Here is a 72,089-nt window from a genome sequence, read left to right on the forward strand (position 1 = left end):
CACAAAAGAAGAGACCCCATAAATCCTGCCTTTATGAACCACTCCTCCACCAGAGTCTCCCTGCAAGACAGAAATACAGTTTCCCAGGTTTATAAAATCTTTCTGTATTTTGAATGTTTAATAAATGCAGCTGTGAGCTGAGGGATCATGCAAACTCACTCGACATATATCTTTCCCAGGACTTTGTCCACAGAACCAGTGCTGATAGCTCCTGACTCGGTGGACCTCGGGGAATTTTTTCTGTAAAATATCATTGAGCTCTGTACAGCTGACAACCTCAGTCTCTGCACAGTGAAGAGAGGGTGATTCACCAGGTTCTAGAAAAAAGGGACAATTAGTTCAGCTTAAAGCACTTTTTTAGAAAATGATGCAGATTTGTATTTTATGCAGAAATGCAGCAGAAAGAAATAAAATGGTCTGAGCTCACAGGAAAAGCTTGTTTTTACTTTGAACACATTAGAAATGAAGCAAAATACAATTTCAGTACAAATATCTGCAACATCTCTTTACTAATAAAGTAACAGTTTGGATGGTTTGTTTTCTTTTTTCTTAATACAACAAATTTGTTAAAAATCATCTTCCTTCTTTTCTCATTAGCTAGTCCAGTGGTGGCACCATAACCTGCGACCTCAACTCTGGAATGACACAAGAAGTGTTTGGACACTTTTCTCTCCTTTTTTTTTGTCAGTTACATACAAATACATATATTGATTGTTTTGCACGTTAACTTTGAAATGTTGCCCTGAGGCCTGTACTATGAAGCAGGATCTCATCTCTCCAGGTAACTTCAGAGTTCTATATGAAGGATTTTGACTTCTTACCAGAGAAAATTGTAAGAGTAACCCTGACCTGCTGTTATATTAGTTATGTCCTTTATAGAGTTTTAGTCACCACTTTATCATCACGCACCACACCTGGCTAGCATGCTTGCACTGTGCTTGCTCAACGCATTGGGAAACCATTCAAGCTCACTGCAGCACATGCTACTTCCTGTTTTAAAGGGCCTTGTAGCAGCCCTTGTTACATGCGTGCGCACGGAGCGTGAAGCAGAAAGCACAGCTTAAAAGAGAAGTTGATATACCCGGCGGCGTGACACTGACTGGTGTTTTACGTTTTCTCAAGCCAGCTAACACAAAGTAAGCCAAGCCTTGTTGAATTTTCTTTGTACTATATCCCTCTGGTTAAGTTCAAGTTTAGAGATCATTTGTCCAGAAAAGCAGCATCACCATTCCTGGAAGATCCCTTGAAACTTTCAACTTTAGACCCTCCTACTGTACTACATGGTCAGTGGGAGGGGCTAAAATTCTTCAATAGCATTTTTTCATAGACATTTTTCAGTTTGCAGCCTATGTTTAAATTCTGTTGTTATATTAAGTTTTATTTTCTCTTAAACTAATAAACAGCAGAAAGTTTGTAGCTGACAGAATAAAAGCTGAAACTCTCTTTCAAACATTAATTAAATGAAATACTTGATTAATGATCCATCAGATTCTCCTGTGTAATGATAGGCCGTGATGTCAGTCAGGATTTTTGCTGTCTTTCTTGCTTGTCTCCAAATGGGCTAGACTTTATTGATATAGATTTCATCCAGTCTTATTGAACAAAGCATCTGAAGTGCTTGCACATTCATATAGTGCTTTTACTACTAAGCTACCCTACAGCAATTTTACACACACACACACACACACACACACACACACACACACACACACACACACACACACACACACACACACACACACACACACACACAACACTGGTTTTTCTGCAGCAGCTGTTACTTTCAGTCTGTATTATGCATTTAAACCCTTCATATTTTTCTAATATTACAGTTTTATCTTCCTTTTTAAAACCTGCATTGCCAGTATAGTTTATCCACATCCATTAGGATTGAAAGCCCTGGTTAACTTGATAACCAGGGCTTTGAATTGATAAGCAGCTTCCTGTGAGTACTTATCCTGATTCCCACTGTTGGGATAAGATAAAGGAAATATATTCTACATATGCTGAACTCACTTCACAGCACAGAGCTCAGGTCAAGAAGAAACTTTAAGAAAAAAAACTTCAAAGCAAGAAACTTTGAGCCACAGGAACATAAATGTATCATTTGAATCTAAAACCGAAGTTAGCACGACGTATCAGTATCTGTCAGAACACATGAACCTGAAGCAGAAACATCCACAACTCACAGTCAGGTAGTTTTATAGGATGGACATCAGAGCTGCTAGTAGCTGCAGCAGCATGATGTCATGAACTCTGCCTGTGCTGGTGTCTTTGTCTGTATAGATCTCAGCTTCTGCTGTTATCTGCACTTCTTGTTCGGACCCCCTTGATGCACACTTAGATTTGCAAACATGGTCCTGCATGTGCACAGCAAACATAAAACATGATTACTGATGGTCACCATATTCTATTTCTCATCTTGTCTGAATGTATTTTACTTTTTACTGAATAGCAAAAACAAGTTTTAGTTGCTGCTCTGATCTCCTCACCCTCCTGGCTTCAGACGGTGAGCTGCAGTCAGAATCCAGCGGTCGCTGATCAAAGAGCCTCCACACAAGCTGGAAGGTCCATGTGGATAAACTGCTCTGAGCTGTACATGATACTGTCGCTCACATTCATCACCTCCAATGACTCTCTTTTGCAGAGCGACCTCTGTGTTCGCCGTCACACCTGAAAGAGGAATCCCCCGCCCACCAGGTCACTGCCAGTTTTTCTTTGTACCTGTAAAATATCTGCTCTCAGAAGTAAGGCAGAACCACGCAGTGAACACCAGAGCCATTAAATATAGATACTGTAGCTGAACACTCGCTGATACACAGAGAAAAGAGAAGAGGCACCACACATAGTGTTGCTGCCATTCACTCTCTAATGACTGCATTTCAGTTTGAATATTGGACACTGCATAGTCACATAGTGTCATTATGAAGCTTTATCAACTGCAAAGCTGCAAAGCTCCACACATTTATGCAAAGTTACTTATCGTCTCTTTTGGCTTTCATAAAGTGACAGAAGGGAAATGAAGGTAAAATGTTTCTATAGAGAAAGTGCTTCACAATAATAATCAATAAAAATAAATACAAACATTAAAAGACAATAATAATATCCACTACCTAAAATTAAGCGTGTACAAATAAGTAGAGCTGCTCTTTCAAATATTCAGACCGCAGAGATCAAATGTAATATTAGTGCATTCCATAGATTATCAGCCAACAGCCTTGAAGACACACTTAGTCTCTTTTGGTTTTCAGCCTAGAACGAGGAACCACCAGCAGGTTTCTGTCAGAAGACCTCAGTGACCTGCACCTTATAGATGGAAGCAAATGAAGTTTGATCTCAGCTTCATGCTCTTGTTCTGCTCGTGCTCTGATTTGAATTACATGTTCTACACACTTCACTGTATCTCACTGTCAGTTTGTCAATTTGTGACATTAATTCAGAGGAATGTGGTGTAAACCAATGATTTATAAACCTAAAACAGGCCATGATCACTAACCAATGCTAACTTTGAGAAGCAATGCAGAACATATTGTGCCCTCTGTGTGGCTAATGGAGCTCTTAAGAGTAGAGCAAAACAAAAGAAAAAAAAACAACCTCACTCACGAGTCTGCGACTGCGTGCTGACAGAGAGCGAGTGGGTTACCTCTGTGTGACTTCAAGCAGCAGAGGGTAAGGCTCTGACTGTGGTCTGCATATATGTGCCGAGCAGCAATTCAGAATACCCACCGTGCACAGTTTCTGTGAGGTTTGGCATAACTCGATGCATTGAATCATTTTTATATTATACAGACAGAATTATGCAGTAAGAACCAGCAGTTAAATATAGAAACCTTTGTTGAATACTCACTGATACACAGAGGCAAGAGAAGAGGCAGCAGACACAGTGTTCCTGCCATTCACCCTCTAACAACTGCCTTTCTGTCTGAATGGTGACCATTGTATAGTCACCAGTGTCATGATGAAGCCTTATCATGCTGCATGAAAAGCTGCAATACTCCACACATTGATGCAAAGTTACTCATCAGCAGTTTTTGCTTTTGCCTTTCATAAAGTGCTGGGAGGGAAATGAAGCTGAGAAATGAAACTTTGAGTATTGTGTAAACCGTCGATTTTATAGAAGATCTACAGTATGAACTGACCATAAATGTACTTTGGTCAAGACCTGAATTAAATTTCATCCAAAGGCTTGTGGCTCAAATTTGAGCAGGGCCTGACAGCTTCAGTAGAAAGACGCTGAGGGTCCTGTCACTGTTGTTGATGTCTCTGTCCTGAAAGATCACAGACTGCCCTGTGATTTGTGGTGTTTCTTGTGGACTCGTAAAAGGATTTATTTACTTAGGATTTATTTACACTGAGGGTTACACACACTTTGCCAGGTACACCTGTTCACCTGCTCGGTAAACACAAATATCTAGTGAACCAATCAGACGTCAGCAAATTAAAGTATTTAAGCATACAGACATGTTCATGATGACCTGCTGAAGGTCAAAGCAAGTATCAGAATGGGGGAAAGAGATTGCGTGGTTGTTGGTGCCAGATGGGCTGGTCTGAGTATTTCAGAAACTGCTCATCCAATGAGCTCACAAAATTACCTCTACAGTTTACAGACTGTAGTGGCAATCCAACCAGCAAAAGGCCACCTGAGGGAATTTGAGGTATTTCCAACTCATCCTGGTGATGAGGTCAAACACAACCACTACTTTTAACATTTTATCAATTATTTACCAAATTAAAAAACAACATGTGGTAACTTATTTTTCATTTTGCTGCATACAAGTTGAATCCAACAAAGTCACATGACCTTTTATCATCCTTGAACTTATTTCTAGTACAACATTTAATATAAACACTGTACTTTTATTCAAAAAATAATTATTAAAAACACTCCTTTTAATACGTTAAAATCAGCCAAACTTTTATTTTAAAATATAAATAAAGTATATCAGCCAACATACTGGTCACTGTTCTGCTGAACAACACACATATTACCAATATTGTACCCGGTGTTATTTAATAATAGTTAAATATTTTCAAAATTAAAGTTCATATTTTTATTTGTCACACAATCAAAAACTTTATTAACCTTACAATAAAACAAAGTCTCAGATTTAATTATTCTGAAACTAAGTTTAAGCTTCTCATAACTTTGTATTGCAAGTTACATTACTGATATAATAAATATAAAATGGTTTTATTGTTCATCCACAAGTGCAGTCTCTGGCTCAAATAACACAGAAGCTTGGTGTGTTCTAATATCTTTAAGGATGGTTTGTTTGTCAGTCCAGGCAGTGTTTCACTTTTTGTGGAAAAACTTGCGATACATTGAGTATATTCAGTATATCGCACAGCCCTGCTGTGAACCCCTCCAGTGTGAGCTGGAGGCCGCTGAGTGATGGCCAACCAAGCCCGATAGAACTCCGCCTTCAGTTTAATGGCTCCTTTCTGGGAGGTTACCACCACGACAGGCACCAAGCACCTTGCTGCCACAGCTCCTTGCAGCAGGCTCAGCTATGGAGGAGCAGAACATTGTCCATTCTGACTCAGTGTCCAAAGCCTCCCTCAGAATGCTGTCGAACTGGCAGTTAAAGGGGTGTCCAGCATCCTCCCCCACCACCTGACCCAACTCACCATCAGGTGACCATCAGTTCATAGCTCAGCTCTGTTCTTCACCTGAGTGTCCATAAGATACAGTTGAAGAACCCAAGCTGTTTGTTGAGGTCAGTATCTCTCAAGTAAAGTAAAAGCAAGTGTCTTTAAACAAAAGCTAAACTCCAGATATTTTCTATTTTGAGCTTAAGATGATTCGATCGGTTAATTAAGTCCATTTGAGTTCATTTGTGGCACACTTGTGGATGCATGTAAAACCACACCCCCAAACACAGAGCCTCTTTCTTTGACATCATAGGAAAATCAACCAAGACATCAGGAAATGAATTGTAGACTCCACAAGTGTGGCTCATCTTTAGGTGCAATTTTCAGATGCCTGAAGGTCCCACATTCATCCATTCAGACAATAATACGAGAGAATAAAAAGTACAGGAACGTACAACCATCATACCGCTCAGGAAGGAGACCTACAAACCTGACCCAGTTACACCAGTTCTGTCAAGAGCAGTGGGCCAAGATTCCAGCAAATTGTTGCAGAAAGCTGGTGTAAGGACACCTGAAGCGTGTGGCCCAAGTGAAACAGTTTTGGGGCAATTTTACCAAATAATAAGGAAGTGTATGCATACTTCTGACTCTGATGAAAGTTAAAGAAACAAAAAACAAACAAACAAACTTCTCTCTCTTTATTTTGAATGTGTAAACAGAATCCGCAAAAAGATGTAAACACAAAGCGCGGCTCATTCACCCGGACATGCCGTCAGGTGCTGAAAGCAGACGTCCAAAGCGAAATAGTCAATTCACTTTGGGCACGTCATTGTCAAGCAGGACGATTAACCCTAACCCTATGAAATAAGAAGTTATCTATAAGGTTATAATTAAACTGCTACGCAGATAAGCTACACAAAAACACCACTATGTGTTGGAACAGGAAGTGATACTCTACCGCAGAGAGAGCGAACACCAGCTGGATGGCGCTGTAGTCTGCACTATAGCTTTGTATTATTTATTCATTAATGAAAAAGCACACACATTGCAGCTCTTCCTGTTTGCTTACTGGATCTAGAACACCATTTAGATCATAACAGCTCCTGATCAGGATGAATTTCATTTTCAAATCAAATTTCATGTCCCAGTTTCACAATTTTGTAACATAATATTTCAAAGCTTGCTTATGGGCTTGTTTTGGAGCAGACCAACAGTCAGGCTCGTCGTCACCCTTACTGTCAGACTCTGAATTGATGGTTCTGCTATATCTCACCTGGCTGAGTGGGGACACACGTACTAAAGGTTAGAGTTCCCACTGCAGGAGCTTGGGTGTGAGTCTGCCGCACAGGTGTAGGTGCTTGAAAACTGCTTGGAACTGTGTGCTGGAATGACAGACAATAGAAGAACACACACATGCAGGCACACCTTCAGAGTACTCTCTAAGGAGACCCAAACTACTTATGCACCACTCGGCATATCTCACACTGTGAACATGACATTTGCTTCAGCCATGTTCATGAAGCCCATTCTCACTATGCCTTGGGTTGAACTGCATTTTTGCCTTAGTTATTGCTAAGGAGGAAGGTGAAATGCACTGGCTGACGGTCGTAAAGTGACTGCCTCGTTCAGTTAAAAAGTCTGGTCTGAACATGGACTGTTAGTCAATGGCCCCTCCATTTTTACTTACAGCTATTCACAGAGGCAGAAAGACGAGAGAGCAAAGCAAAGTGCCTGCTATGTTCGTATGAATCTCTATTTTTGAACACTTTGTTTGCATTTCTGAATCAGAATTAAATGTCTAAACAAACACAGCATTTTAAAATTGCTTTGTGTAAAATATGTGACACTGTGATTGCACTATCCCTGTACTTTGTTATACAGTACTTCTTACCGCCAATTTGTCTTGAGGACTCAAATTTAAGTGCACAAAAAGTAAAAAATGAACCCATGTTAATGGCACTTGTTTAAAAAGCATAAAGTGATGGTTTTCCAAAGCTGCTGCTATGAGTAATGGCTCCAGAGATTCAGGTGCTTAGCTGTTTGTTCATTTGTGCACTCCCCGCAAAGGTATTAACAACTGATTAGTGTAATGGGAAATTTTAAGACTGTGTGAAGCTGACCTGACTCAGTGAAAGGCTCCATGTTTTGTCATTCTGTCTTCATGCACTCAGAAAATATTTATGCTCAAAATGCTGATTTTAATTTAATTACATGTCAACTTTCTGTGTCTTTGTTTTTTTAAGTCCATGAAAAAAGTTTAATGGAATCTGGCCAAAAGAAATGTACTTGATTGGTATGTATTCAATTTATTATGAGCATATCTTCCTAATAATTTGAATAAATAAACAGATTTTATTTATTTCAGTTGAATTAAAGTATTGTTTTGTGTTATGAGGGCAAAGAATAATCTTTCAGGTATACCACACGCTCATGCATCAGTTATCTTTCGCACACAGCGTTCTGACCGTATTGTGTGATCGTGGCAGTGATGTGTAAATATTGGAGGTGCTTTGTAAAAAAGCACATGGACCTGCTGGTAATTTGAACCAATGCAAAGTCAAATTAAAGTCGCAGAGAAAACCTGATTTATTTCAGATTTCCACAACATTTGCGCTCAGCTACGAGAGAGGATAATACAGGATGTGATTAAGCCGAGCATAACCATTATAATATAATGTATATATAAAACATCTAAAACTGTTTCTAGAACTAGGGTTGTGGTTTCTATTGGTTAAGAGAGTTGCTAATACGTCGTGTCTGCAGGGTCCTCGAAATTCCAACAAAAAACAGAGAGAAAGAAAAAAAAAGAAACACGGGCGCGTGTGTGCGCGCGTGGGTATTGTAGGTGGAGGCTGTTCTTACAAACCCCCTCAGCTCTCAGAGCTCTGAGACAGTCTCCGCTGTTCACGGCTCCGAGTGAGTCTGTTCTCAGCTGAAGTGCAGACCGGTGAAACACAGTGAGCGGATAGTTGTAAGTATTTTTTTCCCTTCGTCATGTCTTTAGTCTCTGTTTAGAGTGTGCAGGACAGCCTTTTTAATCCACACTGCCGCTAACACAAGCCTGTGAAAATGAAGCGTCGTTAAGTTTGTCTTACTTAGTAACATAAACTTGATGGCTCGTCCAAACAACAGCAGCCATTGCCGTCAGCTGGATACATTTTTATTTGCAGAATTCACCTGTGATAGCGGACAGCACACAGCCATAAACTCGTGCTTACATGTAAATACATCAGGTGAAGGTCGCTGGTGTCGTGTTTAGGTTCACTTCAGCAGTCTGTGCTTTGTGTGTTGCTCGTGTCTTTCTGTTTTGTCCTAGTTGTTGCTGTGTATTGGTGGGATTTATTTTAATCTCTAATACTCTTTATTAATGTGAGATATATTTCGCGTCGTGTCTCTGGAGGTGCAGCAAGCCAAAAACATTATCAGTCACGGTGCTCATCTGTCTGCTGCTGATACAGAACTCCTGGAATTACTGTAAAAATGAGGATTTTTGTGTATGTGGCTTTTAAAAACGATACAGGTGGAAGTGGAGGCCTTGATTTGCTCTAAAGGGTCACACATACAAAAAGGGGACTGGAATAGAAATTGAACTCAAACTAAAAACAAAAAATGCAGAATTAAGAGGAATAGGAGTCACGAGAGAAGAGATGAGGAGAAACCAAGTGAGATGAAGAAGGGTGACATGCAGTGTAGGAGATAGAAGAAGAGATGAGGGGAAAACAACAACAGGGTAGAGAGGAAATAAAAGAAAGAGGAAAGAAGAGGAAGGAATATGAAATCTGCTCCACTATCACTGATAAGGTTTAGAACACTGTTATTGAAGCCCTGCTGCTTGAATTAATGGACTGCTGTGAAACAAGTAAAAAAAAAAATTAACCTCTACGTGACCCTTTGTTTTCTCTTTCTTTCACTGTCCGAGGAAACAGAGCTTTTAATTTAATTGGTCACCACTCTTTAGCTTTTAAAGCTTTTCATTCTCGTCTGTTCACCTGTGGTACGTTTTTTTTTTCATAAACTGCATGTGTCCTGCACGCTGTGTAGGAAGAGGATAAAAGTGTTGCTGATATTGGTTTTAGCAGAACTGTGGCAATGCATGTAAGCATTAATGCACCCCCCACAAATTCCTGTATACCTTCCCAAAAATCTACCCTCCACAAGCAGTGTGACACTGTGGGTGCTGCAGTCTCCTGTGTTTTTTAACTTCAGTCACTGCCTTAGGGCCAAATGACTCATGTGTGCACACGAACACCTCCCTGCGTGTTTATCTATCCATAGATAAGTCCATCCATATGTGTCGTTCGGAAAAACTGAAATACAACCAAAACCATTCTGTGACCATGTTTGCATTTGCAGATCTTTGATCCACATGACATGCTTGTAAGATTATTGATCACACTCTGTGCAATCTGTGAGCACTTGTCAGCTTTGTAATAAAAAGTGTGGAGGCGGGCAGCGGTGTGGAGGTGACTGGATCCAGTCCAAATCTGTTTATTAAACCGCAACAGAGGAAGTAGATTCCCTGAGGGAGTAGGACTAATGGATAGCCAATTAGCTGATGGTGTATCTCTGCTCAATCTATGCTCTCCTGCTTCGAGTGAAATTGCTTTAAAAAAAAAAAAAGAACGGTGGACGAGAGGGTTTGTTCCCTGCGCCTTAGGGTCGGGGAACGGGTCCTGACTGTCATCTGCGCTTATGCACCGAGTGGCAGTTCAGAGTACCCAGCCTTCTTAGAGTCCCTGGGGGGGGGGGGTGCTGGAGGGTGCTCCACCTGGAGACTCTGTTGTCCTGCTGGGAGACTTCAATGCTCACGTGGGTAACGACAGCGAGACCTGGAGGGGCGTGATTGGGAGGAACGGCCTCCCTGATCTGAACCCGAGCGGTGCTTTGTTATTGGACTTCTGTGCTAATCACAGTTTGGCCATAACGAACACCCTGTTCGAACATAAGAGTGTCCATAAGTGCACGTGGCACCAGGACGCTCTAGGCCGTAGGTCGATGATCGATTTTGTAATCGTATCAGCAGACCTGCGACCATATGTTCTGGACACTCGGGTAAAGAGAGGGGCTGAGCTGTCAACTGATCACCACCTGGTGGTGAGTTGGATCAGGTGGCGGGGGAGGACGCTGGACAGACCTGGTGCACCTAAACGCGTAGTGAGGGTGTGCTGGGAACGTCTAGCCCCAGTCCGCGAGATCTTCAACGCACACCTCCGGCAGAGCTTCAACAGCATTCCGAGGGAGACTGGGGACATTGAGTCCGAATGGACCATGTTCAGCGTCTCCATTGCCGAAGCTGCTGCATTGAGCTGCGGCCGCAAGGTGGTTGGTGCCTGCCGCGGTGGTAATCCCCGAACCAAATGGTGGACACCAGAGGTGAAGGGAGCCACCAGGCTGAAGAAGGAGTCCTATCGGGCTTGGTTAGCCTGTGGGACTCCGGAGGCAGCGGACAGGTATCGACAGGCCAAGCGGAATGCGGCTCGGGCAGTGGCTGAAGCAAAAACTCGGGTGTGGGAGGAGTTCGGAGAGGCCATGGAAAAAGACTTTCGGACTGCCTCGAAGAGATTCTGGCAAACCGTCAGGCGTCTCAGGAGGGGAAAGCGGTGCTCTACCTGCACTGTGTATAGTGCTGGCGGAGCGCTACTGACGTCGACTGAGAAAATTGTCAGGCGGTGGAAGGAATACTTCGAGGACCTCCTTAATCCTACTGACACGTCTTCCGAGGAGGAAGCAGAGTCTGGGGATGAGGGGAATGACCCGCCAATTTCCGGGGGCGAGGTCACTGAGGCAGTTAAACAACTCCTTGGTGGCAGAGCCCCTGGTGTTGATGAGGTCCGCCCCGAGTTCCTGAAGGCTCTGGACGTTGTAGGGCTGTCCTGGTTGACACGCCTCTGCAATGTTGCGTGGAGATCAGGGGCAGTACCTGTGGACTGGCAGACCGGGGTGGTGGTCCCCATCTTTAAGAAGGGGGACCGGAGGGTGTGTTCCAACTACAGGGGGATCACACTCCTCAGCCTCCCTGGGAAAGTCTATGCCAGGGTGCTGGAAAGGAGAGTTCGTCCGCTAGTCGAACCTCGGATACAGGAGGAACAATGCGGTTTTCGTCCTGGTCGCGGAACACTGGACCAGCTCTTTATCTTCTCCAGGATACTTGAGGGTGCATGGGAGTTTGCCCAACCAGTCTACATGTGTTTTGTGGACTTGGAGAAGGCATTCGACCGTGTCCCTCGGGGTGTCCTGTGGGAGGTGTTGCGGGAGTATGGGGTGTCTGGCCCATTGCTACGGGCCATTCGATCCCTATACAACCGTTGCAAGAGCTTGGTTCGCATTGCCGGCAATAAGTCGGACTCGTTCCCGGTGGGTGATGGGCTCCGCCAGGGCTGCCCTTTGTCTCCGGTTCTGTTCATAATTTTTATGGACAGGATTTCTAGGCGCAGCCAAGTGGCGGAGGGCTTTCGCTTCGGTGGCCTCAGAATCTCATCTCTGATTTTTGCAGATGATGTGGTTCTGTTGGCTTCATCGGGTGAGGGCCTCCAGCTCGCACTGGAACGGTTCGCAGCCGAGTGTGAAGCAGCGGGAATGAGGATCAGCACCTCCAAATCTGAGGCCATGGTTCTCAGCCGGAAAAGGGTGGAGTGCCCACTCCGGGTCGGGGATGAGTTCCTGCCCCAAGTGGAGGAGCTCAAGTATCTCGGGGTCTTGTTCGCGAGTGATGGGAGAAGGGAGCCGGAGATCGACAGACGGATTGGGGCTGCGGCTGCAGTAATGCAGACGCTGCACCGGTCCGTCGTGGTGAAGAGGGAGCTGAGTGTAAAAGCGAAGCTCTCAATTTACCGGTCGATCTACGTCCCTACCCTCACCTATGGCCACGAGCTGTGGGTAGTGACCGAAAGAACGAGATCGCGGATACAAGCGGCGGAAATGAGCTTCCTCCGAAGGGTGGCTGGCCTCTCCCTTAGAGATAGGGTGAGAAGTTCGGCCATCCGGGAGGGGCTCAGAGTAGAGCAGCTGCTGCTCCACATCGAAAGGAGCCAGCTGAGGTGGTTCGGGCATCTGACAAGGATGCCCCCTGGGCGCCTCCTGGGTGAGGTGTTCCAGGCATGTCCCACCGGGAGGAGGCCCCGGGGCAGACCCAGGACACGCTGGAGAGATTATATCTCTCGGCTGGCCTGGGAACGCCTTGGTGTTCCCCCGGATGAGCTGGAGGAGGTGGCTGGGGAGAGGGAGGTCTGGGCCTCTTTGCTTAGGCTGCTGCCCCCGCGACCCGGCTCCGGATAAAGCGGATGAAGATGGATGGATGGATGGATGGAAAAAAAAAGAACATTACTGTGTATTACATGTCATAAACAGTGTACACACATCACAAACCCACTATTTTCCCCAAAGAAATATCACAAATGAATATTTATAGTCCAAATATTTGCCTTGCTGAAAGCATATATGTGTTTTTGTGAAAATACAAGCTTAGGATCTTTGTACTTTGGGCTAAAGTAACTCACAAATGTTTACTGGTCTATCTTGCAAAGATGGGGCTTTAGTAACTGTAGATATTGAATAGGCGAAATTTAGTAAACAAAAAGTACAATATTTCACACTGATAATATTATCACTATTTAAATGTTACCTAAAGTCAAACACTCTACATAAAATTTGGACCCAATCACAACAAGAGCACATACTCTTTTGTGGACTACTGCTTTGAAGCTTCAAGTTTGTCATTTTGGCTGTCACCATTGTTTTTCTTTGGAAGTAAACAATGGCCATATTTGGATGAGAGGCTGTAGTGCTAGCAGCTAGTTAGAAGCTAATGTGGTTTATCTTGATTAGCAACTTGCATACATAGACTGAAGCATATTCATACAGTATTACAATTTAAGTCACAGACCTTTTTGTGACAGAAGACATATAATTTGCCAGATAAACTCGTTAAAATGGTCCAAAATAGCACAAACATGTTCAGTGATTTTTAACTAGCTGAGGTGTTACCTAGCATTTGCTAGCAGCTTTAGCGACCCTAACCCTGGAGACTGCTGCCAACCTAGAATGTACTGACTTTGGTAAGCTTTTTTTAAATGTGTGTGTCATTAGCATTATTGTTGTATTTTATTGGCATATAATGCAAATTCACAGATGCAGGAGTGTGTTTCAAGCTCCAGTCTCTAAATGTTTTGTCTACACGAAGTGTACATATACTTAGGTGTGTTCATGTCCAAGCTCAAAGCGTCGCAGCAAGGAATTCAAGTGATGATTTTGTGCAGCATCATCGTCGTGTGATGATCAGTTGTATCCACAATTATAACTAACATTATAAACCATATGAAATAAATGGACAGATGCACATAAATGTATATAATTTATGCTGCAATTCCTTGGCACCTTCTTAATGACAGCTTGATGAGTAAGGCTTTGAAATCTATTTTGTGCAGTGAGTGATGGTTACTCTTCCCCATTACCCTTTATGAGATACCCTCTGCAGCCTGGTGGCCACACCACCAACAGTCTTTGCTTTTTCCTGTCCTATTTTTTATATGCTAGGAATAAGGGTGGCAAAAAAAGAAAAGACCAGACTGACATTAAAAGAAACAATAGAAATGCCCTAAAATGCACTTAGTGAATGTAACAATAATGAGCGGCCCTTTGGGCAATCAGCAGGCATTCACTTCCCCAACGAAACAGTTGCCAGACAGGCGTCTGTGTTAATGGGTACCTTGTGGCCTCTAGATTGCATCAGGAGGTTGTTTGTTCCAAGCTGTGGATTGAACAATTACGAGGTATTACGCAGGCGTCAACAGAGTTTTCAGTGAGGAGGAAACATGTATTTACCACCAGTATCAACCATGTAATCATCACCAGGCCTCTTATAAAGAGAGTCACCATTAATGTTAGTATAAATGCTTTCCAAAAATTCAACTATTGAAATTTATTCAAGGACATCTCTTTTTCGTCTCTTATGCTCTCTTTTGTCTTTATGAGTGGTTAATCACACCAGAAATATGAGAGGTTAAAGCCAAATTGATGGTTGTACAACACGTAATGGTGATAGGAAAAAAACAAAAACATTAAAAAAAAACATGGAAACTGATGTTAAAAGTGTTTATTAAAGCATCGTGCACCAAACCGCTGTCAGCATGAATGTGGATTTTTTAAAGTTTTCAGCTTGTCCCTTTGAAAGACACAACAGCTGAAGCTCACAGCAGGTGCAAGCTATTTTCATTAGCAGAAACCACAACAATAGTATCCAGGGTTATTATGTGCCAAGCAATTGTCGCTTCACCAGCTAATCTCTAAGTACAATACTGCTAGTGTCGCTTTGCAGTTATGAGCAAGCATCATTATGGAAATAACTCAAATCAAATCAAATCACTTTTATTGTCACATCACATGTGCAGGTACATTGGTACAGTACATGTGAGTGAAATTCTTGTGTGCGAGCTTCACAAGCAACAGAGTTGTGCAAAATACAATAACGTAAACAAGCAAAATACAAGAATGGCTAAATCTGAAACTAATAAATATATGTACAATATATAATCGTATATGCATTTCTGGATGTGTATACTAAATGTTTTTCTACGTGTGTGTGTGTGTGTGTGTGTGTGTGTGTGTGTATACACATATTTTACAATTAAATAGAGTAAACAATAAAATAAAATATATAAAAATATACAGAGTTGAGACATGTGCAAAACAGTGGCATTACTGTACCGTATGGAGTGCATAATGTTGAAGTTCCAGTAGTGAAGCTGAGGTGTCTATGACGTGTTCAGCAGTCTGATGGCCTGGTGGAAGAAGCTGTCTCTCAGTCTGCTGGTTCGGGACCGGATGCTGCAGAACCTCCTTCTGAGGGAAGTAGTCTGAACAGTTTATGGCTGGGGTGACTGGAGTCCTTGATGATCCTCCCCGCTTTCCTCAGGCAGCGCTTCCTGTAGATGTCTTGGAGGGAGGGAAGCTCACCTCCAATTATCCGTTCAGAGCGCCGCACTACTCGCTGGAGAGCTTTGCAGTTGTAGGCGGTGCTGTTGCCATACCAGGTGGTGATGCATCCAGTGAGGATGCTCTCAATGGCACAGTGATAGAAGGTCCTGAGGATGCGGAGGTTCATGCCAAATCTTTTCAGTCTCCTGAGAAAGAAGAGGCGCTGTTGCGCCTTCTTCACTGTTTTGTTTATGTGTACTGACCACGTAAGATCCTCAGCCAGATGTACCCCAAGGAACCGGAAGCTGCTCACTCTCTCCACAGCAGCGCTGTTGATGGTGATGGGGGTGTGTACTTCTCTGCACTTCCGGAAGTCCACTATCAACTCCTTTGTCTTTGCGACGTTGAGTGTGAGATGGTTGTCTTGACACCAGTGGGTCAGGGCGCTGACCTCCTCCCTGTAGGCCGTCTCATCACCGTTGGTGATAAGACCCACCACTGTAGTGTCGTCCGCAAACTTCACAATGATGTTGGAGTTGTTAGTGGCTGTGCAGTCGTAGGTGTAGAGTGAGTACAGGAGAGGGCTCAGTACACACCCCTGTGGAGCACCAGTGTTCAGTGTGATGGGGGATGAGGTGATGCTGCCCAGTCTGACCACTTGGCGTCTGTCAGACAGGAAGCTAAGGATCCAGCTGCAGAGGGAGCTGCTCAGTCCTAGATCCTGCAGTTTCCTGTCCAGCTTCGAGGGAACGATGGTATTGAATGCTGAGCTGTAATCTACAAACAGCATTCTCACATACGTGTCTCTCTTCTCCAGGTGTCACAGGGCAGTATGTAGTGTCAGAGCTATGGCATCATCAGTGGACCTGTTGTGGCGGTATGCGAACTGAATTTGGGATTCAGTGATGTTGTGGATGAACAGCTGGAATGATCGATATGGGAGTAGAGAAGTGTGTTGTCCTGCAGTGTCAGCCGTGGCATCCAGTTATGAGTACACACACCTTCAGTGAATTCCATCGAGGCACAATAACTGCTGAGGTGGTGCATGACTCAGTATAATAGTCTTTCCTCTGGAAAAGGCTCTGAAAATCTCAAGATGACATCTTGGCTTCAGCTAATTCAAAGGCTAACTGTAAAGCCTATGCTGAAATACACTGAGGCTTCAGTGAAAGTGGATTTTATTTTCTACTGATTCATGAGGAACAAAGTGACATGCATTTGTTGGTAATCACAAACTGAGTTTGCAGCATTGAGTTTAGTCAGAGTTGAATTAGAGCAGTGAGAAAGTCTCTGACGTGAAAGCCTAAAGGTGTTCAAGCCAGCACAGGAAAACATGGGACTGATGAGATTAAGAAAAAACACATTGAACTGTAATGTCGTTAAAGTGTGTAGTGAACAAGTGGATAGAAAGGACTGCTGCTTAGACCACCGACAGTTTGAAAGCGTTGCATAATTTCGGTAAGTTATGAACTGCTGCCTCAAATTATACTGTACAAATGGACTGATTCTTACATAGCTTTCACTTTTCTACTCTCCCGGAGTACTCAAAGCGCTCTATACAACATGCCACAATCACCCAATCTCACAAGCACTGTCTCTAAACTGAGTGCTTTCTATTGACATTCACACACATTCATACTCCAATGGATGCATCGGAGAGCAACCTGGGGTTAGTATCTTGCCCAAGGATACATGAGCCAGGGATCGAACCACCAACCTTCCGATCAGTAGGTGATCTGCTCTACCTCCGGAGCTGCAGTCACCCCACCCAGGCCTCTCATTGTACTGCCTCAGCAAATAGGTACAATTTCACCAGTTCATTTGTAAACCCTGTGCTGTCTCACTTAAACAGGGTTTTTTTCTTTAAATATATTTACATTCAATTTATTAATTTTAAAAAATCAGAAATCAAGGTTTTAAATTTAATTTTTTATTCTTTTTCATTGTGTCACTTTGTAAAATTAATATATATTATATTTTTTATTCAGTCTCATATGTGGCATATGGCATTCACTTATTATTAATAGTTAAATTACTGTAAATGACAACCAGTAAGTTACCATTAAAGTTTAATGATCAGGCAAAATACATATTTCAGTTACACATGAGATTTTTTTCTACATTTATTTTTTTCAGCACAGCTTCAACGTCATTTAAGTTTTTTCCTGCTTGCACAGAATGATAAGGTTACGAAACCACAGAAGATTACCGTTTCACGCTCTCGATCCAGTCTTGAGTCTTTTCCAAATGTGTTTGATATTCAAATTTGTATGCTTGGCATTTGCTTTTCCCTGCTGCAGCCACAAAATGAGGTAAAAAGTGGGGAAAGTGAACCAGAACACTGAATTAGTAAGCCATATGACTGGATAACCTTGTTTGCCAGAATGATAGAGTAATCCTTGAGATGTGAAATAATAAAAAAGTAAGTACCTTCCTATTTTTAACAAACTTTCTAGCTTCTGTTTCTCCGGATGTCTGCATTAGGAGAGAACAGACTATGCAAAATTTGCCAAACCAGCAGCTCAATCATATTTTGTGTTGAGCCTATTATTTTAAGATTTGCTTTGAAAACTATACATATTCCATTCTATGCCACAAATGGCAGATAAATATAGATATGTATAGCAAACAAGTGAACATTTAGAATTGTAATCATCACTTCAGCTAGCATCAGACTTTAAATAACAACCAGTTAACATAAATTTACCCTGAGATCTCTAAGACTATATTATCTTCACTCTGCAGATGCACAGAGGGCAGGTTTTGTGTACACACATGCACAAATGCATTTGTCACACACCTGGCCTCTCACACACAATACTCTTTGTATTTGAATGTAAATGCAAGGACTCTTCAATCAGCAGTCATTCAGACTCTCACTTATCTCGTCAATTTGCTCCATGCAGGGACCTTTAAGCCTTGTCTTGACCTTATGTTACCATAGCAACACCTCCTGGGAGGGTTTTCACAGAGCTGCTCGTGCAATGGCAGACAAGAGAAGTGATGCACTTCAGGAAGAAAAATTGTCAGTCTGCTCTTATTGTGTTTATCAGAGATTAGGGTGGGAGGCAATAGCAAAGGCAAAATGAGGAGAGTGTAGGGGAGTGTGTGTGTGATTAGGTTAGCCTTGCTGACTGTTCACATCTCAGTGGGACATTCAGTGACTATCTAATGTATGGTGTGAGTAAAAAACAAAACAAAAGATACCTGCAACCACTCCTGTTTGTGTTATGGAACCATTAAACTTCTTATTTCCCCTTTTATATATTAATTAACAGATATTCTCGTTATGACAGTGATATGTTAGAAAATCATTTGTCTTCACTAACCATGGATGTGAATTGCATTACTATAGTTTTTATATGTTCAATTCCATTTTATTATTATAGTGCCAATTCACAGCCACAGTTGCCTCAAGGCGCTTTCTATCACAAGACAAAGATCCTACAAAATCATAGAGAAAAACCCAGCAATTCACTGTGAGCAACCACATGGCAACAGAGGGGAGGAAGAACTCATTTTAATAAGAGGCAACATGTGGCAGTACCAGGCTCAGGAAGGGGCAGCCTTGTGCTGTGACTGGCTGCTGAATGAGAGGAAAGAGAAGGAGGAAAAGGGAGCATAGAGAGACAAGGACAGAACTTGAAGGTAATTGTGGATTTTTTTAAGCTTAATAAATGATGCACATACTAGCCACAAGGTTGGATTACAAAGAGAATGCACTCCAAATAGTCACAATGTGTAACCACAGAAAGGTTTTGGTTTCCTACTATTTGTTCATTATCTATCCAAAACTGTTTTTTTAATAAATTTTGGAACCATAAAAACCAGAACGATAATTTTTTTTATATTTTTTATTTAAGGAGACAGGATTTAAGAGTGAGCACTGGCTCTTGTGCCTCAGCTGATTTTTAATATTTTGCTGAACCACTTTTACTGCATTACAACATTCTTTTCTTTTGTGTACTCCTGATACGCTTTATTGAAAAGGACTTATTGAGACTTTATACGTCACTCAAGTTCACTGACTGGAAAAAAAAATCAATGACTGAGGCCAGAGAAATAATTGGTGCCTCGATTTAATCTGTTGAACCATTTTAGCTCCGTGTCTTTGTACAGTGTGACACCTGAACGTTGTACAACTCCATATTCACAATCACAGCACTGTTTGTGATACGAAGCCTGTCAAAGGTTAGTCAAGAAGACTGTCTCACGTTTATACCACCCATTCATGTTCCCTCTCACACAGCACCTAGTTTATAAAGGCGACTGACTGATGATGTTCCTCTCTGTGTTTATCATAGTTTCTGTCTCTTATCCAATTTTTTGCACTGTGGTCATTTAAAAAATGTCTAAGCCTCTGCTGCTCTCTGTGGTCATTTCCTTGTCAGATTGATGGAAAACTCTTCCACCCCATTCATCCTCACTTTTAATCAGGACCTCTGTCCTCAGGTCCATCCATTAATCTCACCATTTGTCATGCTCCACATCACATCCATCCAGATCTCCAGCATCATCCTTCACCCCTGCGCTGCTATCACCACCGTCTAGACTCCCTCCAGGGGATTTTTCCAGTACAGCTCAATATATCACTACTCCCTTATATGATGATGTCACAATAGGATCTCTTCACTAAAGACTCCTTACACAATGTGCACACATTATAAAAAAATCCATCTTAGCCTTCTTTCATTTGAATAATTTCTGATTTAAACATGAGGTTTTAAAAGCCTAAATAACCCCAAGTATAAGTGTAATTCGATATTAGGTACAAGTTAATATTTCTATATTTATCGACTTCTTGTCTTTACCCTGTTGCTTCATAAAAGCAGTAGCAGCATTAAGCAGTTGAGATCCACGGCATATACCATCCTCTGGCATTCACATTTAGTAATTGAGGTCATGACCTATGGATGGCTCTTAGGTTTGGTCTAAAAACTGTACATAAGGATTGACATTCACCATGATTTGATCACGTGTTTGACCAGTGAACACTGTGGTCTTATTCTCCACTGGTGGTACTGGTGCCCTTTAGGTTGTAATGAATGAAATGTAATTAAAGCAAAGCAAAAAAAATCTCCAAACACTGAAAGAGAATTCAGTCATGCTTCAAAGTGTGTACATTTCCTGTGTGCTGCCAATATTTGTACTTATTTTAATCTAAAGTAACTGTCTCTGGGGGATTCTTTAGTGGTGTATATAATTCACCTTACCTTCCCCGCTCTTCCGCTCATCTTCACATCTGCATTAATGTACTTTACTCAGTTGAGGTCGCAGAAGATATGCCTCTGCTATTTTTCCCCCATAGGTCAGTGCATTTTGTTCCACCAATTATTAACCATCGCTGTGAGGGATGAGGGTGTGCCTGTGTGTGGAACAGTGGTGATTAAGAAGCTGGGATGGCTTCATAAACAAGTCTCGTACTAATAAAACTAAATACCTTATGTCTGTGTTCTGGTGCTCGCTTGCTTTGTTGTGACGGAAGGAAGGTTGTTATGTTTATTAATAGCTTAGTATTCATCAAGCCACTGGGCAGATATGGCCAAACTTTTGAAACTTTTAGGTGTTGTCCAACATCAGCAGCAGTCAACGTTATGTGTACATAGAAAAGTGTGTCTTTGTCAATACATGTTGTTGCCTGTTCATTCTCTCTTACTGCTGTGTATGCCATTGTTTTCTATGTTTTATCTTTCTTTGCTACATATCTTTTAGAGACACAGTTTTATATTTTATTAAACTGGCTCACTCATTCTCTTGCCAATAGTAAGATGAAAAATGTAATAGTGCTTGCACGTCTATTTTTGACAGAAGCCTGTTAAAACATTTAAATACCCCTAAAGCTCACATTAGCTAGTTATATAGTATTGTTGTCTAGATGCAAAAAAATGTCACTTGTGAGTTTTACAGAGAAGACATAAACACTAAACATGCAGCAAAAGTCTCCTGCCCACTTGAAACCAAGAACAATACAGCACTTGAGTGCCGGCTGTCTCCAGGCAACCTCAAGGTAACAAGACTTCCCAAGTTGCTGTCTATCCAATAATAATTTAAAGTCCATACTAGCAAAGAACAATCTAAGACGTGATGGGAAATCTGTTACCTTTACACAGTCAGCCTAGATGTTTCCTCTAAAACTCTAAAACACAATTATAATGCAGTTTAGTTGAAGTTTCATGGACCTGGATTAACGTTACATTAATGATAATCCAGGTGCTAAATAACACCGAGCACCTTTCTTACTCCTAAGGGTTTTACATAAATTCTATACTTTGACAAAAACTATTATTATGTACTATATTTATATTTTAAAGTTAAGCAACAAGTTTGCTGCAGTGTGTATAATTGCATGCAAACTGTGTGCTGTGTCTATTCCACCATGTAAAGCAGGGTTCCCCAATCCCAGTCCACGGGGGCCGGTGTCCCTGCAGGTTTTAGATCTCACCCTGGGTCAACACACCTGAATCACATGATTAGTTCATTACCAGGCCTCTGGAGAACTTCAAGACATGTTAAGAAGGTAATTTATCCATTTAAATCAGCTGTGATGGATCAAGGACACATCTAAAACCTGCAGGGACACCGGCCCTCGTGGACTGGGATTGGGGACCCCTGATGTAAAGGATGCTACAAAGGATGAAGCATTTTCTCCAACAACAGATCTGCTCGAACAGAAACTGAAAACAGAACTCAGAAAAGGTCCCAGAAGAAACTTTATAGCTTTACAGACACATTTCAGTGGACGAACAACCAACACGGCTGATTTGTTGGAAGAGTTGATTAACTGGACATCTCCGAAATGTTAGAATACACCTTTAATGCATTAATTGCTTTATATTTCATGTCCACATGAAGTGTGCTAAATTAATTAACTTTGCTTTCTGTAGGGCTGCTGATCTTCTACTGATGTGAGCTTACCAACAACTGTTGCCTGATAGTCGTTAACGCCTCGATGGAGCTCGTCCAGTTTGCTTTGCTGCCTCAGGAAGTCCCTACAGCTACCTGGAGCAACACCTCTGCCCCCTCCTACTCTCATTTCCTGCTCCTTTCTACTCCCTCCGAACCGCTTCACAGCTTCAACCAAGATGACACTTCGTTTCTCCTTAACAGCTCCTGTCAAAATTGCACCAAAAGTAAACCAGGATCCCTCCCTGGCTTGGCTGGAATCTTCATCCCACTCATTTATGGCATCGTTTGTGTCGTTGGCTTGGTGGGAAACACTCTGGTCATCCATGTTGTTGTCAACTACACAAAACACGAGTCAGTCACAAACATCTACATCCTCAATCTAGCCATTGCAGATGAGCTTTTCATGCTGGGCCTACCCTTCTTGGCGGTACAGAACGCTTTGCTCTCGTGGCCTTTCGGCTCTCTGATGTGCCGAGTGGTTATGACAGTGGATGCCATCAACCAGTTTACCAGCATCTTTTGTCTAACTGTGATGTCAGTGGACCGATACCTGGCTGTGGTGCATCCCATCCGCTCTTCTTGGTGGCGGCGCCCCCACGTGGCTAAGGCTATCAGTGGCACCGTTTGGGCGGGGTCCTTTGTGGTGGTGCTGCCGGTAGTGGTGTTCGCGGATGTGCTGAAGGATGATGGGAACTGCAGCATCGTGTGGCCTGAACCAGCAGAAGTGTGGAAGACATCGTTTATTGTCTACACGTGCACTGTTGGATTCTTCTGCCCCCTGCTGGTCATCTGCTTGTGCTACCTGCTGATCGTCATCAAGGTATGACTTTTAGAGTAACACTGAAATAATTTGAGTTTTTAAGATAAAGGAGGAAGTATGAGGCTGCAAACTGTTTTAAGAGTATTGTGGCTGCAGTCAACTAATGTTGATGTACTTGATTGACATTTTATGATTGACATTTAACTGTTCATCCACTGTCTAAAAAAAGCCATTTCCTTTAAGGCCACTCTTACACCCTCAGGAAAGGGCTAGGGGATGAGGGGATTAACAATGATAAGCTCAGGGGACAGATAACGAGTCAACTATACTGTTATATCACTCCAACAAAGGATGTCAACAGACTAGAATCTGCTGAAAAGACAAGAAATGGGTAATCAAAGAAAAACTTCACTCTCACATAGGGCACTGGCTGCTCACTACTAGCTCAAACACAGCGATAAACTCATCGTCAAATACGTCAAAGCACATCACTACACAAGCCTCTGCAGGCTGGGAAACAAACACCTAAGGTCACCACAGTACTGACACTGGCGTACACCGAGGAGCTCTTCACAAGCTTGTATCCAGCTATACACTGGCTCCTCAGGAGAAATGGGCGGCAGCTGAACCTGTGGGAGCCTGCTAGGGTTATAACAGCCACCCTCACTTTAAGCCAGCTTTCTTCTGTTCATTATAAACAGGTTGAAAGAGCAGGCGGTGGCTGTGTTCACAGCCAGAGCTGTGAGCATGAGATGACCATATTAACGATGTCCCCACATATTACACAGATAAACAAGCAGTAAACACTGTCCTAAACCTCACTGTGCACAGCGATTACTTGCACATGCATTGGCCACAAGGTTTACAAATTTGGGCCATGTTTAACATGAGTATCTAATTTTAACAGTATACACCAATGAGGCTTAATATTATGATCACTGATAGGTGAAGTGAATAACACTGATTATTTCTTTATCGGGGCACCTGTTAGTGGGTGGGATGTATTACAGAGCAACTGAACATTTTGTAGTCAAAGTTTATGAGTTAAAAGCAGAAAAATGGGCGAGCACAGGGATTTGAGTAAGTCTGCAATATTAATAATATTAATATTGTGATGGCTGGATCATCTCCAAACTGCAGCTCTTGTGGGGGGTTCCCGGCTTGCAGTAGTATCTATCAAAAGTGGTCCAAGGAAGGCGCAGTGGTGAACCAGCAACAGGGTCATGTGCAGCGCATGAGGCTGCATAGCTGCAGACCAGTCAGGGTGCCCGTGCTGACCTCTGTCCATTCATGAAAGCACCAAAAATGGGCACATGAGCATCAGAACTGAACCACGGAGCAACAGAAATACATGGCCTCTAAAGCTGTGCCGTCTTTCAGCAACGCAAACATGTTTCAGGACTGGTTTAAAGAGTACAACAACATGTTTAAGGTTGAGAAGCTCCGAGGCCCCACCTCGCAACTTCCAGAACTTAAAGGATCTGTTGCTAGAATCTTGTTGCAGATACAGCACACCTTCAGGGCTCCAGTGGAGTCCATTCTTCAGGGCTGTTTTGGTATCAAAAGGGGGACCTGTGGCCTGTGGTCATAATGTTATCCCTGATCGGTAGCTGCATGAGTGTGTGTGTACACTGTTACTGTAACTTGTTTATATGTAAACAAGGTTATAACTTTTCATCTTCCACTTTCACAGTTGCTAATCTTTTTGCAGTCATGATTAACATTGCTCATGTTGACTCATTGTGAATCATGTTGCTGCATCTGTGGGAAACATAAATGAACTTTGGGAACATAATGGCTCCTTCCACACTAAAACTCTGTCTCGGTTATTTTTGTTTAAAAAAAAGAACCTCACTCCTCTCCACAGTGACGTCCTCCTAAACTTACATTACTCAGAAAATCTGCCAACATGTGCGTAGATGCTGAAGCCCAACGTAAATGGACTACACTCTGTTAATATCACTAATGGCACAGGAGGATGAGTGTACTTAAGTAGTATTTGCACAGACCTAATGGAAAAGCAGAGTGTGCCATGGTTAGCAGGTGTTTCTACATTTTGGGAGAAAAACAGCAATCAGACTGCGTGAATGTTGTTCTTCCAGCAATCTGAACTCTTAACTCTATAAATATGTTTAAACAACAAACAGAATCACGTATATCCTCCCTAACCACCAGCAGGATCTCAGATCGTGTTGACTGTTTGCCATAGTTCTATGTTTGACAGTTTACGTTATTTCAGTGACTTTTCTATTTCAGGAAATCCATCCATCTTTTTAACTACTGGGTCATTAAGGAGACTGAAGCCCATCCCAGCTGTCATTAGGCAAAGGGTGGGGTAGACCTCGGACAGGCCATAAAACAGGATTAATCTGGTACACTAGTCTCTTTCTTTCTGTAAAAAAACATCTGTGTCTGCAAACATTTGTGTTATCAGTTTCATTTGAGCCTGAATACATTTTGGATGAAATTTCTCAAGTTTTTAAAAATGAGAAATTAAACTGTTATTCTACTATGAGACCACACGGGGGCAGCCCTGCCTTATTATGTATTATTCTCTCTTACTAGACATGGTTAGGATGGCTTTTGTGTCAAACTAACCAAAGTAATGTTGTTGGTTAATGTTTTTGTGAACAGTGGTATTTCAAGTATGGTCCTGTTTTTTTTCTCCATTACAGGAGTTTCACTGGTTAAACAATCAGTGAATTGAAAGATTGTTGAATGAATGAATAACCAATGAAATGAAAGGTTGCCTATGACTTGTTGGCTGATCGCTGACCTTCTCTACTCTCCCCACAGATTCGACAAATATTCAGCTAATGTGATGGTGGACAGCAAGCCGGTCAACCTGGGCCTCTGGGATACAGCTGGACAGGAAGATTATGACAGGCTCCGCCCACTGATCTAGCCACAGACGGTACAGAATCACACATACACACACAGGCACACACAGTAACTAATGGACATAAAGTTACACAGACAGAACTTATATAACATGTCAGCTAATTAAAACTGCAGCAGCAATTCTAATTCTTTGTCTCCTTGTCTCTCCATCCAGGATGTTTTCCTAATCTGCTTCTCCCTGGTTAGCCCGGCATCCTATGAGAACGTCAGAGCTAAGGTGAGTTTTGGCTGTTTTTTATGAGGCCTGTCTCTCAGCTGCCGAGGAACAAAATGTAAAAAAGAACAAACGGAACAAAAGCAGGAATTTATTATAGAGAAAAAAAATAGGTACTTGGATTACAAAATGGAGAAAAAGCCTAAACAGGTCTAATAATTGATGTGAATGAATGATTGATGCTGTGGGTGAAAGTTGGATGATGTATTTCTCTCATCTTTAATAGCTACAGCATATCATTTGTTTTTCATGCCTTCATCCACCTTTCTGTAACACCTGGCATCAGAGCTTCATCTCCCTCCACCTTTGATTCTGTTTTTTGCCTCTAACACGTTCCTTGATTTTGCGTGTTCCCCTTTCTTGCCTCTTATTTAGTTTTCCTTTACTCTGTATTCTGCCAGTGGTACCCTGAGGTCCGTCACCACTGCCCCTCCACGCCCATCATCCTGGTTGGCACTAAGCTGGATCTGAGGGATGAAAAGGATACCATTGAGAAACTGAAGGACAAGAAGCTGGCGCCTATCACCTATCCACAGGGCCTAGCTCTGGCTAAGGAGATAGGTCAGTCACTCTTACTTTATTTGCTTGAAAAGCACTTTAAGATTTGAAGCTCTCCTCACCAGTGAAGATATGAAACTAGCAGATGAAGATGCTAGAGAACTTTGTAGCCTGACTGCCTCTGCAAATTTTTGTTATTCCCCTCATTTCCTGGCATCACAGTAAAAGTATAGTAGCTGTAGTTGACTATAGTGTTCTTTGAAAGTTGAACTTATTCTTCTCCACTACCAGCAAACCTTTCTTCTCTTACTTTGTCTTTGTAGTTCTTTCTCTTCTTTTATTAACATATATGTGTCTTCGCATGTATAGATGCAGTCAAATACCTGGAGTGCTCAGCCTTGACCCAGCGTGGTCTGAAGACTGTGTTTGATGAGGCCATTCGTGCCGTCCTCTGCCCTCAGCCCGCCAAGGTCAAGAAGAAGCCCTGCTCGCTGCTGTAAACGGTACGACTGAATAAAACACAGAGGAAGAGGAGGAGGAGAGATTAGACGTTTGAGAGAAGAGAGAAACAAAGTGAACTCGCTCATTAAATCAACACATAAAGTAGAGTAGAGGTTTGAGGGCTTCTTTTCTTTTCTTTGAACATAAGTCTGAAGCTATTCAATCAAGCCTTTTATTTGTCACATGCAATGTTTACATCTGCAGTGAAATTGGACCCCCCCCCCCCCCCCTGAACATACATACATATCAGCTCCAGCCTTGAGACCACAGCTGACACCGATACGGTAGCTGCATGAAATGATGGTGGTTTTCCTTTAGTGCGAACAACTGCATGTCAATTTCACAGTTGGTCTAACAGTCCGTCACTGGTCTCTCAGTCTCCCGTTGGAGAGCTTCTCTGAGATGTTATCAATCTTGTGCTCAGAGAGCAGAGACTGCCGTGAGCTTCTCCAAGATCTTATCCGTGCTGCGTTCAATGAGCCCATTTTGAGAAGTCACGACCCGTCCCATCATTTCCATCATAGCGGGCAGCCTTGTGGGGTTTTGAAAAGCCAATTCTGCTATCTTTGATAAGCCAGGGCCAAGCCAACTCCGAACAACAAGAACCCTGTTATCGTGGTTCCGAAAAGGTAGATGTCTACAATGTTCTCGATTGACAGTCCCGCCAGGCACACGACCCTCCAGTTCCTCCACCCGTCCATTGTGTATCCGGCAGGAAAGGACACTCGGACTTACTCAAGCCCAGGCTTCTCGTTGAGAAGAGGGTGTCACTTGCAATCAGGGACCAGTTGTTCAAATCCATAATTCCTCTTTTAGGTTGTAACAGACCGTGAGAGTCATCCAGGGCAAAAGTAGAAAAGTAGACGAGACTAGACAAGGACATTGAGAAGCCAAGCAGGAAAGAGAAGGAAGAGGGAGAGGAGAAAAGTGCGACTGCCTTCATCCAGAGCCAAACGAGAAAGGAAACTGTAGACACTTATCACTAAGAGGTGATTCAGAAGTTTGTTCTTGCACATATAATGGACAGAAACATTAAAGAGAAAAGAAAAGACATAAATGAACACAACACAAGACAGAAAAGTTTCACATGCTTTGTACTCAATTTCATTTTTTTGCAGAGGAAAAATAAATTTGTCCTGAATATTGTTGGAGTAATTTTGTCCCACAGGCATCAATTTAACCCCATGATTTATGTGACCTTTGTTTTAGACTCTCACAGGAGCACAGAAGAAGAGAAAAGGACTGCAGACCCTGAAGAATATATGCAAATCTGCCATGTCTCTAATGTATATCTACAACTTTAAACAAAACAAAAAACAAAACAATGTATGGTGTGCAGGTTTGCTATTGTTTTAGAAATGCCAACGAGCTCTTAAGTCCAAATCCAGACGCTGCCCAGACAGGATTTCTTTGTAAAATATATCAGTTTAGAGATTATAGACCCTTTGAGTTTAAGTGTAAGTCTGAGAGCAGCATGCTGCCTTCATCTAAAGTACTGCCAACAATATATATGTGTTTCATGAAACCTAAAATAAAAATAACTTTTGTAACTGAAATAAACACAGTGTTTCAGTATGATTTGTTCACTGTGCTGTTTTCAGGGTGATGAATGTAAGGAGCAGAAATGGTCGTTTGTGAGGAAGCAAGCAACAAGCAAACTTGTGTCTGAATAAGATTTATTAACAAATGTATTATTTGTTGTGCTATTAAAATAAAAATAAAACATTTGATTGCACAAAAGATTCACATTATTTCTCCACAACATGTGACCTTTTGGATTGAATGCCTATACTCAACTATGGGGGATATAAAATTCTCATTTTGATACAGCTGCTGATATCGCCTATACTCTATCCTTATTTACATATTGTGGAGAACAGCATCTTTTTCTGGTGGTGAGTTGAAAATGTTCAGACTCAAACAGCACTTTCAGTTTTGCAGTTTAATGTTTGACCAGCTTTTTTGCCAAAACACCTTCATGTTTCAATCATTTTAGTAATCCTGCGAACAGTTAATCATGTCACATGGTGCTCAGCTGTGATTTTATTTGTTATTTAATTAATACAGTTTAATGTCTTATAATATAGATAGCTACACAGGCATACAGAGAGATTGTTTACTTTATTAATCCCCAGTGCGACTGAAGATTAAACTGAATATAAAGCATTTAAAAGAAGCTCAATCTTAAACTCATAACAGAACAGTAATGTTAGTCCATATAAAACTGATGTGGAATATTTTCCTCTTGAATTATTAGGTTAACTTTGATATTTTGTGGTTAGTTTGCCAGGATGATGACTGTCACCTCTCTGCCTTTCTGCAAGAGGCTCCATATGCCGCTGTTCTAGTGGATACTGTAAAAATAAATAAGCAATGATATATGATAATACATTATCATTAAACTCTTAACTATACAGTAGTAGTAAAAAATATTTTACTACTTTCCAAATATCAATGAAAGTATAGGCATTCATGTAATAATAATAATAATAATAATAATAATAATGAACATGAATTATGTTTCATTCACAAAATATTTTCTCTTGCCAGTTAGTATTGTATTGTAGTGGTATTGTAATTTTCAGGAGACTGACAGTAACAGAAATTAATTCCATAGACAAGAAATCAACATGGACGTGGACCGCCACACTGCAAAACATTTGGTAATCTTTTCTGAATGGTTTATAGTTATGACCCTATTAAGGATACACAGAAGACAATGGACGAATGGACAAAATAAAGCATGTAGAGTACTTTTCAAATTCTTTTTGGTGTTTGCTCAAATATGGGACCTTAAATAATTTTTTTTTAATAATATAATTTAACTAGACCATACCTAGAATTTTTTTGTGGTACATTTCCCTGATGACAGATCCTGATTTAATTTCATGGTTGGAAGGACCAGGAAAAATTCTAAAAATTGTTTGAGTTGAGACAAAATGACCCTATTAGCAAATCACCATCGGTTTAAGAAAGGACACAAAAAAATTCAGTTAACATACAAAATCTGATATGAAAGAGGCAACACACAGTCTAACTCTTTTGTTTTTATGTTGCATAATACAGAGAAAAACTGTTTTTACGACACTAATGATGCCAGTAACAGTCGCTGTTGGGGAGGACAGTTTACACTGAGCATGTGCAGTTTAAAGATGCCTTTTATTTTTAAGGAGGAAACCATCCTGAGCTGCTAGCTGTCCAGTTTAAAATCTATAGTGAAGCACTTTCTGATGTCTTCTTATTCCTTTTCAGTATTGTGGATGTTTTGTTCAATATTTCCTTTTTGATGTTTGTTTACCAGCCGTATTGGTATCAATACTTCCTGTTATTTAGCCGTAAATAGCCATTGTAGTGTCTTTGATTGAGATATGACTTATCGATCGTATTGATAATTTACGGAGAGCTTAGAGATGGATATCTGTGTAAGTAATGGCACAGCTTTTTTCCCCTTTTTTGTTTTTAGAATTAAGATTTTAAGAAAAGAAAAACAATTAAACCGTAGCTGAATCTGATCAGAGGAAAAGAGGTATCCGTCAGCTGTGACGCTGCGTTCTCGTTGATCTCCTTGAGATCTGAATGACATCAAACTTATTTTTGAAGTTTGCATTTACCCTGTTGTATTAAAAGAATACCTAAAGTTTCATTAGAACCATTAGAGAATTTTTTGTTAACCTGTTTACTGGTCTTGATTATGCATCAAGTCAGAATCTGAAATTCATTTTTTTTAAAAAGGACGTAAAAACTCCCACGTTTTACAGCGTCGGCTATGCGGAGGCTGCCAGGCGTCGTATTTACACACCCATGGATGTTTAACTGTATTTATTGCGTACAAATAAATGTGAAATAAAGATAGCTTAAATGGAACAAGACTCTGTTTTAACACTTAATTCCTGCATCCACCTGTTTAAAATATATTATTTTAAAATAATGTGTTACATGACTACACAGAAGGATGTTTCAGCTCAGTATATAGCAAATAGAAAAAATATAAATAATTCTTAATTTTAAAATAAACATTAATCTGATTATTAAAAAAAATTATTGGACAAAAAGTACATGGAAAAAAGAACTCGGTGAAATGGAAAAAATAAAGTTCAATATCTTGAAAATCAAATAGAATACAAGCTTTGTTTTCTTCCTTGTTTTCTGTATTTATCTGTTTGTATAAGACAAACAGTTTATCATAAGTAACTGAAAGTCTTTCGGCTCTTCGAAGAAAAACTGATGGAATCCAACAAATAAACATAACTAAAAACTGCAGCCTCAAAAGTAAAACTCATTTGTTGCTGATAACGAACGCAAATCCAAAGTGTTGTTGTTCCCACCCCAGAGCAGCAGGTGGCAGCAGCACGATACAAAGGAACTGTACTGTACTGGGATTTCTGTTCGTTTTTGTTTTTATTTTCCAAAAGAAGAAGCTGTTTTTAACGTAAACTGTTGATTATAGAGTTTTTTGTTGCAGTTTGACCTTCAGCTGAACTTAATGTTGGGTTTCTATTGATTTTAGAGAAGCTATTCGCTGAGAGGTTGTCATAATTCATGCATGAAAGGGTTAAAACATATCCTTTGTTTCATTTTTTAGTGAAACTCTGGTAGAGTAGCTTTGAAACTGATAATTCAGCATATACTAAAAAATAAAGCCTTTTCTTACAGTATATTTGTGTGTATTTTATTTTGCAATATTTCTAATTACCACACTTAAAAGTGAACAGCCTATAATGCTATCATGACTCATCACTCAAACGCATCTTTTTCTCTCCGTTTTGGCCTTCCGTCCACACTGAGACAGCGTTTTCGGTCAAGGAAAGCGCAGCGTTTTGAAAACGCTCTCCAAAGCGTATACATTTGACGCCGTTTTCGCATAGCATTGTGGAAAGCGAACTGGAGCCTTTTTAAAAACAATGACACATTGTAGACTACGTCCACACATACACGGGTATTTCTGAAAACTGAGATTTTTCGTTTTTTTTTTAAATCCCATTCACACCTCAACACCAAAAACGAAGGAAAATGCTGCCAGGAGCATGCCAAAGCAACAGGTGGCGCTATATTCCTAACCGTGTAGAAATGTTGGCCAATCAGATGTCTAGACGCCTGGGCGGGAAAGAGTAAACAAAGATGGCGGCGCAAAGAAGCAGAACCCAGTACTATGTGTGGAGGGACCGTAACTGTCTGTGTATGTAAGCATTTAAACACTACAGAGAGTAAAATTAACAGTATTTTGTCTAAGTCCGCCATTGTAGAAATTAATTTCACCGAAAGAATAACTTGGCGCACAGTGTGACGTCAAAAAAGGCGCACACCTTTGACCCTGCGTTTTCTCCGTTTTCCTTGTCCATAGTAAACGCAAAAACGGAGTTCTTGAAAATCTCCACCCAGGCAGGAATTTTTAAAACTCTCCGTTTTCAGTGGATAAATCTACGTTTTCAAAAATACCCATACATGTGGACATAGCCTAGTCAAGTGATGCAATCATGTGATAAATTGTGACAGCCCCGTTAAAGATTAATATCAGTTTGTACATCCTCCAGATAGCTTTTCTTCAAATTCTTTAATTCTCAATCGCTTTTGTAACTTTGTACTTTTGTATTACTTGCAGCAACAACTCCACCTCATTGTTAGTCCATTTAAAAAACTAGTCGCTTTTCCTTTTCATTTTGCTGCATGTTTCAAAGAGCCGGAAAGTAAATAAACGGCAGACAGAAATGAGGCAGGTCGAGTCACCTTGCGTTTCACGCATGCGCAGTGCTGGAACAACTCTGTCAAAACGGTAGTTTGGACACGAGCATTTTCAGACAAAAACACCTTTTTCAAATTGATCCGGCCTAGTGTGACGTAAGATCACAGGCCGTTCCAATGACGTCACCAATCACCACACTTCAAAGCACAAAGCCTGCGTTGTCACAGTAACGCATTCTGCGATAGGAGGTCATATATAGGAGTGAACTTGACTCTCACACAGCCTTAACTGTCTATCTGTCCTCATGTTTGCAGTGCTGCTGTCTCCTGTCACCCTGCATGTTTCTAAGGTTAGTTTTCTCCATATTTATATTGTTCTTGTAGTTTTTGTCCTCTGGTTTTTGTCCTTGAGGTTTGAATATATGTGTGTGTGTGTGTGTGTGTGTGTGTGTGTGTGTGTGTGTGTGTGTTTGTGTGTGTAAATATATATATATATATATATGTATATGTTTTTTGTCCACAGATGAGGTTTGAAGTGTCTGTGTGGTGCAGCTGGTCTGGTCTGTCTCTGTACAGTCGAGGCTGCACCCACCCATAAAACGGTGGAGGCTCACCAGGACATGCACACCTCACAAGTTCCCGGCTCTCTCGACTCGGTTGAAGACGGGTTTCTTGGAGAAGGGGAGGGCAGTGAGGCACAGTCCCCCGTCCCCACTTTCTTGCACTGAGGTCTGTTTGTTGCAAATATTTTTCACTTTGTTGAATTCTCCCAATTCTTTGAATCTTTGGGCTGAAGGAAGGACAATACTCGGTGTATCAATGCTCAATCAACAATCATTTATTTCCATACAATTCAACAATAAGAGCATTACAACGTCCGGACGGGAGAGATGCTACCAGAGGGTCAGGCACATGTCTCAGAATGGTGACGGGTTGCTCAGCTTTTTATAGTCTCTAGTGGCCCCCAGCTAGTCGTAAAAGCCAAAACATCACATTTTTTCTCTGTTACAGCGCCTAAGTTATGACCTCGGCAGTTGTTTCTCTGCTTTCTGTAAGGTGGGGGTGTGGAATGTGGTCTGTCTATCTCCCCTGTCTTTAGACACAGAGTCTCCTGCTTACAACCTTCTCTTCATGATTCAACAATTAAGCATGTCAAGAAAACAGTGTAACACATTCCCAGCAGATCAAGGATACAGAGTGATGCACATTTATCTAATGAACTAATATGTGAATATGTTCTGTTAACTCAAAAGTATAATGAGAACTAAACTACATACAGCTCACACACTCTATATTAAAGGGTATAATGTGATCTACAGCAGTATTCTAATTCAACTACTTTGATTACATATATAAGGTAACATATAATAACAGAATAATCTAATAACTTGTTTTTATGTCTTATCATGTTTATATGTGTATTTATGTCTTGTAATGTTTATATGTGTATTTATGTCTTGTATTGCTGGTAAGTAACTTTCTTGCACTGAGGTCTGTTTGTTGCAAATATTTTGCACTTGTTTTTATGTCTTGTAATGTTTATATGTGTATTTATGTCTTGTATTGCTGGTAAGTAACTTTCTTGCACTGAGTTTTGTTTGTTGCAAATATCTTTGACTTGTTTTTATGTCTTATCATGTTTATATGTGTATTTATGTCTTGTATTGCTGGTAAGTAACTTTCTTACACTGAGGTCTGTTTGTTGCAAATATCTTTGACTTGTTTTTATGTCTTGTAATCTTTATGTGTGTATTTATGTCTTGTATTGCTGGTAAGTAACTTTATTGCACTGAGGTTTTTTTGTTGCAAATATCTTTGATTTGTTTTTATGTCTTATCATGTTTATATGTGTATTTATGTCTTGTAATGTTTATATGTGTATTTATGTCTTGTATTGCTGGTAAGTAACTTTATTGCACTGAGGTCTGTTTGTTGCAAATATCTTTGACTTGTTTTTATGTCTTGTAATCTTTATGTGTGTATTTATGTCTTGTATTGCTGGTAAGTAACTTTCTTGCGCTGAGTTTTGTTTGTTGCAAATATCTTTGATTTGTTTTTATGTCTTGTAATCTTTATGTGTGTATTTATGTCTTGTATTGCTGGTAAGTAACTTTCTTGCACTGAGTTTTTTTTGTTGCAAATATCTTTGATTTGTTTTTATGTCTTATCATGTTTATATGTGTATTTATGTCTTGTATTGCTGGTAAGTAACTTTATTGCACTGAGGTCTGTTTGTTGCAAATATCTTTGACTTGTTTTTATGTCTTGTAATGTTTATGTGTGTATTTATGTCTTGTATTGCTGGTAAGTAACTTTCTTGCACTGAGTTTTGTTTGTTGCAAATATCTTTGACTTGTTTTTATGTCTTATCATGTTTATGTGTGTATTTATGTCTTGTATTGCTGGTAAGTAACTTTCTTGCACTGAGCTCTATTTGTTGCAAATATCTTTGACTTGTTTTTATGTCTTGTAATGTTTATGTGTGTATTTATGTCTTCAATTGCTGTTAAGTAACTTTCTTGCACTGAGGTCTGTTTATTGCAAATATCTTTGACCTGTTTTTATGTCTTGTAATGTTTATGTGTGTATTTTTGTCTTATATTGCTGGTAAGTAACTTTCTTGCACTGAGGTCTGTTTGTTGCAAATATCTTTGACCTGTTTTTATGTCTTATAATGTTTATATTTGTACTTATGTGTTGCATTGCTGGTAAGTAACTTTCTTGCACTGAGGTCTGTTTGTTGCAAATATCTTTGACTTGCTTTTATGTTTTATAATGTTTATGTGTGTATTTATGTCTTGTATTGCTGGTAAGTAACTTTCTTGCACTTAGGTCTGTTTATTGCAAATATCTTTGACCTGTTTTTATGTCTTGTAATGTTTATGTGTGTATTTATGTCTTGTATTGCTGGTAAGTAACTTTCTTGCACTGAGGTCTGTTTATTGCAAATATCTTTGACCTGTTTTTATGTCTTATAATGTTTATGTCTGTATGTATGTCTTCAATTGCTCTTAAGTAACTTTCTTGCACTGAGGTCTGTTTGTTGCAAATATCTTTGATTTGTTTTTATGTCTTGTAATCTTTATGTGTGTATTTATGTCTTGTATTGCTGGTAAGTAACTTTATTGCACTGAGGTCTTTTTGTTGCAAATATCTTTGATTTGTTTTTATGTCTTGTAATCTTTATGTGTGTATTTATGTCTTGTATTGCTGGTAAGTAACTTTCTTGCACTGAGGTCTGTTTGTTGCAAATATCTTTGACTTGTTTTTATGTCTTATAATGTTTATGTCTGTATGTATGTCTTCAATTGCTCTTAAGTAACTTTCTTGCACTGAGGTCTGTTTGTTGCAAATATCTTTGATTTGTTTTTATGTCTTGTAATCTTTATGTGTGTATTTATGTCTTGTATTGCTGTTAAGTAACTTTCTTGCACTGAGGTCTTTTTGTTGCAAATATCTTTGACTTGTTTTTATGTCTTATCATGTTTATATGTGTATTTATGTCTTGTATTGCTGTTAAATGTGTATTTATGTCTTGTATTGCTCTTAAGTAACTTTCTTGCACTGAGGTCTGTTTATTGCAAATATCTTTGACCTGTTTTTATGTCTTGTAATGTTTATGTGTGTATTTTTGTCTTATATTGCTGGTAAGTAACTTTCTTGCACTGAGGTCTGTTTGTTGCAAATATCTTTGACTTGCTTTTATGTTTTATAATGTTTATGTGTGTATTTATGTCTTGTATTGCTGGTAAGTAACTTTCTTGCACTTAGGTCTGTTTATTGCAAATATCTTTGACCTGTTTTTATGTCTTGTAATGTTCATGTGTGTATTTATGTCTTGTATTGCTGGTAAGTAACTTTCTTGCACTGAGGTCTGTTTATTGCAAATATCTTTGACTTGTTTTTATGTCTTTTAATGTTTATGTGTGTATGTATGTCTTCAATTGCTCTTAAGTAACTTTCTTGCACTGAGGTCTGTTTGTTGCAAATATCTTTGACCTGTTTTTATGTCTTATAATGTTTATATTTGTACTTATGTCTTGTATTGCTGGTAAGTAACTTTCTTGCACTGAGATCTGTTTGTTACAAATATCTTTGACTTGTTTTTATGTCTTATAATGTTTATGTCTGTATGTATGTCTTCAATTGCTCTTAAGTAACTTTCTTGCACTGAGGTCTGTTTGTTGCAAATATCTTTGACCTGTTTTTATGTCTTATAATGTTTATATTTGTACTTATGTCTTGTATTGCTGGTAAGTAACTTTCTTGCACTGAGCTCTATTTGTTGCAAATATCTTTGACTTGTTTTTATGTCTTGTAATGTTTATGTGTGTATTTATGTCTTCAATTGCTGTTAAGTAACTTTCTTGCACTGAGGTCTGTTTATTGCAAATATCTTTGACCTGTTTTTATGTCTTATAATGTTTATGTGTGTATTTATGTCTGGTATTGCTGTTAAATGTGTATTTATGTCTTGTATTGCTCTTAAGTAACTTTCTTGCACTGAGGTCTGTTTATTGCAAATATCTTTGACCTGTTTTTATGTCTTGTAATGTTTATGTGTGTATTTTTGTCTTATATTGCTGGTAAGTAACTTTCTTGCACTGAGGTCTGTTTGTTGCAAATATCTTTGACCTGTTTTTATGTCTTATAATGTTTATATTTGTACTTATGTGTTGCATTGCTGGTAAGTAACTTTCTTGCACTGAGGTCTGTTTGTTGCAAATATCTTTGACTTGCTTTTATGTTTTATAATGTTTATGTGTGTATTTATGTCTTGTATTGCTGGTAAGTAACTTTCTTGCACTTAGGTCTGTTTATTGCAAATATCTTTGACCTGTTTTTATGTCTTGTAATGTTTATGTGTGTATTTATGTCTTGTATTGCTGGTAAGTAACTTTCTTGCACTGAGGTCTGTTTATTGCAAATATCTTTGACCTGTTTTTATGTCTTATAATGTTTATATTTGTACTTATGTCTTGTATTGCTGGTAAGTAACTTTCTTGCACTGAGATCTGTTTGTTACAAATATCTTTGACTTGTTTTTATGTCTTATAATGTTTATGTCTGTATGTATGTCTTCAATTGCTCTTAAGTAACTTTCTTGCACTGAGGTCTGTTTGTTGCAAATATCTTTGATTTGTTTTTATGTCTTGTAATCTTTATGTGTGTATTTATGTCTTGTATTGCTGGTAAGTAACTTTATTGCACTGAGGTCTTTTTGTTGCAAATATCTTTGATTTGTTTTTATGTCTTGTAATCTTTATGTGTGTATTTATGTCTTGTATTGCTGGTAAGTAACTTTCTTGCACTGAGGTCTGTTTGTTGCAAATATCTTTGACTTGTTTTTATGTCTTATAATGTTTATGTCTGTATGTATGTCTTCAATTGCTCTTAAGTAACTTTCTTGCACTGAGGTCTGTTTGTTGCAAATATCTTTGATTTGTTTTTATGTCTTGTAATCTTTATGTGTGTATTTATGTCTTGTATTGCTGGTAAGTAACTTTATTGCACTGAGGTCTTTTTGTTGCAAATATCTTTGACTTGTTTTTATGTCTTATCATGTTTATATGTGTATTTATGTCTTGTATTGCTGTTAAATGTGTATTTATGTCTTGTATTGCTCTTAAGTAACTTTCTTGCACTGAGGTCTGTTTATTGCAAATATCTTTGACCTGTTTTTATGTCTTGTAATGTTTATGTGTGTATTTATGTCTTGTATTGCTGGTAAGTAACTTTCTTGCACTGAGGTCTGTTTATTGCAAATATCTTTGACTTGTTTTTATGTCTTTTAATGTTTATGTGTGTATGTATGTCTTCAATTGCTCTTAAGTAACTTTCTTGCACTGAGGTCTGTTTGTTGCAAATATCTTTGACCTGTTTTTATGTCTTATAATGTTTATATTTGTACTTATGTCTTGTATTGCTGGTAAGTAACTTTCTTGCACTGAGATCTGTTTGTTACAAATATCTTTGACTTGTTTTTATGTCTTATAATGTTTATGTCTGTATGTATGTCTTCAATTGCTCTTAAGTAACTTTCTTGCACTGAGGTCTGTTTGTTGCAAATATCTTTGACCTGTTTTTATGTCTTATAATGTTTATATTTGTACTTATGTCTTGTATTGCTGGTAAGTAACTTTCTTGCGCTGAGGTCTGTTTGTTGCAAATATCTTTGATTTGTTTTTATGTCTTGTAATCTTTATGTGTGTATTTATGTCTTGTATTGCTGGTAAGTAACTTTATTGCACTGAGGTCTGTTTGTTGCAAATATCTTTGACTTGTTTTTATGTCTTATCATGTTTATATGTGTATTTATGTCTTGTATTGCTGGTAAGTAACTTTATTGCACTGAGGTCTTTTTGTTGCAAATATCTTTGACTTGTTTTTATGTCTTATCATGTTTATATGTGTATTTATGTCTTGTATTGCTGGTAAGTAACTTTATTGCACTGAGTTTTGTTTGTTGCAAATATCTTTGACTTGTTTTTATGTCTTGTAATCTTTATGTGTGTATTTATGTCTTGTATTGCTGGTAAGTAACTTTATTGCACTGAGTTTTTTTTGTTGCAAATATCTTTGATTTGTTTTTATGTCTTATCATGTTTATATGTGTATTTATGTCTTGTATTGCTGGTAAGTAACTTTATTGCACTGAGGTCTGTTTGTTGCAAATATCTTTGACTTGTTTTTATGTCTTGTAATGTTTATATGTGTATTTATGTCTTGTATTGCTGGTAAGTAACTTTATTGCACTGAGTTTTTTTTGTTGCAAATATCTTTGATTTGTTTTTATGTCTTATCATGTTTATATGTGTATTTATGTCTTGTATTGCTGGTAAGTAACTTTATTGCACTGAGGTCTGTTTGTTGCAAATATCTTTGACTTGTTTTTATGTCTTGTAATCTTTATGTGTGTATTTATGTCTTGTATTGCTGGTAAGTAACTTTCTTACACTGAGGTCTGTTTGTTGCAAATATTTTGCACTTGTTTTTATGTCTTGTAATGTTTATATGTGTATTTATGTCTTGTATTGCTGGTAAGTAACTTTCTTGCACTGAGGTCTGTTTGTTGCAAATATTTTTCACTTGTTTTTATGTCTTGTAATGTTTATATGTGTATTTATGTCTTGTATTGCTGGTAAGTAACTTTCTTGCACTGAGGTCTGTTTGTTGCAAATATCTTTGACTTGTTTTTATGTCTTGTAATGTTTACGTGTGTATTTATGTCTTGTATTGCTGGTAAGTAACTTTCTTGCACTGAGTTTTGTTTGTTGCAAATATCTTTGATTTGTTTTTATGTCTTGTAATCTTTATGTGTGTATTTATGTCTTGTATTGCTGGTAAGTAACTTTCTTGCACTGAGGTCTGTTTGTTGCAAATATCTTTGACTTGTTTTTATGTCTTATCATGTTTATATGTGTATTTATGTCTTGTATTGCTGGTAAGTAACTTTCTTGCACTGAGGTCTTTTTGTTGCAAATATCTTTGACTTGTTTTTATGTCTTATCATGTTTATATGTGTATTTATGTCTTGTATTGCTGGTAAGTAACTTTATTGCACTGAGGTCTTTTTGTTGCAAATATCTTTGACTTGTTTTTATGTCTTATCATGTTTATATGTGTATTTATGTCTTGTATTGCTGGTAAGTAACTTTATTGCACTGAGGTCTTTTTGTTGCAAATATCTTTGACTTGTTTTTATGTCTTATCATGTTTATATGTGTATTTATGTCTTGTATTGCTGGTAAGTAACTTTATTGCACTGAGTTTTGTTTGTTGCAAATATCTTTGACTTGTTTTTATGTCTTGTAATCTTTATGTGTGTATTTATGTCTTGTATTGCTGGTAAGTAACTTTATTGCACTGAGGTCTGTTTGTTGCAAATATCTTTGACTTGTTTTTATGTCTTGTAATGTTTATATGTGTATTTATGTCTTGTATTGCTGGTAAGTAACTTTCTTGCACTGAGGTCTGTTTGTTGCAAATATCTTTGATTTGTTTTTATGTCTTATCATGTTTATATGTGTATTTATGTCTTGTATTGCTGGTAAGTAACTTTATTGCACTGAGGTCTGTTTGTTGCAAATATCTTTGACTTGTTTTTATGTCTTGTAATCTTTATGTGTGTATTTATGTCTTGTATTGCTGGTAAGTAACTTTATTGCACTGAGGTCTGTTTGTTGCAAATATCTTTGACTTGTTTTTATGTCTTGTAATGTTTATATGTGTATTTATGTCTTGTATTGCTGGTAAGTAACTTTCTTGCACTGAGTTTTTTTTGTTGCAAATATCTTTGATTTGTTTTTATGTCTTATAATGTTTATATGTGTATTTATGTCTTGTATTGCTGGTAAGTAACTTTATTGCACTGAGGTCTGTTTGTTGCAAATATCTTTGACTTGTTTTTATTTCTTGTAATCTTTATGTGTGTATTTATGTCTTGTATTGCTGGTAAGTAACTTTATTGCACTGAGGTCTGTTTGTTGCAAATATCTTTGACTTGTTTTTATTTCTTGTAATCTTTATGTGTGTATTTATGTCTTGTATTGCTGGTAAGTAACTTTATTGCACTGAGGTCTGTTTGTTGCAAATATCTTTGACTTGTTTTTATGTCTTGTAATCTTTATGTGTGTATTTATGTCTTGTATTGCTGGTAAGTAACTTTCTTGCACTGAGGTCTGTTTGTTGCAAATATATTTGACTTGTTTTTATGTCTTATAATGTTTATATGTGTATTTATGTCTTGTATTGCTGGTAAGTAACTTTATTGCACTGAGGTCTGTTTGTTGCAAATATCTTTGACTTGTTTTTATGTCTTATCATGTTTATATGTGTATTTATGTCTTGTATTGCTGGTAAGTAACTTTATTGCACTGAGGTCTTTTTGTTGCAAATATCTTTGACTTCTTTTTATGTCCTATCATGTTTATATGTGTATTTATGTCTTGTATTGCTGGTAAGTAACTTTATTGCACTGAGTTTTGTTTGTTGCAAATATCTTTGACTTGTTTTTATGTCCTGTAATCTTTTTGTGTGTATTTATGTCTTGTATTGCTGGTAAGTAACTTTATTGCACTGAGGTCTGTTTGTTGCAAATATCTTTGACTTGTTTTTATGTCTTGTAATGTTTATATGTGTATTTATGTCTTGTATTGCTGGTAAGTAACTTTCTTGCACTGAGGTCTGTTTGTTGCAAATATCTTTGACTTGTTTTTATGTCTTGTAATCTTTATGTGTGTATTTATGTCTTGTATTGCTGGTAAGTAACTTTATTGCACTGAGGTCTGTTTGTTGCAAATATCTTTGACTTGTTTTTATGTCTTGTAATCTTTATGTGTGTATTTATGTCTTGTATTGCTGGTAAGTAACTTTCTTGCACTGAGGTCTGTTTGTTGCAAATATCTTTGACTTGTTTTTATGTCTTGTAATGTTTATGTGTGTATTTATGTCTTGTATTGCTGGTAAGTAACTTTCTTGCACTGAGGTCTGTTTGTTGCAAATATCTTTGACTTGTTTTTATGTCTTATCATGTTTATATGTGTATTTATGTCTTGTATTGCTGGTAAGTAACTTTCTTGCACTGAGGTCTGTTTGTTGCAAATATCTTTGACTTGTTTTTATGTCTTGTAATGTTTATGTGTGTATTTATGTCTTCTATTGCTGGTAAGTAACGTTCTTGCACTGAGGTCTGTTTGTTGCAAATATCTTTGACTTCTTTTTATGTCTTATCATGTTTATATGTGTATTTATGTCTTGTAATGTTTATATGTGTATTTATGTCTTGTATTGCAGGTAAGTAACTTTCTTGCACTGAGTTTTTTTTGTTGCAAATATCTTTGATTTGTTCTTATGTCTTATAATGTTTATGTGTGTATTTATGTCTTGTATTGCTGTTAAATGTGTATTTATGTCTTGTATTGCTGCTAAGTAACTTTCTTGCACTGAGGTCTGTTTATTGCAAATATCTTTGACCTGTTTTTATGTCTTGTAATGTTTATGTGTGTATTTTTGTCTTATATTGCTGGTAAGTAACTTTCTTGCACTGAGGTCTGTTTATTGCAAATATCTTTGACCTGTTTTTATGTCTTGTAATGTTTATGTGTGTATTTTTGTCTTATATTGCTGGTAAGTAACTTTCTTGCACTGAGGTCTGTTTATTGCAAATATCTTTGACCTGTTTTTATGTCTTGTAATGTTTATGTGTGTATTTTTGTCTTGTATTGCTGCTAAGTAACTTTCTTGCACTGAGGTCTGTTTATTGCAAATATCTTTGACCTGTTTTTATGTCTTGTAATGTTTATGTGTGTATTTTTGTCTTATATTGCTGGTAAGTAACTTTCTTGCACTGAGGTCTGTTTATTGCAAATATCTTTGACCTGTTTTTATGTCTTGTAATGTTTATGTGTGTATTTTTGTCTTATATTGCTGGTAAGTAACTTTCTTGCACTGAGGTCTGTTTATTGCAAATATCTTTGACCTGTTTTTATGTCTTATAATGTTTATGTGTGTATTTATGTCTGGTATTGCTGTTAAATGTGTATTTATGTCTTGTATTGCTGCTAAGTAACTTTCTTGCACTGAGGTCTGTTTATTGCAAATATCTTTGACCTGTTTTTATGTCTTGTAATGTTTATGTGTGTATTTTTGTCTTATATTGCTGGTAAGTAACTTTCTTGCACTGAGGTCTGTTTATTGCAAATATCTTTGAGTTGTTTTTATGTCTTTTAATGTTTATGTGTGTATGTATGTCTTCAATTGCTGTTAAGTAACTTTCTTGCACTGAGGTCTGTTTGTTGCAAATATCTTTGACCTGTTTTTATGTCTTATAATGTTTATATTTGTACTTATGTGTTGCATTGCTGGTAAGTAACTTTCTTGCACTGAGGTCTGTTTGTTGCAAATATCTTTGACTTGTTTTTATGTCTTCTAATGTTTATGTGTGTATTTATGTCTGGTATTGCTGTTAAATGTTTATTTATTTCTTGTATTGCTGGTAAGTAACTTTCTTGCACTGAGGTCTGTTTGTTGCAAATATCTTTGACCTGTTTTTATGTCTTGTAATGTTTATGTCTGTATTTATGTCTTGTATTGGTGGTAAGTAACTTTCTTGCACTGAGGTCTGTTTATTGCGAATATCTTTGACTTGTTTTTATGTCTTTTAATGTTTATGTCTGTATGTATGTCTTCAATTGCTGTTAAGTAACTTTCTTGCACTGAGGTCTGTTTGTTGCAAATATCTTTGACCTGTTTTTATGTCTTATAATGTTTATATTTGTACTTATGTGTTGTATTGCTGGTAAGTAACTTTCTTGCACTGAGGTCTGTTTATTGCAAATATCTTTGACCTGTTTTTATGTCTTATAATGTTTATATTTGTACTTATGTCTTGTATTGCTGGTAAGTAACTTTCTTGCACTGAGGTCTGTTTGTTGCAAATATCTTTGCCCTGTTTTTATGTCTTGTAATGTTTATGTCTGTATTCATGTCTTGTATTGCTGGTAAGTGACTTTCTTGCACTGAGGTCTGTTTATTGCGAATATCTTTGACTTGTTTTTATGTCTTTTAATGTCTATGTCTGTATATATGTCTTCAATTGCTGTTAAGTAACTTTCTTGCACTGAGGTCTGTTTGTTGCAAATATCTTTGACCTGTTTTTATGTCTTATAATGTTTATATTTGTACTTATGTCTTCAATTGCTGTTAAGTAACTTTCTTGCACTGAGGTCTGTTTGTTGCAAATATCTTTGACCTGTTTTTATGTCTTATAATGTTTATATTTGTACTTATGTGTTGCATTGCTGGTAAGTAACTTTCTTGCACTGAGGACTGTTTGTTGCAAATATCTTTGACCTGTTTTTATGTCTTATAATGTTTATGTGTGTATTTATGTTTTGTATTGCTGTTAAGTAACTTTCTTGCACTGAGGTCTGTTTGTTGCAAATATCTTTGACCTGTTTTTATGTCTTGTAATGTTTATGTCTGTATTTATGTCTTGTATTGGTGGTAAGTAACTTTCTTGCACTGAGGTCTGTTTATTGCAAATATCTTTGACCTGTTTTTATGTCTTATAATGTTTATATTTGTACTTATGTGTTGTATTGCTGGTAAGTAACTTTCTTGCACTGAGGTCTGTTTATTGCAAATATCTTTGACCTGTTTTTATGTCTTATAATGTTTATGTGTCTATTTATGTCTTGTATTGCTGTTAAGTAACTTTCTTGCACTGAGGTCTGTTTGTTGCAAATATCTTTGACCTGTTTTTATGTCTTATAATGTTTATATTTGTATTTATGTCTTGTATTGCTGGTAAGTAACTTTCTTGCACTGAGGTCTGTTTGTTGCAAATATCTTTGACCTGTTTTTATGTCTTATAATGTTTATATTTGTACTTATGTGTTGTATTGCTGGTAAGTAACTTTCTTGCACTGAGGTCTGTTTATTGCAAATATCTTTGACCTGTTTTTATGTCTTATAATGTTTATGTGTCTATTTATGTCTTGTATTGCTGTTAAGTAACTTTCTTGCACTGAGGTCTGTTTGTTGCAAATATCTTTGACCTGTTTTTATGTCTTATAATGTTTATGTGTCTATTTATGTCTTGTATTGCTGTTAAGTAACTTTCTTGCACTGAGGTCTGTTTGCTGCAAATATCTTTGACTTGCTTTTATGTTTTATAATGTTTATGTGTCTATTTATGTCTTGTATTGCTGGTAAGTAACTTTCTTGCACTGAGGTCTGTTTGTTGCAAATATCTTTGACCTGTTTTTATGTCTTGTAATGTTTATGTCTGTATTTATGTCTTGTATTGGTGGTAAGTAACTTTCTTGCACTGAGGTCTGTTTATTGCGAATATCTTTGACTTGTTTTTATGTCTTTTAATGTTTATGTCTGTATGTATGTCTTCAATTGCTGTTAAGTAACTTTCTTGCACTGAGGTCTGTTTGTTGCAAATATCTTTGACCTGTTTTTATGTCTTATAATGTTTATATTTGTACTTATGTCTTGTATTGCTGGTAAGTAACTTTCTTGCACTTAGGTCTGTTTATTGCAAATATCTTTGACTTGTTTTTATGTCTTTTAATGTTTATGTCTGTATGTATGTCTTCAATTGCTGTTAAGTAACTTTCTTGCACTGAGGTCTGTTTGTTGCAAATATCTTTGACTTGTTTTTATGTCTTATAATGTTTATGTCTGTATGTATGTCTTCAATTGCTGTTAAGTAACTTTCTTGCACTGAGGTCTGTTTGTTGCAAATATCTTTGACCTGTTTTTATGTCTTATAATGTTTATATTTGTACTTATGTCTTGTATTGCTGGTAAGTAACTTTCTTGCACTGAGGTCTGTTTATTGCAAATATCTTTGACCTGTTTTTATGTCTTATAATGTTTATATTTGTACTTATGTCTTGTATTGCTGGTAAGTAACTTTCTTGCACTGAGGTCTGTTTGTTGCAAATATCTTTGACCTGTTTTTATGTCTTGTAATGTTTATGTCTGTATTTATGTCTTGTATTGGTGGTAAGTAACTTTCTTGCACTGAGGTCTGTTTATTGCGAATATCTTTGACTTGTTTTTATGTCTTTTAATGTTTATGTCTGTATGTATGTCTTCAATTGCTGTTAAGTAACTTTCTTGCACTGAGGTCTGTTTGTTGCAAATATCTTTGACCTGTTTTTATGTCTTATAATGTTTATATTTGTACTTATGTGTTGTATTGCTGGTAAGTAACTTTCTTGCACTGAGGTCTGTTTATTGCAAATATCTTTGACCTGTTTTTATGTCTTATAATGTTTATGTGTCTATTTATGTCTTGTATTGCTGTTAAGTAACTTTCTTGCACTGAGGTCTGTTTGTTGCAAATATCTTTGACCTGTTTTTATGTCTTATAATGTTTATATTTGTACTTATGTCTTGTATTGCTGGTAAGTAACTTTCTTGCACTGAGGTCTGTTTGTTGCAAATATCTTTGCCCTGTTTTTATGTCTTGTAATGTTTATGTCTGTATTTATGTCTTGTATTGCTGGTAAGTGACTTTCTTGCACTGAGGTCTGTTTATTGCGAATATCTTTGACTTGTTTTTATGTCTTTTAATGTCTATGTCTGTATATATGTCTTCAATTGCTGTTAAGTAACTTTCTTGCACTGAGGTTTGTTTGTTGCAAATATCTTTGACTTGTTTTTATGTCTTATAATGTTTATGTCTGTATGTATGTCTTCAATTGCTGTTAAGTAACTTTCTTGCACTGAGGTCTGTTTGTTGCAAATATCTTTGACCTGTTTTTATGTCTTATAATGTTTATATTTGTACTTATGTCTTGTATTGCTGGTAAGTAACTTTCTTGCACTGAGGTCTGTTTATTGCAAATATCTTTGACCTGTTTTTATGTCTTATAATGTTTATATTTGTACTTATGTGTTGCATTGCTGGTAAGTAACTTTCTTGCACTGAGGACTGTTTGTTGCAAATATCTTTGACTTGCTTTTATGTTTTATAATGTTTATGTGTGTATTTATGTTTTGTATTGCTGTTAAGTAACTTTCTTGCACTTAGGTCTGTTTGTTGCAAATATCTTTGACCTGTTTTTATGTCTTGTAATGTTTATGTCTGTATTTATGTCTTGTATTGGTGGTAAGTAACTTTCTTGCACTGAGGTCTGTTTGTTGCAAATATCTTTGACCTGTTTTTATGTCTTATAATGTTTATATTTGTACTTATGTGTTGCATTCCTGGTAAGTAACTTTCTTGCACTGAGGTCTGTTTGTTGCAAATATCTTTGACCTGTTTTTATGTCTTGTAATGTTTATGTCTGTATTTATGTCTTGTATTGGTGGTAAGTAACTTTCTTGCACTGAGGTCTGTTTATTGCGAATATCTTTGACTTGTTTTTATGTCTTTTAATGTTTATGTCTGTATGTATGTCTTCAATTGCTGTTAAGTAACTTTCTTGCACTGAGGTCTGTTTGTTGCAAATATCTTTGACCTGTTTTTATGTCTTATAATGTTTATATTTGTACTTATGTGTTGTATTGCTGGTAAGTAACTTTCTTGCACTGAGGTCTGTTTATTGCAAATATCTTTGACCTGTTTTTATGTCTTATAATGTTTATATTTGTACTTATGTCTTGTATTGCTGGTAAGTAACTTTCTTGCACTGAGGTCTGTTTGTTGCAAATATCTTTGCCCTGTTTTTATGTCTTGTAATGTTTATGTCTGTATTTATGTCTTGTATTGCTGGTAAGTGACTTTCTTGCACTGAGGTCTGTTTATTGCGAATATCTTTGACTTGTTTTTATGTCTTTTAATGTCTATGTCTGTATATATGTCTTCAATTGCTGTTAAGTAACTTTCTTGCACTGAGGTCTGTTTGTTGCAAATATCTTTGACTTGTTTTTATGTCTTATAATGTTTATGTCTGTATGTATGTCTTCAATTGCTGTTAAGTAACTTTCTTGCACTGAGGTCTGTTTGTTGCAAATATCTTTGACCTGTTTTTATGTCTTATAATGTTTATATTTGTACTTATGTCTTGTATTGCTGGTAAGTAACTTTCTTGCACTGAGGTCTGTTTATTGCAAATATCTTTGACCTGTTTTTATGTCTTATAATGTTTATATTTGTACTTATGTGTTGCATTGCTGGTAAGTAACTTTCTTGCACTGAGGACTGTTTGTTGCAAATATCTTTGACTTGCTTTTATGTTTTATAATGTTTATGTGTGTATTTATGTTTTGTATTGCTGTTAAGTAACTTTCTTGCACTGAGGTCTGTTTGTTGCAAATATCTTTGACCTGTTTTTATGTCTTGTAATGTTTATGTCTGTATTTATGTCTTGTATTGGTGGTAAGTAACTTTCTTGCACTGAGGTCTGTTTGTTGCAAATATCTTTGACCTGTTTTTATGTCTTATAATGTTTATATTTGTACTTATGTGTTGTATTGCTGGTAAGTAACTTTCTTGCACTGAGGTCTGTTTATTGCAAATATCTTTGACCTGTTTTTATGTCTTATAATGTTTATGTGTCTATTTATGTCTTGTATTGCTGTTAAGTAACTTTCTTGCACTGAGGTCTGTTTGCTGCAAATATCTTTGACTTGCTTTTATGTTTTATAATGTTTATGTGTGTATTTATGTCTTGTATTGGTGGTAAGTAACTTTCTTGCACTGAGGTCTGTTTATTGCGAATATCTTTGACTTGTTTTTATGTCTTTTAATGTTTATGTCTGTATGTATGTCTTCAATTGCTGTTAAGTAACTTTCTTGCACTGAGGTCTGTTTGTTGCAAATATCTTTGACCTGTTTTTATGTCTTATAATGTTTATATTTGTACTTATGTCTTGTATTGCTGGTAAGTAACTTTCTTGCACTGAGGTCTGTTTATTGCAAATATCTTTGACCTGTTTTTATGTCTTATAATGTTTATATTTGTACTTATGTGTTGCATTCCTGGTAAGTAACTTTCTTGCACTGAGGTCTGTTTGTTGCAAATATCTTTGACCTGTTTTTATGTCTTATAATGTTTATATTTGTATTTATGTCTTGTATTGCTGGTAAGTAACTTTCTTGCACTGAGGTCTGTTTGTTGCAAATATCTTTGACTTGTTTTTATGTCTTATAATGTTTATGTCTGTATGTATGTCTTCAATTGCTGTTAAGTAGCTTTCTTGCACTGAGGTCTGTTTGTTGCAAATATCTTTGACCTGTTTTTATGTCTTATAATGTTTATATTTGTACTTATGTGTTGCATTGCTGGTAAGTAACTTTCTTGCACTGAGGACTGTTTGTTGCAAATATCTTTGACTTGCTTTTATGTTTTATAATGTTTTTGTGTGTATTTATGTTTTGTATTGCTGTTAAGTAACTTTCTTGCACTGAGGTCTGTTTGTTGCAAATATCTTTGACCTGTTTTTATGTCTTGTAATGTTTATGTCTGTATTTATGTCTTGTATTGGTGGTAAGTAACTTTCTTGCACTGAGGTCTGTTTGTTGCAAATATCTTTGACCTGTTTTTATGTCTTATAATGTTTATATTTGTACTTATGTGTTGTATTGCTGGTAAGTAACTTTCTTGCACTGAGGTCTGTTTATTGCAAATATCTTTGACCTGTTTTTATGTCTTATAATGTTTATGTGTCTATTTATGTCTTGTATTGCTGTTAAGTAACTTTCTTGCACTGAGGTCTGTTTGCTGCAAATATCTTTGACTTGCTTTTATGTTTTATAATGTTTATGTGTGTATTTATGTCTTGTATTGGTGGTAAGTAACTTTCTTGCACTGAGGTCTGTTTATTGCGAATATCTTTGACTTGTTTTTATGTCTTTTAATGTTTATGTCTGTATGTATGTCTTCAATTGCTGTTAAGTAACTTTCTTGCACTGAGGTCTGTTTGTTGCAAATATCTTTGACCTGTTTTTATGTCTTATAATGTTTATATTTGTACTTATGTCTTGTATTGCTGGTAAGTAACTTTCTTGCACTGAGGTCTGTTTATTGCAAATATCTTTGACCTGTTTTTATGTCTTATAATGTTTATATTTGTACTTATGTGTTGCATTCCTGGTAAGTAACTTTCTTGCACTGAGGTCTGTTTGTTGCAAATATCTTTGACCTGTTTTTATGTCTTATAATGTTTATATTTGTATTTATGTCTTGTATTGCTGGTAAGTAACTTTCTTGCACTGAGGTCTGTTTGTTGCAAATATCTTTGACTTGTTTTTATGTCTTATAATGTTTATGTCTGTATGTATGTCTTCAATTGCTGTTAAGTAGCTTTCTTGCACTGAGGTCTGTTTGTTGCAAATATCTTTGACCTGTTTTTATGTCTTATAATGTTTATATTTGTACTTATGTCTTGTATTGCTGGTAAGTAACTTTCTTGCACTGAGGTCTGTTTATTGCAAATATCTTTGACCTGTTTTTATGTCTTATAATGTTTATATTTGTACTTATGTGTTGCATTCCTGGTAAGTAACTTTCTTGCACTGAGGTCTGTTTGTTGCAAATATCTTTGACCTGTTTTTATGTCTTATAATGTTTATATTTGTATTTATGTCTTGTATTGCTGGTAAGTAACTTTCTTGCACTGAGGTCTGTTTGTTGCAAATATCTTTGACTTGTTTTTATGTCTTATAATGTTTATGTCTGTATGTATGTCTTCAATTGCTGTTAAGTAGCTTTCTTGCACTGAGGTCTGTTTGTTGCAAATATCTTTGACCTGTTTTTATGTCTTATAATGTTTATATTTGTACTTATGTGTTGCATTGCTGGTAAGTAACTTTCTTGCACTGAGGACTGTTTGTTGCAAATATCTTTGACTTGCTTTTATGTTTTATAATGTTTTTGTGTGTATTTATGTTTTGTATTGCTGTTAAGTAACTTTCTTGCACTGAGGTCTGTTTATTGCAAATATCTTTGACCTGTTTTTATGTCTTATAATGTTTATATTTGTACTTATGTGTTGTATTGCTGGTAAGTAACTTTCTTGCACTGAGGTCTGTTTATTGCAAATATCTTTGACCTGTTTTTATGTCTTATAATGTTTATATTTGTACTTATGTGTTGCATTGCTGGTAAGTAACTTTCTTGCACTGAGGACTGTTTGTTGCAAATATCTTTGACTTGCTTTTATGTTTTATAATGTTTTTGTGTGTATTTATGTTTTGTATTGCTGTTAAGTAACTTTCTTGCACTGAGGTCTGTTTGTTGCAAATATCTTTGACCTGTTTTTATGTCTTGTAATTTTTTATGTGTGTATTTATGTCTTGTATTGCTGGTAAGTAACTTTCTTGCACTGAGGTCTGTTTGTTGCAAATATCTTTGACCTGTTTTTATGTCTTATAATGTTTATGTGTGTATTTATGTCTTGTATTGCTGGTAAGTAACTTTCTTGCACTGAGGTCTGTTTATTCCAAATATCTTTGACTTGCTTTTATGTTTTATAATGTTTATGTGTGTATTTATGTTTTGTATTGCTGTTAAGTAACTTTCTTGCACTGAGGTCTGTTTATTGCAAATATCTTTGACCTGTTTTTATGTCTTGTAATGTTTATGTCTGTATTTATGTCTTGTATTGGTGGTAAGTAACTTTCTTGCACTGAGGTCTGTTTATTGCGAATATCTTTGACTTGTTTTTATGTCTTTTAATGTTTATGTCTGTATGTATGTCTTCAATTGCTGTTAAGTAACTTTCTTGCACTGAGGTCTGTTTATTGCAAATATCTTTGACCTGTTTTTATGTCTTATAATGTTTATATTTGTACTTATGTCTTGTATTGCTGGTAAGTAACTTTCTTGCACTGAGGTCTGTTTGTTGCAAATATCTTTGACCTGTTTTTATGTCTTATAATGTTTATTTGTGTATTTATGTGTTGTATTGCTGGTAAGTAACTTTCTTGCACTGAGGTCTGTTTGTTGCAAATATCTTTGACCTGTTTTTATGTCTTATAATGTTTATGTGTGTATTTATGTCTTGTATTGCTGGTAAGTAACTTTCTTGCACTGAGGTCTGTTTATTGCGAATATCTTTGAGTTGTTTTTATGTCTTTTAATGTTTATGTCTGTATGTATGTCTTCAATTGCTGTTAAGTAACTTTCTTGCACTGAGGTCTGTTTGTTGCAAATATCTTTGACTTGTTTTTATGTCTTATAATGTTTATGTCTGTATGTATGTCTTCAATTGCTGTTAAGTAACTTTCTTGCACTGAGGTCTGTTTGTTGCAAATATCTTTGACCTGTTTTTATGTCTTATAATGTTTATATTTGTACTTATGTCTTGTATTGCTGGTAAGTAACTTTCTTGCACTGAGGTCTGTTTATTGCAAATATCTTTGACCTGTTTTTATGTCTTATAATGTTTATATTTGTACTTATGTGTTGCATTGCTGGTAAGTAACTTTCTTGCACTGAGGACTGTTTGTTGCAAATATCTTTGACTTGCTTTTATGTCTTATAATGTTTATGTGTGTATTTATGTCTTCAATTGCTGTTAAGTAACTTTCTTGCACTGAGGTCTGTTTGTTGCAAATATCTTTGACCTGCTTTTATGTTTTATAATGTTTATGTGTGTATTTATGTTTTGTATTGCTGTTAAGTAACTTTCTTGCACTGAGGTCTGTTTATTGCGAATATCTTTGACTTGTTTTTATGTCTTTTAATGTTTATGTCTGTATGTATGTCTTCAATTGCTGTTAAGTAACTTTCTTGCACTGAGGTCTGTTTGTTGCAAATATCTTTGACTTGTTTTTATGTCTTATAATGTTTATGTCTGTATGTATGTCTTCAATTGCTGTTAAGTAACTTTCTTGCACTGAGGTCTGTTTGTTGCAAATATCTTTGACCTGTTTTTATGTCTTATAATGTTTATATTTGTACTTATGTCTTGTATTGCTGGTAAGTAACTTTCTTGCACTGAGGTCTGTTTATTGCAAATATCTTTGACCTGTTTTTATGTCTTATAATGTTTATATTTGTACTTATGTGTTGCATTGCTGGTAAGTAACTTTCTTGCACTGAGGACTGTTTGTTGCAAATATCTTTGACTTGCTTTTATGTCTTATAATGTTTATATTTGTACTTATGTGTTGCATTGCTGGTAAGTAACTTTCTTGCACTGAGGTCTGTTTGTTGCAAATATCTTTGACCTGTTTTTATGTCTTATAATGTTTATATTTGTACTTATGTCTTGTATTGCTGGTAAGTAACTTTCTTGCACTGAGGTCTGTTTATTGCAAATATCTTTGACCTGTTTTTATGTCTTATAATGTTTATATTTGTACTTATGTCTTCAATTGCTGTTAAGTAACTTTCTTGCACTGAGGTCTGTTTGTTGCAAATATCTTTGACCTGCTTTTATGTTTTATAATGTTTATGTGTGTATTTATGTTTTGTATTGCTGTTAAGTAACTTTCTTGCACTGAGGTCTGTTTGTTGCAAATATCTTTGACCTGTTTTTATGTCTTCTAATGTTTATATTTGTACTTATGTGTTGCATTGCTGGTAAGTAACTTTCTTGCACTGAGGTCTGTTTATTGCAAATATCTTTGACCTGTTTTTATGTCTTGTAATGTTTATGTCTGTATTTATGTCTTATATTGCTGGTAAGTAACTTTCTTGCACTGAGGTCTGTTTGTTGCAAATAACTTTTGACTTGTTTTTATGTCTTATAATGTTTATGTGTGTATTTATGTCTTGTATTGCTGGTAAGTAACTTTCTTGCACTGAGGTCTGTTTATTGCAAATATCTTTGACTTGTTTTTATGTCTTGTAATGTTTATGTGTGTATTTTTGTCTTATATTGCTGGTAAGTAACTTTCTTGCACTGAGGTCTGTTTATTGCGAATATCTTTGAGTTGTTTTTATGTCTTTTAATGTTTATGTGTGTATGTATGTCTTCAATTGCTGTTAAGTAACTTTCTTGCACTGAGGTCTGTTTGTTGCAAATATCTTTGACCTGTTTTTATGTCTTCTGTTTATATTTGTACTTATGTGTTGCATTGCTGGTAAGTAACTTTCTTGCACTGAGGTCTGTTTGTTGCAAATATCTTTGACTTGCTTTTATGTTTTATAATGTTTATGTGTGTATTTATGTCTTGTATTGCTGGTAAGTAACTTTCTTACACTGAGGTCTGTTTGTTGCAAATATCTTTGACCTGTTTTTATGTCTTATAATGTTTATATTTGTACTTATGTCTTGTATTGCTGGTAAGTAACTTTCTTGCACTGAGGTCTGTTTATTGCAAATATCTTTGACCTGTTTTTATGTCTTATAATGTTTATATTTGTACTTATGTCTTCAATTGCTGTTAAGTAACTTTCTTGCACTGACGTCTGTTTGTTGCAAATATCTTTGACTTGCTTTTATGTTTTATAATGTTTATGTGTCTATTTATGTCTTGTATTGCTGGTAAGTAACTTTCTTGCACTGACGTCTGTTTGTTGCAAATATCTTTGACCTTTTTTTATGTCTTGTAATGTTTATGTGTGTATTTATGTCTTGTATTGCTGGTAAGGAACTTTCTTGCACTGACGTCTGTTTGTTGCAAACATCTTTGACCTGTTTTTATGTCTTGTAATGTTTATGTGTGTATTTATGTCTTGTATTGCTGGTAAGGAACTTTCTTGCACTGACGTCTGTTTGTTGCAAACATCTTTGACCTGTTTTTATGTCTTATAATGTTTATGTCTGTATGTATGTCTTCAATTGCTGTTAAGTAACTTTCTTGCACTGAGGTCTGTTTGTTGCAAATATCTTTGACCTGTTTTTATGTCTTGTAAATTTTTTATCTGTGTATTTATGTCTTGTATTGCTGGTAAGTAACTTTCTTGCACTGAGGTCTGTTTGTTGCAAATATCTTTGACCTGTTTTTATGTTTTATAATGTTTATGTGTGTATTTATGTCTTGTATTGCTGGTAAGTAACTTTCTTGCACTGAGGTCTGTTTGTTGCAAATATCTTTGACATGTTTTTATGTCTTATAATGTTTATATTTGTACTTATGTCTTGTATTGCTGGTAAGTAACTTTCTTGCACTGAGGTCTGTTTGTTGCAAATATCTTTGACCTGTTTTTATGTTTTATAATGTTTATGTGTGTATTTATGTCTTGTATTGCTGGTAAGTAACTTTCTTGCATTGAGGTCTGTTTGTTGCAAATATCTTTGACTTGTTTTTATGTCTTATAATGTTTATATTTGTACTTATGTCTTGTATTGCTGGTAAGTAACTTTCTTGCACTTAGGTCTGTTTATTGCAAATATCTTTGACCTGTTTTTATGTCTTATAATGTTTATATTTGTACTTATGTCTTGTATTGCTGGTAAGTAACTTTCTTGCACTTAGGTCTGTTTATTGCAAATATCTTTGACCTGTTTTTATGTCTTATAATGTTTATATTTGTACTTATGTCTTGTATTGCTGGTAAGTAACTTTCTTGCACTTAGGTCTGTTTATTGCAAATATCTTTGACCTGTTTTTATGTCTTATAATGTTTATATTTGTACTTATGTCTTGTATTGCTGGTAAGTAACTTTCTTGCACTTAGGTCTGTTTGTTGCAAATATCTTTGACCTGTTTTTATGTCTTATAATGTTTATATTTGTACTTATGTCTTGTATTGCTGGTAAGTAACTTTCTTGCACTTAGGTCTGTTTATTGGAAATATCTTTGACCTGTTTTTATGTCTTATAATGTTTATATTTGTACTTATGTCTTGTATGCTGGTAAGTAGCTTTCTTGCACTGAGGTCTGTTTGTTGCAAATATCTTTGACTTGCTTTTATGTCTTATAATGTTTATGTGTCTATTTATGTCTTGTATTGCTGGTAAGTAACTTTCTTGCACTGACGTCTGTTTGTTGCAAATATCTTTGACTTGCTTTTATGTTTTATAATGTTTATGTGTCTATTTATGTCTTGTATTGCTGGTAAGTAACTTTCTTGCACTGACGTCTGTTTGTTGCAAATATCTTTGACTTGCTTTTATGTTTTATAATGTTTATGTGTGTATTTATGTCTTGTATTGCTGGTAAGTAACTTTCTTGCACTGAGGTCTGTTTATTGCGAATATCTTTGACTTGTTTTTATGTCTTGTAATGTTTATGTGTGTATTTATGTCTTGTATTGCTGGTAAGTAACTTTCTTGCACTGACGTCTGTTTGTTGCAAACATCTTTGACCTGTTTTTATGTCTTGTAATGTTTATTTGTGTATTTATGTCTTGTATTGCTGGTAAGTAACTTTCTTGCACTGACGTCTGTTTGTTGCAAATATCTTTGACCTGTTTTTATGTCTTGTAATGTTTATGTCTGTATGTATGTCTTCAATTGCTGTTAAGTAACTTTCTTGCACTGAGGTCTGTTTGTTGCAAATATCTTTGACCTGTTTTTATGTCTTGTAATTTTTTATCTGTGTATTTATGTCTTGTATTGCTGGTAAGTAACTTTCTTGCACTGAGGTCTGTTTGTTGCAAATATCTTTGACCTGTTTTTATGTCTTGTAATTTTTTACCTGTGTATTTATGTCTTCAATTGCTGGTAAGTAACTTTCTTGCACTGAGGTCTGTTTGTTGCAAATATCTTTGACTTGTTTTTATGTCTTTTAATGTTTATGTGTGTATGTATGTCTTCAATTGCTGTTAAGTAACTTTCTTGCACTGAGGTCTGTTTGTTGCAAATATCTTTGACTTGCTTTTATGTTTTATAATGTTTATGTGTGTATTTATGTTTTGTATTGCTGGTAAGTAACTTTCTTGCACTGAGGTCTGTTTGTTGCAAATATCTTTGACTTGTTTTTATGTCTTATAATGTTTATGTCTGTATGTATGTCTTCAATTGCTGTTAAGTAACTTTCTTGCACTGAGGTCTGTTTGTTGCAAATATCTTTGACCTGTTTTTATGTCTTCTAATGTTTATATTTGTACTTATGTGTTGCATTGCTGGTAAGTAACTTTCTTGCACTGAGGTCTGGTTGTTGCAAATATCTTTGACTTGTTTTTATGTCTTATAATGTTTATGTGTGTATTTATGTCTTGTAATGATTATGTGTGTATGTATGTCTTGGATTGCTGGTAAGTAACTTTCTTGCACTGAGGTCTGTTTATTGCAAATATCTTTGACCTGTTTTTATGTCTTATAATGTTTATATTTGTACTCATGTCTTGTATTGCTGGTAAGTAACTTTCTTGCACTGAGGTCTGTTTGTTGCAAATATCTTTGACTTGTTTTTATGTCTTATAATGTTTATGTTTGTATGTATGTCTTCAATTGCTGTTAAGTAACTTTCTTGCACTGAGGTCTGGTTGTTGCAAATATCTTTGACTTGTTTTTATGTCTTATAATGTTTATGTGTGTATTTATGTTTTATAATGTTTATGTGTGTATTTATGTCTTGTATTGCTGGTAAGTAACTTTCTTGCACTGACGTCTGTTTGTTGCAAATATCTTTGACCTGTTTTTATGTCTTGTAATGTTTATGTGTGTATTTATGTCTTGTATTGCTGGTAAGTAACTTTCTTGCACTGAGGTCTGTTTATTGCGAATATCTTTGACTTGTTTTTATGTCTTGTAATGTTTATGTGTGTATTTATGTCTTGTATTGCTGGTAAGTAACTTTCTTGCACTGACGTCTGTTTGTTGCAAACATCTTTGACCTGTTTTTATGTCTTGTAATGTTTATGTGTGTATTTATGTCTTGTATTGCTGGTAAGTAACTTTCTTGCACTGACGTCTGTTTGTTGCAAACATCTTTGACCTGTTTTTATGTCTTGTAATGTTTATGTGTGTATTTATGTCTTGTATTGCTGGTAAGTAACTTTCTTGCACTGACGTCTGTTTGTTGCAAATATCTTTGACCTGTTTTTATGTCTTATAATGTTTATATTTGTACTTATGTCTTGTATTGCTGGTAAGTAACTTTCTTGCACTGAGGTCTGTTTGTTGCAAATATCTTTGACCTGTTTTTATGTCTTATAATGTTTATATTTGTACTTATGTCTTGTATTGCTGGTAAGTAACTTTCTTGCACTGAGGTCTGTTTATTGCGAATATCTTTGACTTGTTTTTATGTCTTTTAATGTTTATGTCTGTATGTATGTCTTCAATTGCTGTTAAGTAACTTTCTTGCACTGAGGTCTGTTTGTTGCAAATATCTTTGACCTGTTTTTATGTCTTATAATGTTTATATTTGTACTTATGTGTTGCATTGCTGGTAAGTAACTTTCTTGCACTGAGGTCTGTTTGTTGCAAATATCTTTGACCTGTTTTTATGTCTTATAATGTTTATATTTGTACTTATGTCTTGTATTGCTGGTAAGTAACTTTCTTGCACTGAGGTCTGTTTATTGCAAATATCTTTGACCTGTTTTTATGTTTTATAATGTTTATGTCTGTATTTATGTCTTGTATTGCTGGTAAGTAACTTTCTTGCACTGAGGTCTGTTTGTTGCAAATATCTTTGACTTGTTTTTATGTCTTATAATGTTTATATTTGTACTTATGTCTTGTATTGCTGGTAAGTAACTTTCTTGCACTGAGGTCTGTTTATTGCAAATATCTTTGACTTGTTTTTATGTCTTATAATGTTTATGTGTGTATGTATGTCTTCAATTGCTGTTAAGTAACTTTCTTGCACTGAGGTCTGTTTGTTGCAAATATCTTTGACTTGCTTTTATGTTTTATAATGTTTATGTGTGTATGTATGTCTTCAATTGCTGTTAAGTAACTTTCTTGCACTGAGGTCTGTTTGTTGCAAATATCTTTGACTTGTTTTTATGTCTTATAATGTTTATGTGTGTATGTATGTCTTCAATTGCTGTTAAGTAACTTTCTTGCACTGAGGTCTGTTTGTTGCAAATATCTTTGACTTGCTTTTATGTCTTATAATGTTTATGTGTGTATTTATGTCTGGTATTGCTGTTAAATGTGTATTTATGTCTTGTATTGCTGGTAAGTAACTTTCTTGCACTGAGGTCTGTTTATTGCAAATATCTTTGACCTGTTTTTATGTCTTATAATGTTTATATTTGTACTTATGTCTTGTATTGCTGGTAAGTAACTTTCTTGCACTGAGGTCTGTTTGTTGCAAATATCTTTGACCTGTTTTTATGTCTTATAATGTTTATGTTTGTATGTATGTCTTCAATTGCTGTTAAGTAACTTTCTTGCACTGAGGTCTGTTTATTGCAAATATCTTTGACCTGTTTTTATGTTTTATAATGTTTATATTTGTACTTATGTCTTGTATTGCTGGTAAGTAACTTTCTTGCACTGAGGTCTGTTTGTTGCAAATATCTTTGACCTGTTTTTATGTCTTATAATGTTTATATTTGTACTTATGTCTTGTATTGCTGGTAAGTAACTTTCTTGCACTGAGGACTGTTTGTTGCAAATATCTTTGACTTGCTTTTATGTCTTATAATGTTTATGTGTGTATTTATGTCTTCAATTGCTGTTAAGTAACTTTCTTGCACTGAGGTCTGTTTGTTGCAAATATCTTTGACCTGTTTTTATGTCTTGTAATGTTTATGTGTGTATTTATGTCTTGTATTGCTGGTAAGTAACTTTCTTGCACTGAGGTCTGTTTATTGCGAATATCTTTGACTTGTTTTTATGTCTTTTAATGTTTATGTCTGTATGTATGTCTTCAATTGCTGTTAAGTAACTTTCTTGCACTGAGGTCTGTTTGTTGCAAATATCTTTGACCTGTTTTTATGTCGTATAATGTTTATATTTGTACTTATGTGTTGCATTGCTGGTAAGTAACTTTCTTGCACTGAGGTCTGTTTATTGCAAATATCTTTGACTTGTTTTTATGTCTTTTAATGTTTATGTGTGTATGTATGTCTTCAATTGCTGTTAAGTAACTTTCTTGCACTGAGGTCTGTTTGTTGCAAATATCTTTGACCTGTTTTTATGTTTTATAATGTTTATGTCTGTATTTATGTCTTGTATTGCTGGTAAGTAACTTTCTTGCACTGAGGTCTGTTTGTTGCAAATATCTTTGACTTGTTTTTATGTCTTATAATGTTTATGTGTGTATTTATGTTTTGTATTGCTGTTAAGTACCTTTCTTGCACTGAGGTCTGTTTGTTGCAAATATCTTTGACCTGTTTTTATGTCTTATAATGTTTATGTGTGTATTTATGTCTGGTATTGCTGTTAAATGTGTATTTATGTCTTGTATTGCTGGTAAGTAACTTTCTTGCACTGAGGTCTGTTTGTTGCAAATATCTTTGACCTGTTTTTATGTCTTATAATATTTATATTTGTACTTATGTCTTGTATTGCTGGTAAGTAACTTTCTTGCACTGAGGTCTGTTTATTGCAAATATCTTTGACCTGTTTTTATGTCTTATAATGTTTATATTTGTACTTATGTCTTGTATTGCTGGTAAGTAACTTTCTTGCACTGAGGTCTGTTTGTTGCAAATATCTTTGACCTGTTTTTATGTCTTATAATGTTTATATTTGTACTTATGTCTTGTATTGCTGGTAAGTAACTTTCTTGCACTGAGGACTGTTTGTTGCAAATATCTTTGACTTGCTTTTATGTCTTATAATGTTTATGTGTGTATTTATGTCTTCAATTGCTGTTAAGTAACTTTCTTGCACTGAGTTTTTTTTGTTGCAAATATCTTTGACTTGCTTTTATGTTTTATAATGTTTATGTGTCTATTTATGTCTTGTATTGCTGGTAAGTAACTTTCTTGCACTGAGGTCTGTTTGTTGCAAATATCTTTGACCTGTTTTTATGTCTTGTAATGTTTATGTGTGTATTTATGTCTTGTATTGCTGGTAAGTAACTTTCTTGCACTGAGGTCTGTTTGTTGCAAATATCTTTGACCTGTTTTTATGTCTTGTAATGTTTATGTGTGTATTTATGTCTTGTATTGCTGGTAAGTAACTTTCTTGCACTGAGGTCTGTTTATTGCGAATATCTTTGACTTGTTTTTATGTCTTTTAATGTTTATGTCTGTATGTATGTCTTCAATTGCTGTTAAGTAACTTTCTTGCACTGAGGTCTGTTTGTTGCAAATATCTTTGACTTGTTTTTATGTCTTATAATGTTTATGTCTGTATGTATGTCTTCAATTGCTGTTAAGTAACTTTCTTGCACTGAGGTCTGTTTGTTGCAAATATCTTTGACCTGTTTTTATGTCTTATAATGTTTATATTTGTACTTATGTGTTGCATTGCTGGTAAGTAACTTTCTTGCACTGAGGTCTGTTTGTTGCAAATATCTTTGACCTGTTTTTATGTCTTGTAATGTTTATGTGTGTATTTATGTCTTGTATTGCTGGTAAGTAACTTTCTTGCACTGAGGACTGTTTGTTGCAAATATCTTTGACTTGCTTTTATGTCTTATAATGTTTATGTGTGTATTTATGTCTTCAATTGCTGTTAAGTAACTTTCTTGCACTGAGGTCTGTTTGTTGCAAATATCTTTGACTTGCTTTTATGTTTTATAATGTTTATGTGTGTATTTATGTCTTGTATTGCTGGTAAGTAACTTTCTTGCACTGAGGTCTGTTTGTTGCAAATATCTTTGACCTGTTTTTATGTCTTGTAATGTTTATGTGTGTATTTATGTCTTGTATTGCTGGTAAGTAACTTTCTTGCACTGAGGTCTGTTTATTGCGAATATCTTTGACTTGTTTTTATGTCTTTTAATGTTTATGTCTGTATGTATGTCTTCAATTGCTGTTAAGTAACTTTCTTGCACTGAGGTCTGTTTGTTGCAAATATCTTTGACTTGTTTTTATGTCTTATAATGTTTATGTCTGTATGTATGTCTTCAATTGCTGTTAAGTAACTTTCTTGCACTGAGGTCTGTTTGTTGCAAATATCTTTGACCTGTTTTTATGTCTTATAATGTTTATATTTGTACTTATGTGTTGCATTGCTGGTAAGTAACTTTCTTGCACTGAGGTCTGTTTGTTGCAAATATCTTTGACTTGTTTTTATGTCTTTTAATGTTTATGTGTGTATGTATGTCTTCAATTGCTGTTAAGTAACTTTCTTGCGCTGAGGTCTGTTTGTTGCAAATATCTTTGACTTGTGTTTATGTCTTATAATGTTTATTTCTGTATGTATGTCTTCAATTGCTCTTAAGTAACTTTCTTGCACTGAGGTCTGTTTGTTGCAAATATCTTTGACCTGTTTTTATGTCTTATAATGTTTATATTTGTACTTATGTCTTGTATTGCTGGTAAGTAACTTTCTTGCACTGAGGTCTGTTTATTGCAAATATCTTTGACCTGTTTTTATGTCTTATAATGTTTATATTTGTACTTATGTCTTGTATTGCTGGTAAGTAACTTTCTTGCACTGAGGTCTGTTTGTTGCAAATATCTTTGACCTGTTTTTATGTCTTATAATGTTTATATTTGTACTTATGTCTTGTATTGCTGGTAAGTAACTTTCTTGCACTGAGGTCTGTTTGTTGCAAATATCTTTGACCTGTTTTTATGTCTTGTAATGTTTATGTGTGTATTTATGTCTTGTATTGCTGGTAAGTAACTTTCTTGCACTGAGGTCTGTTTATTGCGAATATCTTTGACTTGTTTTTATGTCTTTTAATGTTTATGTCTGTATGTATGTCTTCAATTGCTGTTAAGTAACTTTCTTGCACTGAGGTCTGTTTGTTGCAAATATCTTTGACTTGTTTTTATGTCTTATAATGTTTATGTCTGTATGTATGTCTTCAATTGCTGTTAAGTAGCTTTCTTGCACTGAGGTCTGTTTGTTGCAAATATCTTTGACCTGTTTTTATGTCTTATAATGTTTATATTTGTACTTATGTCTTGTATTGCTGGTAAGTAACTTTCTTGCACTGAGGTCTGTTTATTGCAAATATCTTTGACTTGTTTTTATGTCTTTTAATGTTTATGTGTGTATGTATGTCTTCAATTGCTGTTAAGTAACTTTCTTGCACTGAGGTCTGTTTGTTGCAAATATCTTTGACCTGTTTTTATGTCTTATAATGTTTATATTTGTACTTATGTCTTGTATTGCTGGTAAGTAACTTTCTTGCACTGAGGTCTGTTTATTGCAAATATCTTTGACCTGTTTTTATGTTTTATAATGTTTATGTCTGTATTTATGTCTTGTATTGCTGGTAAGTAACTTTCTTGCACTGAGGTCTGTTTGTTGCAAATATCTTTGACCTGTTTTTATGTCTTATAATGTTTATATTTGTACTTATGTCTTGTATTGCTGGTAAGTAACTTTCTTGCACTGAGGTCTGTTTATTGCAAATATCTTTGACTTGCTTTTATGTCTTTTAATGTTTATGTGTGTATGTATGTCTTCAATTGCTGTTAAGTAACTTTCTTGCACTGAGGTCTGTTTGTTGCAAATATCTTTGACTTGCTTTTATGTCTTATAATGTTTATGTGTGTATTTATGTCTGGTATTGCTGTTAAATGTGTATTTATGTCTTGTATTGCTGGTAAGTAACTTTCTTGCACTGAGGTCTGTTTATTGCAAATATCTTTGACCTGTTTTTATGTCTTATAATGTTTATATTTGTACTTATGTCTTGTATTGCTGGTAAGTAACTTTCTTGCACTGAGGTCTGTTTGTTGCAAATATCTTTGACCTGTTTTTATGTCTTATAATGTTTATGTTTGTATGTATGTCTTCAATTGCTGTTAAGTAACTTTCTTGCACTGAGGTCTGTTTATTGCAAATATCTTTGACCTGTTTTTATGTTTTATAATGTTTATATTTGTACTTATGTCTTGTATTGCTGTTAAGTAACTTTCTTGCACTGAGGTCTGTTTGTTGCAAATATCTTTGACCTGTTTTTATGTCTTATAATGTTTATATTTGTACTTATGTCTTGTATTGCTGGTAAGTAACTTTCTTGCACTGAGGTCTGTTTGTTGCAAATATCTTTGACTTGTTTTTATGTCTTGTAATGTTTATGTGTGTATTTATGTCTTGTATTGCTGGTAAGTAACTTTCTTGCACTGAGGTCTGTTTGTTGCAAATATCTTTGACCTGTTTTTATGTCTTGTAATGTTTATGTGTGTATTTATGTCTTGTATTGCTGGTAAGTAACTTTCTTGCACTGAGGTCTGTTTATTGCGAATATCTTTGACTTGTTTTTATGTCTTTTAATGTTTATGTCTGTATGTATGTCTTCAATTGCTGTTAAGTAACTTTCTTGCACTGAGGTCTGTTTGTTGCAAATATCTTTGACTTGTTTTTATGTCTTATAATGTTTATGTCTGTATGTATGTCTTCAATTGCTGTTAAGTAACTTTCTTGCACTGAGGTCTGTTTGTTGCAAATATCTTTGACCTGTTTTTATGTCTTATAATGTTTATATTTGTACTTATGTGTTGCATTGCTGGTAAGTAACTTTCTTGCACTGAGGTCTGTTTATTGCAAATATCTTTGACTTGTTTTTATGTCTTTTAATGTTTATGTGTGTACGTATGTCTTCAATTGCTGTTAAGTAACTTTCTTGCACTGAGGTCTGTTTGTTGCAAATATCTTTGACCTGTTTTTATGTCTTATAATGTTTATATTTGTACTTATGTCTTGTATTGCTGGTAAGTAACTTTCTTGCACTGAGGTCTGTTTATTGCAAATATCTTTGACCTGTTTTTATGTTTTATAATGTTTATGTCTGTATTTATGTCTTGTATTGCTGGTAAGTAACTTTCTTGCACTGAGGTCTGTTTGTTGCAAATATCTTTGACTTGTTTTTATGTCTTATAATGTTTATGTGTGTATGTATGTCTTCAATTGCTGTTAAGTAACTTTCTTGCACTGAGGTCTGTTTGTTGCAAATATCTTTGACTTGCTTTTATGTTTTATAATGTTTATGTGTGTATTTATGTTTTGTATTGCTGTTAAGTAACTTTCTTGCACTGAGGTCTGTTTGTTGCAAATATCTTTGACTTGCTTTTATGTCTTATAATGTTTATGTGTGTATTTATGTCTGGTATTGCTGTTAAATGTGTATTTATGTCTTGTATTGCTGGTAAGTAACTTTCTTGCACTGAGGTCTGTTTATTGCAAATATCTTTGACCTGTTTTTATGTCTTATAATGTTTATATTTGTACTTATGTCTTGTATTGCTGGTAAGTAACTTTCTTGCACTGAGGTCTGTTTGTTGCAAATATCTTTGACCTGTTTTTATGTCTTATAATGTTTATATTTGTACTTATGTCTTGTATTGCTGGTAAGTAACTTTCTTGCACTGAGTTCTGTTTGTTGCAAATATCTTTGACTTGCTTTTATGTTTTATAATGTTTATGTGTGTATTTATGTCTTCAATTGCTGTTAAGTAACTTTCTTGCACTGAGGTCTGTTTGTTGCAAATATCTTTGACTTGCTTTTATGTTTTATAATGTTTATGTGTCTATTTATGTCTTGTATTGCTGGTAAGTAACTTTCTTGCACTGAGGTCTGTTTGTTGCAAATATCTTTGACCTGTTTTTATGTCTTGTAATGTTTATGTGTGTATTTATGTCTTGTATTGCTGGTAAGTAACTTTCTTGCACTGAGGTCTGTTTATTGCGAATATCTTTGACTTGTTTTTATGTCTTATAATGTTTATGTGTGTATTTATGTCTTCAATTGCTGTTAAGTAACTTTCTTGCACTGAGGTCTGTTTGTTGCAAATATCTTTGACCTGTTTTTATGTCTTATAATGTTTATATTTGTACTTATGTGTTGCATTGCTGGTAAGTAACTTTCTTGCACTGAGGTCTGTTTATTGCAAATATCTTTGACTTGTTTTTATGTCTTATAATGTTTATATTTGTACTTATGTGTTGCATTGCTGGTAAGTAACTTTCTTGCACTGAGGTCTGTTTATTGCAAATATCTTTGACTTGTTTTTATGTCTTTTAATGTTTATGTGTGTATGTATGTCTTCAATTGCTGTTAAGTAACTTTCTTGCACTGAGGTCTGTTTGTTGCAAATATCTTTGACCTGTTTTTATGTCTTATAATGTTTATATTTGTACTTATGTCTTGTATTGCTGGTAAGTAACTTTCTTGCACTGAGGTCTGTTTATTGCAAATATCTTTGACCTGTTTTTATGTCTTATAATGTTTATATTTGTACTTATGTGTTGCATTGCTGGTAAGTAACTTTCTTGCACTGAGGTCTGTTTGTTGCAAATATCTTTGACTTCTTTTTATGTCTTATAATGTTTATGTGTGTATGTATGTCTTCAATTGCTGTTAAGTAACTTTCTTGCACTGAGGTCTGTTTGTTGCAAATATCTTTGACTTGCTTTTATGTTTTATAATGTTTATGTATGTATTTATGTTTTGTATTGCTGTTAAGTAACTTTCTTGCACTGAGGTCTGTTTGTTGCAAATATCTTTGACTTGCTTTTATGTCTTATAATGTTTATGTGTGTATTTATGTCTGGTATTGCTGTTAAATGTGTATTTATGTCTTGTATTGCTGGTAAGTAACTTTCTTGCACTGAGGTCTGTTTATTGCAAATATCTTTGACCTGTTTTTATGTCTTATAATGTTTATATTTGTACTTATGTCTTGTATTGCTGGTAAGTAACTTTCTTGCACTGAGGTCTGTTTGTTGCAAATATCTTTGACCTGTTTTTATGTCTTATAATGTTTATATTTGTACTTATGTCTTGTATTGCTGGTAAGTAACTTTCTTGCACTGAGGTCTGTTTGTTGCAAATATCTTTGACTTGCTTTTATGTTTTATAATGTTTATGTGTGTATTTATGTCTTCAATTGCTGTTAAGTAACTTTCTTGCACTGAGGTCTGTTTGTTGCAAATATCTTTGACTTGCTTTTATGTTTTATAATGTTTATGTGTCTATTTATGTCTTGTATTGCTGGTAAGTAACTTTCTTGCACTGAGGTCTGTTTGTTGCAAATATCTTTGACCTGTTTTTATGTCTTGTAATGTTTATGTGTGTATTTATGTCTTGTATTGCTGGTAAGTAACTTTCTTGCACTGAGGTCTGTTTATTGCGAATATCTTTGACTTGTTTTTATGTCTTTTAATGTTTATGTCTGTATGTATGTCTTCAATTGCTGTTAAGTAACTTTCTTGCACTGAGGTCTGTTTGTTGCAAATATCTTTGACTTGTTTTTATGTCTTATAATGTTTATATTTGTACTTATGTGTTGCATTGCTGGTAAGTAACTTTCTTGCACTGAGGTCTGTTTATTGCAAATATCTTTGACTTGTTTTTATGTCTTATAATGTTTATATTTGTACTTATGTGTTGCATTGCTGGTAAGTAACTTTCTTGCACTGAGGTCTGTTTATTGCAAATATCTTTGACTTGTTTTTATGTCTTTTAATGTTTATGTGTGTATGTATGTCTTCAATTGCTGTTAAGTAACTTTCTTGCACTGAGGTCTGTTTGTTGCAAATATCTTTGACCTGTTTTTATGTCTTATAATGTTTATATTTGTACTTATGTCTTGTATTGCTGGTAAGTAACTTTCTTGCACTGAGGTCTGTTTATTGCAAATATCTTTGACCTGTTTTTATGTTTTATAATGTTTATGTCTGTATTTATGTCTTGTATTGCTGGTAAGTAACTTTCTTGCACTGAGGTCTGTTTGTTGCAAATATCTTTGACTTCTTTTTATGTCTTATAATGTTTATGTGTGTATGTATGTCTTCAATTGCTGTTAAGTAACTTTCTTGCACTGAGGTCTGTTTGTTGCAAATATCTTTGACTTGCTTTTATGTTTTATAATGTTTATGTGTGTATTTATGTTTTGTATTGCTGTTAAGTAACTTTCTTGCACTGAGGTCTGTTTGTTGCAAATATCTTTGACTTGCTTTTATGTCTTATAATGTTTATGTGTGTATTTATGTCTGGTATTGCTGTTAAATGTGTATTTATGTCTTGTATTGCTGGTAAGTAACTTTCTTGCACTGAGGTCTGTTTATTGCAAATATCTTTGACCTGTTTTTATGTCTTATAATGTTTATATTTGTACTTATGTCTTGTATTGCTGGTAAGTAACTTTCTTGCACTGAGGTCTGTTTGTTGCAAATATCTTTGACTTGCTTTTATGTTTTATAATGTTTATGTGTGTATTTATGTCTTCAATTGCTGTTAAGTAACTTTCTTGCACTGAGGTCTGTTTGTTGCAAATATCTTTGACTTGCTTTTATGTTTTATAATGTTTATGTGTCTATTTATGTCTTCAATTGCTGGTAAGTAACTTTCTTGCACTGAGGTCTGTTTATTGCAAATATCTTTGACTTGTTTTTATGTCTTTTAATGTTTATGTGTGTATGTATGTCTTCAATTGCTGTTAAGTAACTTTCTTGCACTGAGGTCTGTTTGTTGCAAATATCTTTGACCTGTTTTTATGTCTTATAATGTTTATATTTGTACTTATGTCTTGTATTGCTGGTAAGTAACTTTCTTGCACTGAGGTCTGTTTATTGCAAATATCTTTGACCTGTTTTTATGTTTTATAATGTTTATGTCTGTATTTATGTCTTGTATTGCTGGTAAGTAACTTTCTTGCACTGAGGTCTGTTTGTTGCAAATATCTTTGACTTCTTTTTATGTCTTATAATGTTTATGTGTGTATGTATGTCTTCAATTGCTGTTAAGTAACTTTCTTGCACTGAGGTCTGTTTGTTGCAAATATCTTTGACTTGCTTTTATGTTTTATAATGTTTATGTGTGTATTTATGTCTTCAATTGCTGGTAAGTAACTTTCTTGCACTGAGGTCTGTTTGTTGCAAATATCTTTGACCTGTTTTTATGTCTTGTAATGTTTATGTGTGTATTTATGTCTTGTATTGCTGGTAAGTAACTTTCTTGCACTGAGGTCTGTTTATTGCGAATATCTTTGACTTGTTTTTATGTCTTTTAATGTTTATGTCTGTATGTATGTCTTCAATTGCTGTTAAGTAACTTTCTTGCACTGAGGTCTGTTTGTTGCAAATATCTTTGACCTGTTTTTATGTCTTATAATGTTTATGTGTGTATGTATGTCTTCAGTTGCTGTTAAGTAACTTTCTTGCACTGAGGTCTGTTTATTGCAAATATCTTTGACTTGTTTTTATGTCTTTTAATGTTTATGTGTGTATGTATGTCTTCAATTGCTGTTAAGTAACTTTCTTGCACTGAGGTCTGTTTGTTGCAAATATCTTTGACTTGCTTTTATGTTTTATAATGTTTATGTGTGTATTTATGTTTTGTATTGCTGTTAAGTAACTTTCTTGCACTGAGGTCTGTTTGTTGCAAATATCTTTGACCTGTTTTTATGTTTTATAATGTTTATATTTGTACTTATGTGTTGCATTGCTGGTAAGTAACTTTCTTGCACTGAGGTCTGTTTGTTGCAAATATCTTTGACTTGCTTTTATGTCTTATAATGTTTATGTGTGTATTTATGTCTGGTATTGCTGTTAAATGTGTATTTATGTCTTGTATTGCTGGTAAGTAACTTTCTTGCACTGAGGTCTGTTTGTTGCAAATATCTTTGACTTGTTTTTATGTCTTATAATGTTTATGTTTGTATGTATGTCTTCAATTGCTGTTAAGTAACTTTCTTGCACTGAGGTCTGTTTGTTGCAAATATCTTTGACTTGTTTTTATGTCTTATAATGTTTATGTCTGTATGTATGTCTTCAATTGCTGTTAAGTAACTTTCTTGCACTGAGGTCTGTTTGTTGCAAATATCTTTGACCTGTTTTTATGTCTTATAATGTTTATATTTGTACTTATGTCTTGTATTGCTGGTAAGTAACTTTCTTGCACTGAGGACTGTTTGTTGCAAATATCTTTGACTTGCTTTTATGTCTTATAATGTTTATGTGTGTATTTATATCTTGTATTGCTGGTAAGTAACTTTCTTGCACTGAGGTCTGTTTGTTGCAAATATCTTTGACCTGTTTTTATGTCTTGTAATGTTTATGTGTGTATTTACATCTTGTATTGCTGGTAAGTAACTTTCTTGCACTGAGGTCTGTTTATTGCGAATATCTTTGACTTGTTTTTATGTCTTTTAATGTTTATGTGTGTATTTATGTCTTCAATTGCTGTTAAGTAACTTTCTTGCACTGAGGTCTGTTTGTTGCAAATATCTTTGACCTGTTTTTATGTCTTATAATGTTTATATTTGTACTTATGTCTTGTATTGCTGGTAAGTAACTTTCTTGCACTGAGGTCTGTTTATTGCAAATATCTTTGACCTGTTTTTATGTCTTATAATGTTTATATTTGTACTTATGTTTTGCATTGCTGGTAAGTAACTTTCTTGCACTGAGGACTGTTTGTTGCAAATATCTTTGACTTGTTTTTATGTCTTATAATGTTTATGTGTGTATTTATGTCTTCAATTGCTGTTAAGTAACTTTCTTGCACTGAGGTCTGTTTGTTGCAAATATCTTTGACCTGTTTTTATGTCTTATAATGTTTATGTGTGTATTTATGTCTTGTATTGCTGGTAAGTAACTTTCTTGCACTGAGGTCTGTTTGTTGCAAATATCTTTGACTTGTTTTTATGTCTTATAATGTTTATGTGTGTATTTATGTCTTCAATTGCTGTTAAGTAACTTTCTTGCACTGAGGTCTGTTTGTTGCAAATATCTTTGACCTGTTTTTATGTCTTATAATGTTTATGTGTGTATTTATGTCTTGTATTGCTGGTAAGTAACTTTCTTGCACTGAGGTCTGTTTGTTGCAAATATCTTTGACCTGTTTTTATGTCTTGTAATGTTTATGTGTGTATTTATGTCTTGTATTGCTGGTAAGTAACTTTCTTGCACTGAGGTCTGTTTATTGCGAATATCTTTGACTTGTTTTTATGTCTTTTAATGTTTATGTCTGTATGTATGTCTTCAATTGCTGTTAAGTAACTTTCTTGCACTGAGGTCTGTTTGTTGCAAATATCTTTGACTTGTTTTTATGTCTTATAATGTTTATGTCTGTATTTATGTCTTGTATTGCTGGTAAGTAACTTTCTTGCACTGAGGTCTGTTTATTGCAAATATCTTTGACCTGTTTTTATGTTTTATAATGTTTATGTCTGTATTTATGTCTTGTATTGCTGGTAAGTAACTTTCTTGCACTGAGGTCTGTTTGTTGCAAATATCTTTGACCTGTTTTTATGTCTTATAATGTTTATATTTGTACTTATGTCTTGTATTGCTGGTAAGTAACTTTCTTGCACTGAGGTCTGTTTATTGCAAATATCTTTGACTTGTTTTTATGTCTTTTAATGTTTATGTGTGTATGTATGTCTTCAGTTGCTGTTAAGTAACTTTCTTGCACTGAGGTCTGTTTATTGCAAATATCTTTGACTTGTTTTTATGTCTTTTAATGTTTATATGTGTATTTATGTCTTCAATTGCTGTTAAGTAACTTTCTTGCACTGAGGTCTGTTTGTTGCAAATATCTTTGACCTGTTTTTATGTCTTGTAATGTTTATGTGTGTATTTATGTCTTGTATTGCTGGTAAGTAACTTTCTTGCACTGAGGTCTGTTTATTGCGAATATCTTTGACTTGTTTTTATGTCTTTTAATGTTTATGTCTGTATGTATGTCTTCAATTGCTGTTAAGTAACTTTCTTGCACTGAGGTCTGTTTGTTGCAAATATCTTTGACTTGTTTTTATGTCTTATAATGTTTATGTCTGTATGTAT

At 35.7% G+C, this 72,089-nt stretch overlaps 1 protein-coding gene and 1 pseudogene across 1 annotated transcript; both read left to right on the forward strand.

The window, feature by feature from the left end:
* Nucleotides 1–8,470: 8,470 nt before the first annotated feature.
* On the forward strand, nt 8,471–23,933 carry LOC147327279 (somatostatin receptor type 3-like). The gene is made up of 2 exons (XM_086294900.1): nt 8,471–8,563; nt 22,389–23,933. Exon 2 carries the CDS (start codon nt 22,454–22,456, stop codon nt 23,234–23,236), a length of 783 nt encoding a protein of 260 aa, XP_086151026.1. The 5' UTR covers nt 8,471–8,563; nt 22,389–22,453; the 3' UTR covers nt 23,237–23,933.
* Nucleotides 23,934–25,878: 1,945 nt separating this feature from the next.
* On the forward strand, nt 25,879–27,303 carry LOC147327280 (ras-related C3 botulinum toxin substrate 2-like; annotated as a pseudogene).
* The last annotated feature ends 44,786 nt before the right edge of the window (nt 27,304–72,089 follow it).

This window comes from Aulonocara sp. 'chitande type north' Nkhata Bay, linkage group LG6 (genome assembly GCF_057382095.1).
Source record: "Aulonocara sp. 'chitande type north' Nkhata Bay isolate Kocher_YH1m ecotype deep benthic linkage group LG6, A_spYH_male_GT1.1, whole genome shotgun sequence".
Taxonomy (NCBI): domain Eukaryota; kingdom Metazoa; phylum Chordata; class Actinopteri; order Cichliformes; family Cichlidae; genus Aulonocara; species Aulonocara sp. 'chitande type north' Nkhata Bay.

Bases quoted from the DNA above. Each gene is read 5' to 3' on its own strand.
- LOC147327279 (XM_086294900.1), top strand. From the start codon at position 22,454: ATGGAGCTCGTCCAGTTTGCTTTGCTGCCTCAGGAAGTCCCTACAGCT.